Genomic DNA, 72089 nt, shown 5'->3' on the forward strand with positions numbered 1-72089 from the left:
GTTCTTCAGTTCACATATTCTTTGCTCACATATGGCTTCTCATACCTAGTCCTTCAGTGTATGCTTTATTTTTTGTTATACACAGCTTTCATTGTGGACCCATTCTTATACCCTTCCATTGCCCCCAAATACATTGTTTGCCCTCCTTTATCCCACTACAGAATAATACAGTCATCCTATATCTGAGACTGTTCACTAAACATAATTAATATGTCTGCTGGTCACTTATCTCCCACTTTGTTCCATCATTTTTTAGGAGTCTAGTCCAAACATTGCTCTATCAGAAGATATCTAGCAGTGCCTTTATCACACATGTGCTTTATCTCCTCTGTCAGATGTGTAAATAGGCTTTCTATGCATTGTTTACATGAATTTTTCGTATTTCTCTATGCTATAAATATCAGGTGGTGTATCTCATTGCCAACTGCCTGGCCCTCAAAAACCCATTTCTTGCCTTTTCTTCTCCATGTCCCTTCTTGCATAATGAAATCTTATATTATTTTAAGAAATCCCACCTAAAATTCTTTAGCTACGTGCATGAAAATCATGCTGTGTATTCATGACTTCGTAATTAAGGATGTTACTGTTTGCATGTTGTCATCTTATGTGTCTGTTCTGTTATCTTTCAAAACTACCTGTATTCTCAGTCCTGTTATCCTTTTAATCCTTTTTCTAACTTAAGACTTTGATATTTCATCTTACATTTTTTCCTGCTCTGCCAGCTCAATCTGACCAGAACTGAACTATCCATCTTTTCCAAACTCCAAAGGCTTCTCTTTCAAAGCAGTGTGCAGTTTTGTCTAGTCTGTAACTCTGCTCTCTCCTCCTTTCCTCAAAATAGCTTTTCAAAATAATCTTCTCCCCCCACCCCCACCTTCTGTGACATTACCCATTTGAAACTACAGTCCCCTTCTTGGTTCTGTGTTTTTTCTGACCTGTTGGCATTCGTAAAATACAAGCAATTTGTAAAGCTTCTTGTTGCTGGTTTATGGGTTTTCTAAGTAAGAGACTTAAAATAGCCCTGCCTCAGCCTGTTTTGTTTGTATGTTCAGTCACTGCATTAGTCTGAACTGTATCAGCTGTCTGATTTTATCACATAGAATGCTGAGTGCTGCTGAGATGGTGCCAAGCACCCTCAACTTGAGTTGCCTGTCAGGATTGCAGGATTGTAACACTAGTTGATGTGGACCTAGGGTTAGGAATAGTAGGTTGAATTTTCAAGAGGATTATTGCAAGTTTCTCATCATGGTTTACAGAACTGGACAGCTTTTAAAGGGTGTTGATTTTCAGAACTTCTGAGCAATCAGGCCATTTGATGTGAAATCTTTCTGAGCAAGCCCCCAAATTCACTAAAGACTTCTAAGAACAAAATCTCATCATCTTTTTCCATGAAAATGCATTAGCTTTGAAGTGCATTAACTTTTCAGAAAGTGCTTTGAAATGTTAGCACTTTTATTGGTCTGTTTCTAACAATAATCAAAATTAGCATTTCTTTATCTTTTGAAGTTGAGCAAAGCTCGGTACCCAGAGGAAATTGATAAACAAGAGAAATATGTTAAATATTTTTTGATTTAGAATGCCACGGCAGTGAGAGGAAGAATTACAATATACCATCAAATCCCTAGATTAAATTATGAGTGACAGGCGTATTCAAAGAATAAATACAAAGTTTATCTGCTTTGCAAAACAATAGCGTGACTCAACTTGTTATGCAACGCACTGTCTTTGTTGCAACTGTGTAAAAGCATGGTGAAAACAGAATAACAGTGGCTCGGTTACTTTCTGGAAGATCTCAGCTGAAAAATATTTTTATGACCCTTTCCCAACTTTGAATGAGAAGTTTAACTAAACAGGTGTTTTAGTATTCATAATGACAATGATTACTTGGTTAGCATGTCACCTGCTCGTGATTTCCAAACCTGTTTGCAGCCTCGGACCTTCTGTGTGTAAGTTTTAGATGTAGACTTCTGCCTGTGAGGCAAACAGCCTGGCATAAGTCTTTTGCCAGTATTGAATTCGCTTACATTCCATCTGGATGCAGCCGGACTGCGTGTGGCTTGCAATAGAACTAGGAATAGCAGCTACCAAATGTGTGTATGTATCTATGGGAAAAAATCCCCAAACCACAGTCCTCGGGGGTTTTTTCCCCTCTGAGATAAGTGGAATAGCTTTATTGGAAACAAAAGTTGTAAGGGATCTGCACTTACAAGCTTACATCAAATTGCTTGTAAGTGGCCTGTATTCTTACAAAATAATGGCTTGGAGTAGTAGGTACAAATGTACACTGCAAACACCTGTGTTCAAAATTATTTTTGTATTATCCTTCAAGCTTGTTTGTATACAATTGTATACAAGGTTGTTATACAATTTTGACGTGAACTTTTTCAGTGATAAAAGAGGAATAGTTTACTAGGCTTAATAGAGCCTACGTGTACTCCTTAATGCTATGGTTTACGAGGATATCATAGTGGTGTGTTAAGGCATGATCTATAGTGGTGTGTTAAAGCATGATCTTACAGCATTAAGGGACACTCTCAACTCAGAATTTTTCTTGATTTTTTTTCTTTTGCTGCTTACATCAGCTAGGTTTTAAAGCAAACTGAGTGGGTAGGCTGCTGAAAGCAGTATTCTGCTTACTTTTCTTTGTGAAAGGAGACTATTTCTAAGGGCCTTTCATATAGTGCAGGACATTTAAAAATGTCAGCATTTTTAAAGACTGAGTGAGACATAAGTGCAGTGTGGTAAGCACATGCAGGAAAAGGTTAAAGGACATTTCCTTCCTCTTTTCTGAATCTGTCATTTTTGCTGGTAGGGTTGTATCTATCATAGCTTCAGTGCTTAATGCCTTTTGTGTTACAGCCATGAGCTCATCTGGAAGTATTTGTGTGAGCAGGTTTTCAGGCATTTATAGGATTGTTTATAATGGCTTCCTGTACTTATATATATCTTCTCATTCCAGTGGCAGAAGAAAGGTGCTCATGACCCTACTTTCCAAGTATCAAGCAAAGACACTACTGCAAAAGTTGCCAAATAGGGTTAGGGTACCTGTGAAGGGAGTCATAGCCCCCGGGGAAGTTAAAGTGGAGGCATAAATCCAGAGGGGTGACTAGGTGTGGGGTTGCCATAGTGCTGGTGACTATGAATCATTGGAGAATGCAAACTTTAGCCATTCTTGCTTACATTTGGGTATATGCAAAGTGTTTTAGAACCTGATGGGGGCTGGTAGGCCCAGTTAGAGACCTACCCCTCCGAAAGGGACAGCTTTCAGAGGTTCTCTGACTATTCTGAACTTGTATGGGAGAATCTGAACAGCTATTCCAACTGATAAATTGTTAAAATGTCTTTTCTCTTATATAGTGGTTTATTAAGATTTCTTTCTGAGGAAATTTTGATTCTTATGTTTCATAACTTTTGAGTATTTACTTGCAATTCTGACATTCTTTCAGGATAGTTTTTTGTACATGATTTGCATTGACAGCCAGAGAGAAGAGGGCATGGGAGGAAAGGTGAGTGTCTGCGTTTGCATTGGCTCTGAAAGATCCAGATGAGAAGCTGAGCAGCAGGAAAGAGGTCAGTGGAGAAGAGAGATTTGTGAGTCAGTAAAGCTGTGTAAGGGAATGAGGTCAGTCTGGAATAAGGTTAAGAGGGGAAAAGGAGGATTTTAAGTGACAGCAAGAAAACACGGTGAGGAATGGCAGAGGAGGAAGGTGCTATGAGTCTGTTGTCATAGAAAGCTCAGGATAATAGGAGACTACAGAAAGAAGGGGAAGGTACAGGCATAAAAATGCATTCTCTGAAAAAAGGTGCAAGAGCCCCTATTGCCATTGAGAAAGTCTGCTCATGTATTGAAGTAAGGGAAGAGAAGGGCAACGAGAAAAATAAAGAAATGGGGTGGGTTAGTGCTCCAGCAGACTCTTGTAGAATTTTTTTTCTTGGTTGCATTTAGTAAGTGTCATACCGACACTAAAAACTTATTAATTATATCTCTACCTTTCTACAAGGAGACTTTTGATGCAATGACTTTATAGACTCATTTAACTTCTTAACTATTTTTAAGACTACTTGCAATTCCTTGGCATCTAAAGCATTTGTGGTGTAAGCATGTACAGAAAAGAGTCTGTTATCAAAAGGGTTGTGCATTTTTAGGTTTTCCAAGAAATGGAAATGAAGCTAGGTAGACCAAAATGTTGAATACCAGTTCTTGAATTTTGACAAAGGTAACTGTCACCATAGGTGACTTTGATAAAGGAATGCAATGTAGAAGTTGGTCTAATGCTCTGCAGTGAAACAACCTGTCTTCAATGTGTATTCATGCTCAGGTACAAGTGGGGCTTATGTACAGCATATTTGGAGCTATCATGGGCCTTAGATAGCTTTTTATCTGTATTCTTATGTGGCTCCTTATGGAAGAATGAAAATACCCACATCCTATTTAAGTTGTGATCTAAATTGTGTATAATATACTGCAGAATATAAACAAAAGATAAGCAAGGTAGAGTGTGGTTGAGCAGTGATGCAGATTGGTGAGAAGTGCCTGTTACATGCGTGCTTTGCTCTTATCCAGTTTGATGGAACTTGGGGATGTTCTGGCTGCTGGCATGGGAAGTATGAGAAGGCTGACAAGGTTTAAGCAAGGTTGAGGCTGAAGAGCAGCAGGAGTACATCAGTCAGTGTATGAATAAAATGAAAGCAGTAGAAAGTTAAATAACATCTGAAGGGCACCAAGTGTAAATTTTCATTTCCTTAATTTTATTTATGCTTTTCTTCACAAATTCTTGCTGCAATGTGCAGCGTGTTGTTTGTAAAAACTCTTCAAAGCTGTGGCAACGCCAAGTTCTATCAGGTGGGATTTTACTGTGGAGGAGGCAGAGGGATGTAGGTCCTCTGTGGAACCAAACCTGTGTGTTAAACATGTGATCTCTGTCATAAGGTTGAGTAGTTTTAGAGGGACTGTGCAGCTTCCCCCTTTCTTCTCCCCTGTGTCTGCATCTTTATCTCTGTATTCTGTATTCTTCCATACTTGGTATGTAGTTGCTAACGTGTTTTTTTTCCTCTGGATTGTTTTTGATTTTAGTGTTTAAATAAAAATATAGAACAATGAGTCCTCAGGAGAGATGGCAAGAAGTAATGGAGGGCTTGGTTCACTGGGTACTATTAGCAGTTAGTGGACCTTAAAGTTTTCATGGGGAAATGCCTGTGTGTTAAACAGTGTGTTGCAAGTTAAGGAGGAACATCATTTCTGAAAGCTTGTTAGGACTAATTAATTCTCTACTCTGTAGTATAATTGTGACTTTTACCTGACTGTGGAGAAGACTTTGTGATATTTTGGAGGACAGGACACTGCCCTTGTCTGTACCTTTGGAACCTGCATAGCAGTGAACAGTAACAGGAGTAAGTAGTAGCTGTGTGGCACATGGTTTCTTTGTTGTTGCACTCGTGCTGAATGGTTTCTTGCATTAGGTGCTACCACAGCTACTTTGTAAGCAATATGAACATTACAGATTGCAGGCTTAGTTGACAGTCCACGGATAAAGTTCATTCTTGTGGGACATGTTGAAAAAGCGCTTGCTTTGAAAGGAGGAGGGCGGAAGAAATTACATAAGCATATAAAAAAGATACATATGGTTAAAACAAAAAGAAGAAAGGCAGTGCTGGGAGACAGAGAAGGTGGAGGGAGCTGCAATGATGCAAGGTATACGGCAAGGGGTACCTGTGTCTGAGGTTCAGCACGGGAGGGAGCAAAATTGTAGGTCCTCTCCACTTCCTGAATGCGCAGGTTGCTCAAATGAATTTACATAAATATGGTAACCTTTAATATCGCTAAAATAGTCAGAAAATGCTCATTGGTTAGGGATTCACATTCATTAGGTACATGTCAGGTTAATTTTGATAAGTGATAGTCCTATGTAGGACTGTTAATATAAGTAGAGACAGTAAGAAAGTTTGCTCCTGATTTTTTGCATTAATTCTGATGTTGAATATTCTGAATACAGAGTTCAAGATGCAGTAAGTACATGAGGAATTGCTTTCACCTCTGCCCTGATGTAGAGCAATATTCTGCAATACCCTATCATGGGTTCTTTGTTGGAATGGGGCTGATGTACGTTACACTTCCTAGAAATATTATGCAGAGGTTTTCAAAACATTCTGGTTTAATGTTACTGAAGTATTCCAAGAGTTTCACAACATGTTATTGCATAGAACATCTTGGCTCAAAACTCCTCTAAACAGAACTTTATGGGCAAGGTTATAGTGTCATCTAGGGGGAAAAGAAAGTATTGGTGTCCTTTTTAACTTGTTCACAATGATTTCATCCAGTTTTTGTCTCCTCATGAAGTTGGTAAACAGACATTTGTTAAAGAATTGAGGTTTTGTTCCCACACCATATTCCTAATACTTCCCTCTAGATCTTGCCTGTTTAGTATGCTCCTCAAGGTCTTTCCCTGAGGGTTGCAACGTTTTTAGTCTGTTCATGCAATGAAAGTGAAACATGGAATATTTTTCTTCTCCTGATGTTTGTCTGCAACTGCCAGAGCATTTTGTCCTAGGAACATCTCATTCAAATTGTGGTTGCTGCATCTGATTTCTACTGTACACACAGAAGCTTTGTCCCTGGATATGCAGCCTTCACAACAATGGTTACTGTACATGGGCTCTCTATGCCTGAATGATTCTGACTATATTCACTGTTCTCAGAAGAAGTATTAAAGAACATGCTGCACTTTAGGGACAGGAATGAAGGACTGCAAGGATTCCTAAAATTGGTTGTGCTCTTAAGGTTCTAATGAAACAATATCCTGAGCCTGGTTGCAGAAACATCCCTGCCTGGTTAAAAGCAGACTCGATGTCATGATTATATGTTACTGTCTGTCAGTGGCAGCTCTGACTTGAAAGCTTGTCCTCCACCTTGACTCACTAGTCTTTTTTTTCCATCTTGTTAGCTTATAGGTCTGCTGGTTAACTTTGTGGCTTCTCTATAGCTGGGTCTCCATAATTATCTGGGTTAAAATATGGTGTCTTTTAAACCTGTATCATTTCACAAGTCTGACAGAGAGAGCAGCCACCAAATAGTTGAACTGGCAAAATAGGAGTGGTGTGCTATTGGATCTGATAGGATCTCCTGGCAGTGAGGATGGCCTGAGATTCAGGCATTATGTCACCCAGTTTACTACATATTAACACCAGCAGGAATAAACCCAAAGAAGCAGGGTGCTTCTCAGAGTTGAACTGACACGCAGACTTCTCCGTGTGTTTTATCTTTCTCATTATAAAAATTGGCTTTCCCTGAATTAACAAACCAACGCCGAATATTAACTCTAGTCAACTACTTCTGTCAAAAGTTCAATTCTAATACATGTTTATTTGCTGTATCTTGCTCTCAGTTTCATGCAGAGCATGCTGCTTTCACATGATAAATATATTTTTCTAATTTTCTAAACTTTACAAATTTGCTTAGGAAATTTGAGTCTTCTTTCATGCTAATCAGTAATACTTTCTGTCATTTTCAATTAAATGTGTTTTGCTTTATAGTTTTTACTTCATTCTATAATTAATAAAACCTCACTGTTATATTGTTATATATTCTTTGAACAGAAGGTGCATTTTTCTTAGTCATTAAGAATGTGGTTTATTTACTTATTTATATTCTTTACATTAAACTGTTCTGTACCCCAGTTTTTCCTCTCATAGCTAGATTTCTGCTTTAAATGGGTACCAAGCTTGAATGTGTAATTTTCATGGATTTTAAGTTATTACAGTTGTTGAAATGCTAAAGAGACTGCTGGCTTGTCCAAAACCATATAGAAGAACTTGAACCTGTTTATAAAATGTAATTCACAATTATTAAGTAACATCCCCTTTTTAGTTTAGTACCTTATGTGTTTTAAATTTCTTATCACTATTAGTCTTAAATAACAGAAAAATGTTATCAAATTTGGTTCAGAGATATGTAGTTCCACTATATAATAATTCTAAAACTTTCTTGATTTGAAAATAGTTGCTTCTTCTTTATCTCCTCAATTTTAATTTACTGGAGTTATAAAAACATGTTTTCTTGTTTTTTCACTCACTAGTTTGAAATAGACTCATTGCATTTTTCTCCAACCTATTTTTTTTAACAGTGATTTGTTAAACAACCTATTGTCAAGAGGAATTTTACTCTCCTGGGAATAAAGAGGGAACAAGATGGAACTTGGATATAGTGATACTGGAAAGAAAAATATGCTCCTTTACTTAAGTATTAGGGGTTTTTTTTGCCATGGTAATGTTGGTGTTAACTGTTAACAAAGAAGTGTTAATTCTTGCCATAATCAATCATGTAAACAGCAGGCAGTATTCTGATGTTGCAGGCCATTAAATTAATGAGATGGGAAAGGAAAAGTTTATTATAACTTAACTCTATCTTGGATAGAAATGAGCCAGATGTAAACCTGCTACTTTTCTCTGACCTTTTGACACAGAAAGCCCTGTTTGATTGTGTCATCCTTGACTGTTTCTTTTGCTTTGTGTTGTTTCAGGTTATCACCTTTAAACTTGAAATTTAGTAGCCAAAGTTGGTGGTGTTGATGGTGGAAGAAACCACATCCTACTTACCTCTTAGGCTTTATGTAGGCTACTGCTAAGTAAAATGCAGAAAGATTCAGTAAACAGACTTCTTTCTACTGTTCCTTTTAAAACAACAGAAAGAAAAAAAGATAATGTAAAGGGTAAAAGAGTATCTCCATTTCACTTAAGCATCCATCCATCCATCCTGTCTTGACTGTAGAGTGTTCCTAGAGCATTACTGTAAAACAGTTTTATTTTTAAAATTGGCACTTTGCTGTAAATTTGATATGTTGATCTCATACCCAGTTATGAATACCTGATGCTCTTTGTCACTACTCCTTTTTTGCCCATTCTTAGTATTTCTATAACAATTGAAAGGGCTGAGTGAGTGCAAAGTAACATGGTTAAGTGTTCATATGTGATGAGATTTATGTGAGACCTGAGAAAAGTGAGCCTTATGTTGCTTATATTTAGATTTCAACATGTTGGCAATTTTCAATTCTTTTGCTAGCACAGTATTTCAAAAATGCTTTATGCAGAAACAAGAGGGGAGAGTCTGAGCTGTCTTTCCATTATCTTACCCTTGTTTTTTCTGTTACAGTGTAAGATATACTTAATTTGGAGCTAGCTCAAATTGATGGGTACTTATAGGTGCCTTGCCAGCTGGATGACCTTGAAAATCCCAATGCCATTTCTCTTGGTGATGGGCAGAAACAGTACCAAGTTCTCTGCATTAATTTGTTTTTCTTTCCTTACTTATAAATAGCTGAAATTAATTCTGAGAGTCAGGAGAGGAGAGGGTTAGGGTTTTTGAGAGATCAACTTGATTCTAATAAGATTTAAGGGTAAAGGGTAAAGCTTGAAGTGCTTTACCAGTGAGTTCACTCAGTGTTTAAGCTTTTTAAGGTTTTGAGGTTGTTCCCTAGCTAAAATCTTGGTAGTTTGCAATATTGGCTGCAAAAATTCAGTCAAAAATATTAAATATGCTCATCTTCTGAGAGCAAGACAGAAACAGATAGACAGCTCTGTTGCTCACGCATTCAGTTACTTTCCTGTAATCCTTTGTGAGTTACTGTTCAATTGTTGTATACCCTGAGCTCTGGCTTCCCTACTGATGCAGTTTTTAAGTCCAAATAATTCTTCACGACAGGAAAATCTATTCTCTGTGCTTCTGTCACTCTAGTGCATGGCTTTTGGTCTATACTGGGAGTTTTGATTACTGTACTGACTTCAGAATTCTTAGTTCAAAGCTGAATTTATACTCAGCACTGTAGAAAGGTCTCTGCATGTCCTGTCTTAGTGGGTCAGTGATTTTTGACAAATCATCAGGTAGCAAATGGTATGGCTTTCATTTTTTTCCGACTTAGGGGAGTTCTATTGCTTTTTTTTGCAACATGTTTGGAAAAACCCATGTTTTTTGGTTTGCTGTTTTGCCACACAGGCTTTCCACAAATTATGACAGCTAGCTCTGCAATGGTGGTGTATGTGGAAAGGTGCCTCTGTCAAATGATTTCAGGCTTAATACATCTTGTAAGCCATACATTCATATAACTCTAATGTAAGTAAGTTGTAAACTCGAAAAGTGAGAGCATAAGCTCCATTTCTGTACATTTATATCTCCTAGACAGAGTTATAAGCAAATTCTGATGAATGTCGTGATATGGTAGAGCTTCCATTTTTTAAATCCAGATTAGAAACAGAAATCAGAGAGACTGTTCATCTGTTTGAGTAGATGCCTCAGTGTTAAAATAGATGTTTCAATTCCTCAATATTATCTAAGCTTTCGTCAGCTTTTTGTGGAGTATGTCAAATTTGTAACTGGCTGCAGATCCATCAGTTGTCTTGCATGTAATCAATTCTCACCAAGCTGAATAGGGTTAATGTAGCTGATGGAATGGTACTACCCAACTTACCTATTTGCCTCATTCTTCATGGGGTTTGACCTAATTAGTGGAGGTGGATGGGTGGGTCAGGTTCACTATGCCTCTGCCTCCACTTGATTCTCAGTTCTTTTGAAAGTTACCCTCAGGCAATTCAAGCTGTGCTGTGACAGCAAGTTCTTGATTCAAATTAACAAATTAACATTCAAGCATCTAAGGAAAAGCAGTGTTATCCTTAGGTACATTTAACACAATATTCAATTATTCTTTTCTCATTAGATGTCTAAATATAGTAATAACTATTTGTTTTAAATTATTTTTTTATTATTTCTTTTTATCCTTTCTTATGCATGCAATGAGAGGCACAGAACACTTGCTCCAATGAGCCAACGTGTTAGGTCTTGCCTGCTGGTTTAGCCCTTGTGCACAGTGGTCGTAGCTCCAGGTTGTTCAGATATTTGTGTCCCTTTTGTTTGCATCATTTATTACTGTATTGGCGATCAGCATAGGCTACTGATGGTCTCCACTAATCTTCTAGTCCCACATTAATCACCTAGACTTTCTCTGTGTCTGAGGTCATTTGGTGGGTGTCTCTGGGGCTTTCCCTTACCTTCTGGTCTCCTTCCTGAGATATGTTGCAAGGAGTGGGGAGTTCTACTGGCAAAGACAGTGACTTCTTTGAATGCCTGGCAGGCCAGCAGGCCCCCCACCTGCTGGCCTCTGATTTTTCCAGCCTCTGGTACTATAGACTTTTTCAGGTGGCTGTGAAAACTGTAACTGACCTCAAAGAGAAGATGGAGGAAGCATCCTATGCAATGCTTAGCCCTACTGGTTATTGCTTATTTTACCGTGGATGTGCATGCTGGTTTATGTTACTACATGGCTACAAATACATGGGTTAAATTCCACTAGTTATGTGCCTTGGTAATTTGATGTGTAACACCCGTAAGTACAATTAGTATAAAAATGATAAAAATTTGGGCTGTCAGTTGCCAGATTTATTTCACACTTTTTGATATAGCAAGCAGCTAAGCCCAGTGGTTCTCTTAACTCCTCAAAATACAAGATTCTGCTGTTGACTTTTCCTTTTGTAAAAAGACAGATGGGAACAGAGTGTTGGGGAAGTGGTGGGTGATGAGAGTAGAGTGGGGTCTGTCTCTTCTGGCAGTTGGTAGCTCACTTACAATGTGAAACTGCTGCTGAAATCTTTAGTTTTCTTTCGTAACTCATCTCCATTGCTGGTGAACACACTATCTTGAAAGGTCCATTGCTTCTTTTTTGACATTATATAGTACTTACAGCTTTATATCACAGAAATAAAAATGATAGACCATGTAAGCAATTGGTGTTCTTGTGTGCATTTAGAAGACACATTTAGCACAGATGTAGAAAAGAAATGATACAACTGTAATCTTCCAAAGCTATCAGAAGAATGATTTAAATAGATGATATAGTTGCTTATTCTCCATATGTGGAAAACATCTAGCAATGTGGTAAATCATTTTTGGAAAGATGGAAACAAAGGATTAAGTCTTGAATACTTCAAAACTAAATATTTTCTTTCTAAAATAACGTTTCTAGAAAGTGCTTGTTTTTTTGACAGAAAGCCTTCATCATTGCTCTTTTAGTTCAGGAAGTAAAAAATGACAGAATTACAAACATAGTTTTAATTCTAAATATTTCACCTTGCTGATTGTGTTTGTCAAACTATGCATGTACTCAATGTTTCTTCTGAATTAAAATCTCACTATTTGTAAAAAGTACTTGTAACTAACTAAAGAAAGAGTGGGCACCTGTTTTACAGCTTTCCCATTCTGTGACAATTTTCTAAATAATTTCCCTGAGTATCCAGGTGCCTCCCTAAGACTGGGAAATATAACTCTGGGACTGTGAAATGTAGATGACATTTTTATTTCACTGCAGCCATATCTCTGCACTGTTTTCATATTGACATGTTGCAGCTTTACATTTCTATAAATAAAATCTTTAAAGTATTCTCTTTGTTAAATCAGTGGTTTTGCTGAGAGGAAGCAGTTCATATAGTTTCAGCTTGGGGAAAATAGTGACTGGGCTTTTTGCTTCTGACCTAAGAGCTAAGAATGAAAATGCATAGTTGAGCACATAACTAACAGAAAGTTTGACTCAGAAGAGTGGTGATCTAGCTGTTGTTTAATAATTTACCAGAGTAATTCATAGCATTGGACACAATTAGTGTTATTGTTAAACTCAGATTTCACGGTTACTTGGGTATGAAATTACTTTTGGCTTGTCCTAGCTTTAACCTCTTAAAAATCTTACTTTTAAATAAATGCATAGTTTAATGTGGAAGCAAAACAGTAGGATGCCTATTCCTATAAGAAGCTAAGTTCCTTTATTTCTTAGATTGCATGAGGACATGGCATGGAAGGACATACAATCATCCCTTCCCAGTCCCTCAATTATAATGATTATAACAATTCCCATGGTCCCTCATTATAACGAATCCCATGGTCTGGTGGGTCAGGAAGGTTATTTACAGGACAGCCAGACCTTAGAGTAGAGGAGTAAAGAATACTGAATAGCAGTGGGCATAGGTGATTGGATGATTCATCCTTTTTGGTCAGGTATCATTTGGGTTGGGGGTTTTTTATGTCCCCTAATACATTTGTATGAATCTGAACAGTGCTTCTCGCAGTTGCACTCTGCATCCCCAGAAAACCTTGCATGTGGTATCATAAATTAGTATCTATGCAGCTGGAGTATGTCTGCCCCTTAAAATGTGGGAAGATCCTCTGGATAAAGAACTAGGGGGAGCAGGTCTTTATTATTGATGCATTGTGCACTCTGAAAAACTGGACATTAGTAACCTAATAGTCTTTTAACATTAGTTGTTGTATAACTAGTACTCGCACTGTTCAGTCCTGAAAACTCTGTAACTTATTGGAAAGCAGTTCAGTGTAGGAAGAGTGCTAGAGAAAGCTGATTGTGAGTTTGGTGACCTATCATCTTGCCTGTGAGGAATAGTCTGGGGTCCTGCATTAGCAGCCTTTGCACTGATAGTGAGCCACTTCAAAACCAGGTGTGACATGGAAAAAGAATATTCCGTGGTAAAAACAAGGGATAAATTAGCACCCAGTAAAAGCTGTACCAAATTGCTGTGTCCTTTGCAGCACTGTAGGTGAGGCAGTGCTGCTAGCTGAGTCATTCCCCCTGCTCTCATGGTCAAGCTAGCACTACCAAGATAGTAACTCACAGCTGGAAAAGCAGCTTCTGTTGCAGGAATTGGAGGTGTGTTTTCCTCTGGGACTTTGTTTCGAAGTTTGTAATTAAGGTCCTAGATTTTTGCTTTGCTAGGATAGACCTGCTTCTTTTTAACTTTTTAAATTTAGTATATTAATCAGTTCAGGTTAGGCTGGCGAGCGCACAGTTTGTTGCTTTTTTTGGAAGTAATAGGTTCACGTAAGGTAATGGGTGTGCAGGCAGCCTTCCAAAGGAACTTAAGAGGAGGCTGGAAAGTCCAGTGACTATGTTATGTATCCTGACAGGCTCATCAGGTTGGCATGAGGGCTGATGTCTCCAGATCAGCATACTCTGATAAGAGCACACAGTGGAAAAACTGTACAATCTTTGAAGAATGCCTCTAATCGTGATGCCACTTTATAAAAGTGAGGAGAAAGAGAATTTCCTCCCACTGCACACTCCTGTTCTTCATAGCATGTGGTTTACATGGGTTCTCTTATGAGGAGCAGCAAAAGAAATGTCTTCAAAGCATCAAATGGTGCCAAAAATTACCATGTTGCTCAAGAGACTTTTATTCTGTGTTGCTGTTGTAGGTTAGGATGGTTATTCAGCTGGCTTCCTGCCTGGTGTCCCACATCGCTGCTACACCTTAAAGAGGCTGAGGACAAGATGCTAAAATGTAAGTCTTTGGTTTTTAATAAGTTTCATAGATACAACTAGATTTTCTATAAATTTACATATAATCAAAGAAGTTTTTCAATATGGCTTTTACACTGTGATGAAATAAACAGGTTTAAAATTACATTTTTGTTGTTCCCTTATGAAGATATTTGATTAGAGGCTCTCTCCTTTGAAAGGGAGCTCCTATTTAAAACAGTGGTTTCCATAGAGTGTACTTCATATTTTACCAGGCGTGTCTAGCAACATCATTTTTCCCCACTTTTTTCTTCAGGTATTGCAAGCATTTACAATAAACGGTACGTTTATATATCCAATGGAAATAAAATATGGACACTGACATTCTCTCCAGACCTTTCAAATAAAACTCCACTTGTTCTCCTGCATGGGTTTGGAGGAGGTGTTGGACTGTGGGCTCTCAACTTTGAAGATCTCTGTGAGAACAGGACCGTTCATGCTTTCGACCTCTTGGGATTTGGGCGTAGCAGTAGACCACACTTTGACACTGATGCTCGGGAAGCAGAAAATCAGTTTGTGGAATCCATAGAAGAATGGAGAAAGGAGGTGGGATTAGAAAAAATGATTTTACTTGGACACAACCTAGGTGGATTCCTGGCTGCTGCTTACTCATTAAAATACCCATCAAGGTATGTGAAAATAAAGGAATGAAGGAATTCCTTTTCTGTATTTGACTAATGATTTTAACATAGATTTTACTTTATCAGGCTCTTTATAGGTTATCTTTATGCTGATCTAAAGAAACTTGATACTGATTTCTAAGCATTAAAAATAAAAAGTACTAATTGTGCAGTTTGTTTCCAGGTGAATAGAAATAGATAGATCTGGGAAGCACGATTTTCTGTGTACTTGTCTGTTTGCTTTTCTTCAGTACCCCTTTGCCCTGTTAAAAATGGCAATGAATGTATTTACTGGTGAATGGTTTGTGACATCTGATTAAACATTGTTTTGTAAAGGGAAAATAGGCTTGTTTCTGCCAAACTTCCCACTATTATGGATAACAATGAAACTTCTGCATGTTATTCCCCCAGGTAATTTATGCCTATACACTAGCAGTCAGCCTGGTGCCAGCATGATAATATAAAAATTATTTTAGTGACTGTTTGATTTAAATTGTCTGTATGCCATTCATATTTCTCCTTTGCAAAACAACCCAGTCACAGCAGTTCTCTAATTGTATTTCATCAGCATTTTCTGCACCACGTCATGGCCAACAGTTAATACATTTTTTCCCCCTTAAAGTAGTAATTTGTCTCTTTTATATAGTCTGGTTATATATCCCCTGGTGAGCTAGGATCCCACTGAGGTAATTCCGTATTAAAAGAGGACAATGCTTTTGTTGGAATACACAGTGGGCCCCTATGAAAAATTGTGAATATAAGCTTAGCTTTCCACATCATATGGCAAATTCTATATTATACAAAACATACCTTATTCTTTTATATTCATGTCAAGTTTTATAATTTCTTTGTTTCTTATTTGGATATTTTTGATATAATTTCATACATCATTTATTCCTAAAACACTTCCTCTTTTTCTAAGTGGAAAACAGTTAGCACAAGTGGCTGGAAATGACGTGTGAAAGTAGATGTCTAAATCCAGAATTGCAGTGAAGAAATGCAATCTTCTGCTTTAGGGATGTAAACCTATTATCCTTTTGGGCATAAAACAACTTTTAGATAGGTGTAGTTGGTTTTTCATAGAGATCACTTACAAGTTCCTTACCTCTTTTTTCAAAGAATCTATAAATGGCATTGTCCTATCCTTGTGGGATGGAATGTTCTTTCTCCCCTCTGCTGACTTACACCAAAAGTGGTGCTCTGTTTTCTTGCCTCACTGTGTTTAAGTTGGGGTTAATTAATTTGGGGGGTTTCCAGTTTGTGCTCTCACGTTACTAATGTTTCTCTGAATTAAACTGGCACCATCAAATTGGCAAATTTGATCTTAAGACAGCATTGAATCAAGTGATAAATGTAGGACATGTTTCAGCCAGATTATCTAACAATGCATTAGAGACTTAAGGGATTCTGGATACATATTGTTAGGAAAGTAGATCTGTTTCTCCAAGCATAGATGTCCGTTAATTTGCTACACTGTACCAGAGTTGTTCATGGAAAATCTGAGGTTACTAATCCAGAAAGAGTCCCATTTAGAATATTCCCAAGTGCAGGTGGGCCATGATTTTCAAATAGTGCAACTTCTGGACTGTTACTTTTAGACTGATTCTCGTGGTCAACTTCCCATTATTCTGGGTTATGTTTTAGGCCTGATTACCAAAAGGAGAAGTGCCAAATAGGAAGGAAATTGTTAAGAAAGGAAACATGAAAAAAGCTTAATCTATTTTTATTCTTGTGTTTGCTGTGCTGTATGTAATGCCGTAGTTTGTGCACAGAATGTCTGGCTGTCCTGAATGGCTCCTCGTTGCTTGCACTCCTTTGCCTCTAATCTCTCCTGCTTCATTTGTACAGTTAGATTATACCCTGTCCTCTCTTAATGCTGTTGTTTGCTGCAGGGTGCAAATACACTAATAGCTGAGCCAACAGCCAAGAAACATCTTTGTGAGGTTAATCCTTTCCAACCCTTCATTCCAAGCACAGGTTTCTGGTTTCCCAACTGCTTATAGTCCAAAAATAGCCTTTGGAATCACTTCTGACATCGTTTTAGGTACTAGGAACTTTTCCTTGTTAATATCTAATCTCATGGTTTTGAAAAAGAGAAGGAAGTCATGAAGAAGAAAGTAAAGATCATAGAACCATAGACTCATTAGGTTAGAAAAGACCTTTAAGATCATCTAGTCCAACACTGCCAAGTCCACTAAACTGTGTCCCTAAGATCAACATCTACACGTCTTGTAAATACGTCCAGAGACAGGGACTCAACCACTTCCTTGGGCACGGTATCATAGAATGATTTGGGTTGAAAGGGACGTTATCACCTAGTTCCAACCCCCCTACCGTGGGCAGGGACACCTCCCACTAGACCAGGTTGAACCAGCCTGTTCCAATCCTTGGCAGCCTTTTCGGTGAAGAAGTTTTTCCTAAAATCCAATCTAAACCTCCCGTCACACAACTTGAGGCCATTCCCTCATGTCCTATCACTTGATATGTGAGACAAGAGACCAACCCCCACCTTGCTACAACCTCCTGACAGGTAGTTGTAGAGAGCAATAATGATGAAGCTTCCATGGAAAACCACCTTAAATGTGCAAAACTATAGTTGAGTCACTTTTTTTCAGAAATCATCAGTACTTAGGACAGTTAGAGTAAGTGTTACAGGATTAAACAGAAATGGATGATTCTAATCTACCAAGATGAAAGAGAGTTTTTGCTTGAGGGGGACCCACAGCATGAAGTGACGGATAGTTGCATGTGCTGGAGACTCCTACTGTGCTCTCTACACTGATATTCCTTTGAGTAATAATTTTACAAATTGTCTCTGACATTTCTTTCATAACCTAAAGTCAATGAATTTAGAAAACATCTGCTAGTTTTGCCCTACCTCTCTCAGTTAAAATTTTACTTTGATAAAATGATTTTTCAGTTAAATTGTGTCTCTTCTTAGAACAGAGATCTTAGACTTCTAGCAACTTCACTTAAATTAAATAGGTGCAGTTATCCTCTTTTCTCTCAAGTTAAACTGCTCCTGCAAATAATAGTGACTGAGCACATGGATTAGGCTATTTTTAAAAATAGAAATAAGACTATCCTTTTTCTCAAATTTATGTGACAGTGAGTATCTATTGAATACTGACTCTCTCTTTGTGACACGTGCCTCCAAGTTTCTGGTGTTTGTACACATGATTAGGTGCGATTCACTCTCTAATTAGTAATTGAAATCAAAACCATTGATAAATCAGAAACTGGGTAATAAGCCACTATGACTGAAGTGACTAAAGCACGTTGTATGTATGTATCTGTAAGACAGATAGCATGTTTTCGTCATACTTGGTTGAAGAAAAGCTACTGTACTCTAACCCTCTTCACCTTTTTTTGCCAACAGGGTCAAGCATCTTATCTTAGTGGAGCCATGGGGTTTCCCAGAGAGGCCTGACAATGCTGAACACGAACGACCAATTCCAATCTGGATCAAAGCACTAGGAGCTATATTGAGTCCATTTAATCCATTAGCTGGGCTAAGAATAGCAGGACCCTTTGGTGAGTTTTAGATACTCTTAAGTACCATTTCTGTTTTGGTTAAACATAAACGTGGGGCAGATAGCACATTATGATAAGCTTTCTAGCAGGTCTGTATCACCCACAGAGGAAAGAGTTGGAGAAAGGTGGGAGTGGTTGAGGAAGGTTTGAACTCTTTGGGACAAGAGGGCAAGCTCTTGCTATTAGAAATACTAATACGGTAGTTTACGACAAGCTACAGTAAGTGACTGTAGGCTCCAGTTACAGTGAGCCAGATTATGTGGACATCTGTTGGGGAACCCTGACAGAGAGGCATGAATGTGAAAGGGTTTTTTCTGTTTGCCTCTGGTCACAGTCCGTTTAGTTTCCCTTCTCACTGCAGTTTGATGGGCAAACAGGATTTCCAAATTCTGTTAACATTGGAAGGCAGTCTCTTACAAACTCATTTGTCTTTTGTTCTGAGTTTAGAGAAGTTAAATTGAGACTGGGTTCTTTCTATTAGTCATTTCCTTATGACTCTAGCAAATCTTGTGGGCCTCACTGATGTCCTGCATTACAGTGGCAGTCTATACTTCATATTTCTATTTCTTCAACAGCACCGATGAGATGTTAGGTAAACTCTGTATACTCTAATACTAGGACTAGGTAGGAATGACTGAAAATACTGTGGTATGAGTCTACCTGAGGAGTGGGGAGAAGGGCATAATAAAGTCTTAAAGTCATGATATGTATTCCTTCTAGAGGAAAAAGAGTTTATCTGTCTGCTGCTCTGTGTACTACTGAAGTATCTGCTGGAGAGGCTTGGAAAAAGATATCCTTCTGGTCCCTTCTGAGTTATAATTAACTCACCTCTTCACCATTTTTTAGTATTCAGTCTGAAGATAAACTAGTGAGATTCCTAGGCTTTCCTTACATTTAAACCACATCTGTTTCCTAAATCTCTTTCTATAGAATATATATTTTAATATGCTGATCTACTTTTTTCTTGTCAGGAATGTGACAAAATTAGCTTGTCAGACAAGCAACATATTTTGTACAAACAGATTTTTTTTAAAGTAAAATGCTAATCTGGTTAACAAAACAACCTGAAGCATATTGAGTGAGAAGCACTGATTTAATGCCTTTTATCCAATAACAAGTACTTGCATAAATCAGTCCATGTGGAAGAGTTCCAAGCTGAAATTTGTCTCCCTAAGCAATAAGTGCACTCAAAACCATACTGTAGAAACAGACACTGTCTTGGCAAGGTGTCCCCAAACCTAGCCTTGCTTACACATTGCTGTAAAGGGCAGTGCTTTCAAAAATTTTTCATCTGTTTCGCACTGCACGTGTTAAAGATGTTTTCTGTCATCAACTTAATGCACAGTTCTTGACGGGTGAGACATAGTTCTTAGGGAAGAGTAAGTTTAAACACTGTCCTGCAAGGTGGGCATCAGATCCAACCTTGTGAAAGCACTCAACCAAATACAGCTTTCCTTCTACATGCAAATGCGGTTAAGCTGCTGGGCAAGCATAGTTGTTTGAACCTCACTATAAAGCCAATTGATCTTGTTCAAAGGTATGAGTTAAGCACTTAAATGTGAGCCAGGTTCGTTGGGATATCGTAATGGTATCACGTTGACCAATCAGACCCGCAGGCGAATAATTAAAACTGGGAGAGAAAGAGAATCCAGAGGTATTTTTTAATTTGAGTGGTTTCCAGATAGAGGATTTGCATATTTTCCTTCAATTAACTGGAATGGTCACCCAGGAGGCTCACAGTATAGGGGGTTTGGTGCTTAGGTTGGATTTGTGAATTCCATTCCTAGAGCTGGACACATAAAAATTTCTCAGGACAACGGAAATGTCACGGTTGTTGGCAAGTTCCTTTTTGTGGAACTTGCTGTCTTCCGTGTTAGTATTTCTTACAGCATTTTCATAGACACTGCAGAAAAGCAGCCAGACGAGTGTCTTCAATAAACATTGCAAGCATGAATCAGTGCGATTGCATTCCAAAATTTGTTCCAAGGTGCCTTAAATCCTTGTTTCGTTCTCCCCTGTAAATTCCCAGAGAAGAACTGTTTTGCAATTGGACCCACAGACAAAACACTTATCAAAACGGAAAGTGAATTCTAAAATTTGCTAACATTTATGCCATGACCTCCATGCTGATAGCAGGGGAAGACACAGAATTAGTCTCTTTCTTCCAGGTACTCTTATTCCAAGCCAACTGTATCATTTGTGTTCAAAAAAGCCAAACGCAGAGAAGAATAATCCAGCAATTGAACTCTCTACAGGGAAAATAGAGCAGAGAGAACTGCAGGTTTTTACAAAATCTTCATTGTTTTGAGAGCTAAATCACTGTTTCATAAGGGAATTATTTTCTCTTGCACTGTATTAGTTTTCTAAGTCTGTTTAAAGCGTGCATAAGGGCGTGTTGCAATATCTAATCTCGAGATTACAAAAGCATAGATCACTGTGACAAGGTCTACATGAGTAGTACGAGGCCTTTGGCCAGAGTTGGGAGGGAAAGAGTGACATCATCATAATTGCACAGATTAACAACAATATGAAGTTCCTGCCATCTGGAAAAGGGGAAACGTAAACATGAATGGTCACACATAGTTGTGGACAGTGGCTCAATGTCCAGGTGGAGACCAGTGATGAGTGGTGTTCCTCAGGGATCAGTATTGGGATCAGCACTGTTCAGAGTCTTTGTCAGCACCGTGGGCAGGCAGATTGGGTGCCCCCTCAGAAGTTTGCCGATGACACCAAGCTGTGCAGTCAGTCAATGCACCATAGGGAAGGGATGCAATCCAGAGAGACCTAGACAGGCTTGAGAGGTGGGCCCATGTGAACCTCATGAAGTACAACAAGGCCTGCACAAGGGCCTGCACCTGGGTCGTGGCAATGCCGAGGACCAGTACAGGCTGGACAGAGAATGGATTGGGAGCAGCCCTGAGGAGAAAGGCCTGAGGGGTGCTAGTTGATAAGAAGCTCAAAATGACCCAGCAATGTGTGCTCACAGCCCTGAAAGCCAGATGCATCCTGGGCTGCATCAAAAGCAGTGTGGCCAGCAGGTCAAGGGAGGTGATTCTCCCTCTCTGCTCTGCTCATGTGAGACCCCACCTGGAGCGCTGCATCCAGCTCTGGGGCCCTCAGCATATGAAGGACGTGGACCTGCTGGAGTGAGTCTAGAGGACGGACATGAACTGGAGCACCTCTGCGGTGGCAACAGGCTGAGAGAGCTGGAATTGTTCAGCCTGGAGAAGAGGCGGCTTTGGAGAGACCTCGTAGGAGCATTCCAGTACCTACAGAGGGCCTAAAAGAGAACTGGAAAGGGACTTTTTACAAGGGCATGTAGTGATAGGACAAGGGGTAATGGGTTAAAACTGAAAGAGGTAGGTTTAGATCAGATATTAGGGATGAATAGTATTCTTAGACTAAAATTAGCCTTGTGCTGATGCTCTTGTCCCAAAGATCCATCTGGCCAACTAGAAGACACTTCCTCCTTAAAGAAGTGTTTCAGAAAAGAAGCTTAAATTTAGAAGGCCTGAACTGGCCCCTGAAACGACCCACTTCTCTACTTTGGCTGTTAAGAGAGCATGAGGACAATAGTTTTCAACATTAAATCTCTTAATTTAGACCAGTACTTGTGCCTTATGTCCAGATTTCTACACCTGTTTTTCACCATAGACTTGTGTTTTTTCGACTAAACACTAGTTAAATGACTTAGCTTCAGAAGCAGACTGTTCTGTAATAGGAGGGGACAGACTTAAAGAAAAACAGCCCAGATTTTTCAACGGTGCCTTCTGGTTCTGAAAGGTGTGATGCATTTGGCCCACTCGGTGCTGCCAGAGCAAGGAGAAGGTATTGGCATCATGTGAGACTAAACTGGTGACAAAAAGATACTCTGCTTAGCCCTTTTGCTGGTCCCCTTTGTAGGTTTCTTCTGTTGCTGCGGTGACCTTTCTCAAACACGCCCTGTATGTATTCAGCAGGGGGTGCAGCATAAAATCCTTAAGAGTACTTATATTTCATTCCTGTTTGGTGTAATACCATCGTGTTTTCCTGAGACACGCAAGTGCTAAAATGAAATACTGGTTTAGAAGTCATTGAGCTTAGCCACGAGTTTCAAGAGGGCATGTTTTGAGGGTTGTAATGAGAAGTATTAAGCAATCTGATAAAGTCTTCTATACTCATTTCTTCTCTAATAGTGTTTTCTGTTTTAACAGGGTTAAGCCTTGTTCAGCGTTTAAGACCAGATTTCAAGCGAAAATATTCATCGATGTTTGATGATAACACTGTGGCTGAATATATCTATCACTGCAACGTACAGTCACCCAGGTGAGTATGAGTTTCCCAGTGTATGTTTTGAAGTCTGTCATTCATTTACTGAGTGCCTGCTACTCCCTCCAATGGCCATGGCAGCAGTGTGCATGCTATTTTATTTTTAATTGTAGCATTTATTTTATTGAACAAAAACATAGCATTGCACTTTTTCCGAATTCCAGAAACTGATAAAGAAACTAGTAAAAACTATCCTGTTTCTGTATTTCCTGTTAACTTGTGTTAATTCTGTGAGAGTTTGGGCACTAATTTAATTAAAAAATTGTTACAGTAGTTTAATCTGTAAAGAATTTCTTTAAAAATTTTTAAAATAAGGCATTTCATTCTTTTAAGTTTTATCACTCAGTCCTGTAAAAAAAAATTACATGTAAACCTTGAAAATTTATATTTCTTAATTGTGAAAAATCCCAGCCTTGTGTACTCTGTGCCACCAAAAGGCACAGATACCCCAAATTAGATAAAAAGCAGATCCAATGGAAATTGAATTGTTTTTGCCCTTTTGAATGGCTTGAAGTGGTGAAACAGCTTTCAAGAACATGACTATTCCTTACGGATGGGCAAAAAGGCCGATGCTGCAACGGATTTCACAAATGGATCAAGACATTCCTATCACTGTGGTCTATGGAGCACGTTCGTGCATCGATGGTAATTCTGGCAGTACTATCCAGTCTCTGAGACCAAACTCATATGTGAAGACAATAGTAAGTTGACTTTTAAAGCATTTGTTTTTTTTATTGTGTGGACTTGCTTAAGTCATATCTATGTGGCCAGGTTGGATGGGGCTCTCAACATCCTGGACTAGTGGGAGGTGTCCCTGCCCATGGTATCGGGGTTGGAATGAGGTGATCTTTAGGGTCCCTTCCAACTCAAACCGTCCTGTGATTCTCTGTTTTTTATATCAACTGTGGATATGCTGTCCCTTTGATTTAGAGCCTGGGGTAATAACTTCTGTTTTCTGTAACAGGGAGAGAGAAAACACACTGTAGATCAGAGAAAAGTGTTGAGTTCCCAAAGTAAGAACAAAACTTACTGTAGCACTACAAGCCAAACTAGATCTTTGAGCAAGGTCATTCTTTATTTTGTTCTACAGTGTGCTACTACAAGTAGGTTTTGTAGTCACAGGTTTTGTCTGTGTTGTAAACCACAGCAGTCATAATATCTGCATATACATGTAACATAGTAGGAAGGCTCTCATAAACTCTTTTCGTCTGTCTATATAATGCTTTTATTTCTTTAGTAAGAGTGGTTCGTACCTGGTGCTTAGGTTCTTGTAAGCATCTTTCTCTAAGTCATTAAAAGAATACTTAGTGTTTTCTTCCTAGCTAATGTATTTTTGTTTAGAAAAATATTAAAATGTGTGTACCTGCAACTTGATGGGAATGTGCACTCTGCATTTTTTTTTATTTCTATAAAAACAAATTAATTTAAAAGTACTCTTCACACATTTTCACATCTGTCAGCTGTGATAATTGAATATGCATATATGTTACAATGCTGTGAGGTGATAAAATGTTTGAACACACCAGCTGTCATCTTACTGATGTCTAGAACTATCTGGACAGAAGTGACAATATGCAATGTTGATAGTATGCTATAACAACTCATTCAAATAAAATTTTATAACTTGATACAGTTGACATCAGAGCTAAAACTCAGAGAATAAGACATTGTTATTGAACTGTTTATGTGTATTAAAGAGCACAGATAAATTTCATAAATGTTAACATTCAGATTGAAAGTGTCACTTAACTGCTTAACCAGAAAGGGAGTTGAAACAAAAAGTCATTTTTAAAAAGTATACAATATATTGCTGGGATAAGCATGTACTGTTCAGACAGATTTTTTCCATTCTGGACAATGGCTTTTAGAAAGGACTGTGGACAACTTTATTGTATTCCAGATTAAAATTGTGTCAAGCCAAATACAGATTCTAAAAGGTAAATTGGAGTGGTAAAAATTGCAGGGACACTCAAAAAACCATAGGGTGGAAAGGGCTCTAATGAGACCAAGACATGGACTGGCAGTGCCGTGCTTGGTAAAATGCACAGAAGTTCTGGGGGTTTATTACGTGTATTTATTTCTAATTAATTTTTAATTTGAGTTTCTGGGTTTTTTTAACACAATAACGTAGCTATACATTTATGGGATTCAGTTAGAGACTTAAGAGAGAGTGTTTTAAGGAGAGAAGGGAAAAATAGATTTAAATACATATTAGTCTTGGATCAGTTGTAAAATGGAAAGAAAATAGGTCAAAGTATCTTTGCTGTACACTATGGTGATGGCTTCGTAGCAGTTTTACAGAGAATAACAAATTATAGAAATACTGCTTTCTTAAACCCTTACTTTTGTTACATAGTTGCTGTGAAATAATCTAGTTCACAAATGTGGGGGTTTCCCCCCAAATATTGCATCATTTGGATTTTACTTGTCTCTGTTTAACATAGTAGTCATTAATTTGGAGGGTTGAAATGTTTCCACGAGTCTAGAAAATCCCCAGCAGTTTAAGCTTCTGAGTTCTTAATCATTTATCCCAGTACCTTCTTTAGTCTCTTCTGTATCACTTTTATAATATGAAAATCCAAATGGCTTGATGCTCTCTCTAACACAAACACTTGCAGGATTAATGAGCAACCTGGCAGAACTATTTGAGTGGAACGCGAAGGGAGTGCAGATGCAGCAGAAGTTTGATATTGCAAAGCACGTTCTTCTAAGTTTGCTTTGCAGTGACTTGTGCCCACTTGAATGGTGGGGGTTTTTTTAACAAGGTGTGCAATTGCATAAGCAGTATTTGTACCCTCTTTTCCTGTGTAGCAAAGTTCCTTCACAGGGGAAAGAAGATTTTCGTCTTCCTTATGTTGAGTTTTTTGTTTAGGCTGTATGATGCCAGCTCCTAGTTAATGTGTAAAAGTCAGGTTTTTCACCTTATCCCAGTATTTATTAATTTGTTTATTACATTTTTGTGAATCTGACCTGTTTCTTCACCTTTGTCCTCTAGGCTATCCTCGGTGCAGGTCATTATGTGTACGCTGATCAACCTGAAGACTTCAATCAGAAAGTGAAAGATATCTGTGATTCTGTGGACTGACTGTCTTCTGTGCTTTAGAAAGTCATACCGTAGATAGCATTTAATGGCAATACTTTAGGAAATCACTAAAGAATGCGGAGCTAATGGGACAGGCTCTGTTTGCACACTGTTTCTTCTAAGAAGCTATTTGCACACTTAAACCACTGAGTGCCTATTTTGGGGGGGATGAAGAAGTTTGAAGCTAACTTTGTACAGTTTTTTTGAGATTATTGACCTATTAGATACAAAATTACATGTAACTTTTGAAACTGGAATTTTCTTCAAAATTTAATTGAAACTTGCACATGTCGAACTCTCTAAAAATGCTGAACTCTCCAACAGAGAGAACTGTATCAACGTAGATACAATGTACGAAATGCAATTTGGTTTCTTTATGAATGTTCATATTTTTTAGTTGATGTTTCATAGCAAGATTATGAAAATGCATATGTATTTTATTTTGGGAACCCAGAACTCCATATACAATGTTTTAAGAGAGTGGGGTTTTTTATTCAATTGGAGTGATAACAGCTTATGAAGCTGATTTTGTAAGAGGGACGGGGCCAAAGTAGCAAGCAGTGTCTGTCACTGAATTATGTCTCTTAGGCTGTAAGAAATTGAGGCTCAATATTAGGAAATCTATCTTCTGTTGGATTTTATTTCCATTTATCTCAAGGCATCCTTTTTCATCTGTGCAACTGTTACGGAAGACTCAGTTTGTAAGAGTCAATGATGTCACCAGCACTCATGCTTCCATAAATACTTCGATGTGTAGATTTCAGTGATTGAAAATGCAGAAGATGGCTTGTTAGTTACTCCATCTATTTTTAACACTTTACTGCAAGATTTGTTACTAGTCTAAACCTAACAGTTGTAGATAAGCTGATAAGATTTTGATTAGGGCTAGGAAATGGCCACTTGGATAGTGAGCATACTTCCCATTTCCTTTGGTAGAAAACCTAGCCTACTTTTTAGTAAATTCGGACTGAAGGAGAAGCAGAGGGAGAATATTGATGTTCTCTAACTAGAACAGGGTAGTGTATTTTATTTAACATGCAGCCTCCTTGTAGGAAGGATTATTACTGGAATGAACAATACTACTGTAACGAATTATAATTACATGTTTTGGAGATTCTTTATATATTTTAATTGAGTGTTTCAATATCAGAGATAGTCCAGTCTCTGCATCTTTTTGAATTATAGTTTGACGTTAGTTCTTCACATGCCTAGTAAGTTTTATTAAGGAAAATACTTTGTCACTTTAAAGCCAAATTATGTGGTGGTTTGTATTTTAACAAGTTTACATAAAACTATTGATCTGTTTTTGAATATTAAATTGACTGCTGAAGAGATCTTGATACTTTTACGTAGAGAGAATTTGAATTAATGATAGCACCGTGTTAAAGCTTGAATGGAATTCTCTGCATTTTTTCTCAAATTAAGGAATTGTTGCATATATTTATGGTGTGGAAGGCAAAGATACCTAAAATATTCAGGAAATACTCTGATTATGTTCCCAGCCAAACATAATCTCTCTTTCTGAAGGAGATATTTATCTATATGGTGCTATGTAAACATCAAACAGTTTTTGTGACTGCCTTGACTGGTAGCATTTAATATCTAGCAAGCTAAAGATTTTAATTAAAATGAAGTATTTATTTAAATTACTTTTTCAATCAGCAGATGCCAGATTTGTAAAATGAAATTTTGGGTTATTTGCTAAAATCTTGAGTTGAAAATGGAAAATCTGAAGGATCTATTCCATTTTTTAATATAAGCTATAAATTATCAGTCATGCCACCATTTAGGTGGATGCCTTCAGCATGTTGGTTTTTATCACCCTTATCAGTGTCTTATTTTGTATTTATCAACTTAAACACCTGTTTTAATTGTGTGTAAAAACCTAATGCACAAAATAAATTTTGAGTCTCCTCCAAGTAATCAAAGGTGAAACAAACTTGTTATTTTTGGATAGCACTTACTGATGGGAATTCTAGATTCCACGTCAAAAATTGGAAGTAGGGATAAAACTCGCACACCGCATGTGAATATTGTTTTAAATATCCCTTGCTTTTTCAGCTTATTGTACTAATATTGTACTAAAACATTATTGCTTATGTTTTGCACAAAAAATCTTAAATGTTATATTTGATTAATGTTAAGACAAGATATTGCTTTTGTAAAAATTATATGCAATTAAGTCCTGGAAATCAGGAGTTATTAACAAGTTGAGCTAAACCATCCAAATACATTAAAAATATGGTAATGCTTATTTTCAAATGTCTCAATGTTCTTAGGTTTACGTGTATTTAACTGAAACTGGTGAGCGCTTGTCAACAAGTAGCTGCAAGCTCAGAATGTTGATTGTATGTACAAGGAAAATGATTCTTGGTATTCTTCCAGGCAGTATTAAATGCTGCTCTGAAGGTCAAGATGGAATCCTGAATATCCTGTTGCTTGTAGCATAGCCTGATCAAATTACCGGAATAAATGTCATAGGAGGTGCTGAACAGAAAAGGAATGGCACATACTGAAAATACTTGGGAGCTACACCTTTTGTGAGCAATTACTGTCTAGGAATAATCTCAGTTTCCCTAGAAGTTCTATTTCAGTGCAATGACCAGTTGCTTCAATGTACTGTGGTGAGCACTGAACTCTGATGGTGCTATTTTTATTACAGCACTATAAAGTAAGACAAGAATTACAGGCATAAAGGCATCCAAAGATCTATCCTGTTCTAGCATCAAAATGAAGACAGCTGTGGACCAGAGGCTAGAGCATAACAAAAAGAATCCAAAATATTAATAGAAATGCAAGATTAACAGCCTAAGCCTCCAGGACATGCTCTTCTTCCTGAAGTTGTTGTGATAAAATTTATTTGAAGTAGCTTAGTAATATTTTGTTTGCATGGCTGAGTTCATCTTGTTACTTATTGAACCCTGCCAGATTAGATTTTAGTTCTGAAAAACTGATTTTCAGAGAACTTACTGATAAGACTCTATAATAAAACATTCACAACCATCACAAGGAAGTCCCTGTTTGTATCTGATTGTGAAATGGAAATGGAAAATGTGAATTCATACATGTTGAGCTTGGAAAAATGGGTCCAAACAAGAGAAATGTCGTCATGTTGTTTCACGTGGATTAAATCAATGCTGGCATTTCTTTTTAATAGTTATCTTTTTAAGGTTAGAGTACAATACTAATAATGCCAAGGTCGTGAGTTTGATCCCCATAGGGGCCATTCACTTACAAGTTGGACTTCATGATCCTTGTGGGTCCCCTCCAGCTCAGAATATTCCATGATTCTGTGAACGTTCCTACAACTGTTTGTTCTGAACTGATCTGCCAGTCTCTGTCTAAAATGCTCTCTGTGGTCCTCATTGTGGTTCCTCAAATTCCCAGCCCTTCCAGATCACAGTTACTCAGCTTTTTCACTGGGGTTAAAACAAGATTGAATACAATAAAAACATCTGGAATTAATGTATGGGTAGACATATTCAGGAATGCCTGTTTTGCTTGCATTCATTCAAATGTGAATCTCCAGAAGCCTAAGGCTAATAGTCAGCTGCTGCTTAAACAGGTAATTTCTTAGGGACTCCTCCCTAATCTGTTGTTTTGTTGGGTTCTTTCACATTGGCCAGGCCACCATCAACCTATCCTGCAACATTTAAGCATGGCAGCACACTAATGTTGCCAGAAGCCTTTATCTGAGGATTTATGTTTTGTAGGAAACACAAGTGAACTTTGTGAAAGGGTGAGGCACTAAAGGTAACTGGAGAGAGACACGTTTTAGTGCGATTAGTAAGATTGGAACAAGGCACAGATGTGTGCTGCAACTGCTTCCTGGTGTTAGTGGCAGTAGATGAAAATGGGTGGAGCTTTCAGGTTTTCAGACAGGTGATGGGCAGACCAGTGTATAGAGCAGAGACACATAACTGGAATGACAGCGTCCACCACAAGAAACGGTGTGAGCTGGAAAGAAACAAGGCTGGTGAAAACAGCAAAATTCAGCTGAAAAGCGGACATGTGGGAATGTTCAAGAGCCAGTTCAGCTCTGGATGAGGATAAGGGAAATGGCGAGGGAAAGGTTTGGGGTGTCTAGTGTGCAGAGTAACACAGTCTACCAGGGCAAGAAAGATGCCTTGCAGCACCAGCTAGAGGGAATTCTGGCTGGAGAGCTTGGATCTATGCTATATGGGGCACTGCTAAGTTTTGATATCATTCCTTTGACTAAGGCTTGTCCTCTGAATGCAAGTCTTATTTCCCAAGCTGGACACTGTTAACTCAAGGCTCATACTCGGATGGGAAACATTTAAAGAATGGCTGTCTCTTGCAGCGCTCAAGAAATCATGAGAAACTGTATTCTCACAAATCAAAAGTGAGCTGATAGCAAAACATGAGGTAGGGGGTCACTGGACTGCCTGAGGTAAGGTGAAAATCACAATGTACAACAAGACTTGTCACTAAAGATCATAATTTCCTCTTTCACAAGAGGAGCGGAGGGCCTTGGCTCTGTTCCAGTTTGCCTTGTTGCCTTGTGATCTCAGAGATATCCTACCTCAAGGTTTGGACATGGTCAGGAGAATGTAAAAGTATAAAATCTGGAAATATTTGCCACATATATTTTGAAAATAAGGAACACAAGTAGCAAGAATGTACTGCACTGAACCTAAGACATTTTTAGATATGTACATAATTTGCATTAGTAATTAGCAGCAAGATGAAAGGGGTGACAACACTAGAAGTTAGGTGTTTACTTGCATTTTGTGCTTCACTTGTAGAGGAAGGCTAGCAAACTGAAACAGCTAGTTTTGGAAAGCAGGGCAAGGGCTGTGGAGTGTGACCCAAAATATATGCTAAGAAGTAGATGTGCTTTGAAAATTAACTGCAAAATAAGATATCCATATATTTACAGGTCTATTTCTGCACTCTTGCATTCACCTATTTGATGTGTAAATGACTGGAGCTGTCTGTGGAGCAAGGTGCGGCTATCACTTCCTTTGTAGCATATTTAAATGCTTGCCTGATATCCAGCTGCCTTTCTGCTTTGACTTTTATTTAAAAATACTTGCATTCACTCAGAGCTCAAACCTAAAATGGAGGCTAAACAGCTCAGTGGATAGAAATCCCCCAGATAGAGAACCCCTCTGAAAAGATTATCGCTCATGTCTCCCCGACCTTCACATTCTCCTCAGTGCCTGCCATCTCCCTCAGCTTGTCCTACTGGACACTGAGCCCCTGTGTTCACCCATGCACTGGTGGCCAGTTTTGCCTCATGAGTACCCCCAGTAGATGCTTTGATGAGTACAGGGTTAAGGAAAATAACTATTCTGCAGACACAGGAAGGAAGACTCCAGTAGTGGGGTCATGCACGGGGGAAGAAGGACCAGCACCAGGATGATTCCTGAGATGGGGAGCCTCATCCAGCCCTTGGCCCTGGTTTGTTTCCAGGCTTGCAGGGCCTGAGCACTGTGGTGCTCTCAGTTCTGCTTGCTGCACAACCCTGACTGATAATTTAGTTCCCTGCATCTAGCTGCCTGAGCTGCAGGATGAAACCTTTGAGCCTCCTGAGCGTCTTAAACACCTCTACCCAAGCATTCCCCCAGCAGTTAGTCTGCTCGCAGCTGAAGCCTTTGGGAATACATGGCTGTTTCCACAAAGGAAATTTGCAGGTTAATAGTGGGTGCAGGCAAGACACAGAGGAAAGCGAGGAGCAAACCTGCCAGCTGGCTCATCCCCTAGCACTGACTCCTTCTAACTTTCAGCCCCCCTCCATGCCCTGCAAAAGGCCTGGCCACGCAGGAGGTCTCCCAGTTGGGATTCTACAACAAATTGTAGAATCACAGAATCGCAGAATAGGTTGGGTTGTAAGAACCCTATAAGATCATCTGGTTTCAACCCTCAAAGCCCCATCCAACCCAACTTACCTTCATGGAGATCTCCCATACTGCAGCCCCCATTCCAGTGGGTATGGGAATACTGCAAAAGCAGGGACATTGCTGGGACATTGTGCATCACCCTGAAATAGCTTACAGGCTGTGTGGCACCTGCCATGGTTGCTGCCAGCAAAGCCTGAGTTGGTACCTACTGTGAGTTAGAGTCATGCCTTGTTCACAGAAAACAAGGATCCAGGTGTGTCACAGAGGTGGCTGTCACCAAAATGTTGCATAAACTATTTTGCTTTATTTGAATACTGGCAGATTTCAGCAGCAGTTTGGGAGACAGCAACTATTAACCACACAGTAGTGTTTGCCTATTGTAGAATGGCTATAGATTTGTTTTATGAGGGTTCTAAAAATAGTTTTTGCTAAAATGATGAAGGGTTAGTGACAAAATGCATTTATTTTTATCCCAGCAATATCTGGGAACAGATGAAAATCCAGCCAAGTGAAGGAATCCAACCTCTCATCAAGTCACATCTTTAATTAATAGGCAAATTATTACAACGGGATTTCCCCCGGCTCCTTCAGCACAAGCGTGTTCCCAGCTGGGGCTGCGCATTCCCGCCACTCCAGTATCTCCATGCCTGCACTGTCAGCCGCGCAGAGCAGGGATGGAAGGAGCAGGGAGGCAAGGGGAGACTCTCGGTTGGGAAGCCGAGGCTCTTGCCTCCATTTCTCCATCAGTTCTGCGCAGACCCCACTAGAGGGGAGATGGCGCTCCCAAACCGCCCCAGCACTTCCTGCGGGCTTCTGCTTCTGCACAGCGCTGCTTTTAGGGAAAGAGCTGCACTGCAATTTCTTCTTCCACACCTGATAGATTGATACCTATAGGTGTGGGGCAGGGATGAAATAGGAATTTCATCCATTTGATTCACTCCTTTCATGCAGCAAAGGGCAGGTCGTGGAAGAGGTGAGCGTGATGTGGTCCCATTAGCGTAGACCTCTGTAGTACTGCATCTCTGTTTTATTTATCCCAATGTCTTTTCACAAGGCAGAAATGAAATCCGTGCGGAAAGATTAGCCATTGGAAAGAGGAGGGGGAGCGCAAATGAACCTCCTCTATTATTACATATTAACCTCCTCTATTAGACCAGCCCCAGAATGAGAATAAATGGTGATAAGAGGAAAAAATAACTGCGACAGAATTATTAAATAAGGGGCAACTTTTAAAGTGGCTCCAGTCTGGCTTCTAATTTTGTTCCTGTAATTTGATTGTGGGTTTAAATGGGACTGCTTAGACATTAGCTACTTGATCTGCAAGCAGCAGCAGGTAAGCAGTGCAGAAGTATGCACTGGGGCACGGCCCTGGGCATGCTCTGCCAGGGCTGAGTGGGTGCTGCACCCAGCCAGCCTTCTGAGAGGGACTGAAGGCACGGGAGAAGCTCCCTTCCTTCCAGTGATTCTCTCATGTCCAAGGGTCGAGACCCCCAGAGATGGGGAGACAGCTCAGATATGGGCCGAGTGGGACATGGCATGTGAGTGCATATCCCACAGGAATCCCCCAGCCTGCACCAGCCTCGCCTCTCACTCTGGAAGATGCAGCAGCACCTGGCTGGCCATGCCCTAGGGAAAGTGGTGGCAGCTTTGCTGCTGCTTAGCCAGGTCTCTGCAGAAAACACTGTAGTAGGCCTCTATGTGTGCACTCACAGGTGTAACAGAATAGGAGCTAGAAGGAAACAACGCTGTAGGAAACAAGGGCAGAATTCACTATCGAGATAATATTGACCCTTTAGTAAAAACCAGTATAAATACAGCTACAGAACATGCTGTAACTTGCACCAGCACAAAGGTACCTCAAACCTCCATTGCAGCCTGCCGCCACTGCATGTCACTGTTAGGACAGAGGTCTGTGCAGCTCTGGTGGGGGCAGACCCTGCTATCCCCCAGGTGGGACCATCCCGTGGAGATGGGCTGCAGGAACCCAACACCCAAGGCCTATTACCCCAGGGGAAGACCAGTCAAAAGGCTTAGTATGCCCTGCAAAAACAGGTTATGAGTTGCCTGAGCTACATGTTTCGTTAAAAGAGTGGGGCTTTTTCTGAGGCAGACACCAAATAGCACCTGGCGTGGATAATTGGGGACAGGGGAGTGGGATGTGCCCCCCTGGACATTCCCACTCAGTGCATTCCCCACTGGGGAAACAGGCTGCACCAACTGCTGCTGAGGGAAAGGGATGGTTCACAATACCTTACAGGTGGGGCTGGTGACCGTGGGAGCTGGAAAGAGGTGTGACTGCTTCCATCACCTCAGGTCTCCCACTCAGGATGGTGACAACCAGATTTGGCCCTACTATGACTGGAGCATGGGGCTGACTGGGATGCCAAAGGGTGCTGGGATAAGCCTGTGAGACTGAAAGTTCACCCCACAGTTTAGGGGATTATGGCCATGGCCAAGCCCACATAGGCATTGTGCTACTGGTTGTGGCTGCTGGGCACCCTCCTTCCCAGTCTGTGTGCTGATGGTGCAAGAGATGACACCTTGGCCCCTGCCATTGTTCTTGTCTGCATCTCTCTTTCTGATTGGAGGTGGAAATGTGGTGACAGACCACATAAAGGATGATGTGTCTGCTTCAAAAGCACCTATTACAGAACATGATTCACAGTTCAAGGGGAAAACTCTGTGCTGGGCATCAGTCATCAGGGGACATAGGTGGCAGTAAAGGGGAGGCTCTTGCTCTCTGTGTGCCTCACTCACATGTGCTTCTGGACATCTAACAACGCTCTGGGAGCAGGGATTTGTGCTAAGGGGGCAAGGAGAAATACCTGCAGCTACATCACCTCTTTTGATGGGACGTACAGAAGGAGAGGTGATGACATTGTTGCATCCAGGAGTGCATTTATGATGCAGACTTATGGTGGCCAGCATATGGAAAATTGTGTTTCATTTGCTCAATGCCTATATTCATCACCATGCATGCCAGCTCCAGCAAAACAAAAGCATTATAGTGTCCCATTGCCATTTGAGAAGATTGCATGGGAGATGTCCATGACATCCTATCAGTCCTTTGACCGACCATCTCAGCACCAATAACATTGTCTCCTTGTCCTGCCACAATCTCTGTCCTCCATGGTCTGTCACCAGCAAACCAAAGTGTGCGACCCAGACCTGTGGCCATGTCACATCTCTCTGTTGCTCCTGAGGGATTAAGGTTGGGACAGGAGCAATTTGGCAGCCCAGAACTTGCTGCACTACTGAATTAATTACAACATCTTTCAGACTGAAATGCTTTAAGAAATGCTGGGACATTTAAGCATCTTTCAGGCCGAGATGCTGTAAAATGCTCAGCTGCCTGGCAGGTCCCCCCAGCACACATGCACAGGCTGTTTGTCTCAACAGGATATTAAAAAGAAGAGGTTATAAAAGCAAGGCATGATACGAGGCAAGGCTTAGCTCACAGCACCAGCATTTATATCCTCTCTGCATCTCATGTGCAGCAAGCCAGAAACATCTGCAGTCCTCGCCATTCCCTCCTCATGCCCCTCTAGGGCTGCCACACTCCCCCTTGGCCTCTGGTGCTGTGATGGTGGTTGAGTACCCTGGTCCCACTTGTTATTTTTTTCGTGGGGGACCAGGAAACCTGTTTCAGCTCTGGCTGAAGTAGCCAGTCCTGCCTGCATTATACTGCCTGCCTCTGGTCCTTCCTTCAGCATGGACTGTGGCCCTGTGCTTGTGGGTGGCTTCTCCTTGGCACAAGACACCTTGCTCATACCTTGTCACTTACCTTCTAACCCGTCTCCTTTTGCTCCTGGATGGATTTCCTGGTGGCTCCTGGATTTTCCTGGACCTGGCTCACCATGCCAGGTGAGGCCGTCAGTGGTCACCAGGTCCAACCCTGCTACAGCAAATCCCCATCACCAGCCATGTTTTGTTTACTCAGTTTCCCAAAACTCCTGAAGAAAATTCCCCTTTGCTGTTTGATTTCCACCGACTCCACATCTGATTCAGCACTGAGGGCAAATGGTGTTTCCCACCACTTTATCGGGGAAAGAAAGAAAGGAGATCAGGGATCACATTTCGCAGGGCTACAGGCACTGATGATGCCCTAGTGGAGGAGGGTACAGAGAGTGAAGCAGTGAGCAGTTGCACAGGGCTGCCCACTGCGACATGAAATGGCATCTCTTGATTTTAATATCAGAATAGCTGGCCATATTTTCTCAATGCATGCCAGGACAAGTTAAGCCAGTTCCAGATCCCAGTGATCAGGCACACATATGCGAGAGATTTCCCTCTGTCATGGCTGTGTGCTCTTATAATAGTTTATTCCTATTCACCCCACTCCCCCAGTCTTTTTTTTCTCCTTCCTCCTCCCTTCTGGTTTTACAGTCACTGGATAGACAAGCTCACAGGCTATTTTTAGGTCTCTAAATTACTTTTCAGATCTATTCTAAATTTATCTCCCAATAATCTGAAATCTTGACATTGCAGGAGTGAGAATCTTGTCTGAAAAAGAACAAGGAAAAAGTTTAAAATCTGGCTTACTGGACTGGACTCCTTTGCTGTGGCAGCCTCTCAGTCATCTTCCTCCTCATCCCTCACCTCTCCCACTACATGTACTGTGACCATCCTGGCCAGTCTCTGCCAGGGGTAGGTGAAGGGTGGTAATTCCCACCTGAGCAGTGGCCAGGACCAAGAGTGTCCCTGGAGAGATGGGGCATGCAGAGGAGCCCAGGGAAAGAGGAGAATGAAGGCAGCACCCCAGGGTCACACTTTAACTGGGTGCAAACCAGGGAGCCAGGTTTGCAGCTGCAGTCCATTGAATCCCAATGGTTTTTTTACCTGCAGAGCTTCCTCTGGGGGGGGGAAAAAAAGTAATTTTTTGAAAATTAACCAAGAAAATGAGTATTCTTGAAGAAGATGATGCTGCAAGCCCAAGGCAAAGCTAGGAAGAGGAGGCAGGAGCCCTGCTGTGCAATTGCTGCAGGTTGCTCTTATGCAGAGCTAGAAAATAGGAAAACTTTAAAATATTCCTTTGGAACTGGATGCCCTTTGAGCCGCTGCCAGCTCCTCCCTGCAATGAGTGAAGGATAATTCTTTTGTCCACACTTATAAATGTTCCACACCCTGCAAATAACTGGCCCTCAAACCCTCAACAATTGCCCCTTTCAAAAACCTCGTACAAATGTCTTTATCTCATGGCCTCAGACGGAGGAAACCTCTGGCTGTCAGTGCAAGGCTGGGTTCCTGACACCTCGAGCCAAGGAGCTGTGAGGGCTAAATGCTCTTAAAAATAAACTATTTCCTCCTCTGTTGTTCCTTACAGCCAGTTCCCGGACAAACCAGCAGGATGATGCACTGGGCCAGGGGGAAGGGAAGGAGAAAAGGAGAGAAGGAGTTAACCTTCTTCCCATGGTAAAGCACTAAGGCTGCCTGCCAGTTTTCGGAAAAGCTGCAAGTCATTCTGCCAGGACGAGGAGGAGGTTTTGAAGTCTCTGGGATGTTCTCAGGAAAGTGCCGCAGTACAAGCCCAGCTGAGCTGGCATGACAGGCAAGGCAGGGACCTACCCAAGATGGGAAGGTAGGAAAGAAACCCCAAGCAGAAACATCCTGGCAAGACTGCAGAAATGCTGTTGTCTTCAGGTTTTCTTCCTCACCTTCCTCTCTTCTTTGGCCCTCATCCTTTACATTTCCCAGCCCCAGCATTCCAGGCACCTCCTTGCAGATAAAAAATGTGGGGAGTGAGATGGTGCTGCAAGCCCAAGGCAGGAGAGGGAGCAGCCACCAGAGCCCTGGCTCCCTGGAGTGCTGGAAAATATTGGATACCCTCTGATACCCTCTGATGGGAAGAGAAGTCTGCCAGAGGTGCTCCAAGCACTGTCTCCCTGTAGGGACTAGCTGGGGCTATGCCTGGCCTCCTCCTCTTTCCCCTCAGCCCTAAAGAGCCCCCAGGCATCCTGCACCAGTTTTTCCAAATGTGCTGCAGTTGATGGAACATAAGGGGACATCTTGCCATCAACATCCATTTCCTGGGAGGAAAAATACTTTCTTGAAAAAATAACAGTCCATGGAGCATTATAGTTGGAGAGAAAATAAGTAACCCACCAAGGTAAAATGTCATTGGCAAAATACAGGGGTCCCCTCGGGCACATCTCAGTGGTGTCTTGGCACGGTGGCTGCACCAAACATGTGGCAGATGCTCAGAAAGACAAAGTTAGATTAGGCAGAAAATAAAACCCTACCAACTGGTGCCACTTTGGAGCCCAAATTTGCAGGTTTGGGAATCAGAGGCAGCAGAACGGAGCAGCAACGCAAGGACGCTGAACTGCAGATTTCCTCTTCTAGGGGAAAAAATCCCCCTCACAGATGGATCCCACCCTGACTTTGTTGCTTGGCAGCATAAAACTCAGAAGATTAAAGGCATGTAAAACCACCAGTGTAATTTCCTAGCTTATATTTTTACGTTTAGAGCATATTACATCCAGCACAATCCAGGCTTTTGAGGAAAACTTTGGTCAATTAAGATTAGCTGTTATTCCGCATTTATTACCTTCATTTACGAATTCTTCTCCTTGCCAACAGCAGAAGGAGAAGATGATGAACAAAATAAATAAATAATTGAGAGAGAAGCAGGTCAGGGCCCTGATTTCTATTCCCCTGTCATCTCTGGCAAAGCTCTGTTCTGTGAGTCAGCTCCGGTGGACTCTGGGAAACCATCACCGTTTCAGCACTTCTATTAACCCACACATATATATTATTCTGACAGCACTTGGGGTTAGTCAGGTGGGTATGAGTAAGGACTTCCTGCCAGCTGGTGTGCCAATGCCTCCAACCTATACTGATCCCAAAGGCACCGAGCCTCTGCTGTACTGGGCATTGCTAGAGGAAGGGGACTGGTCTAGAGGGACCACCAGGTTGACCTGGCACAGGGCTTTCTGGCTAGAGTTGCTCAAGGTGGGACCAAAGTATGTGCCTTGTGCTACAGAAGGATGGAAACGTGGTTGGGATATTGGCACAGCACCCTCCTTGAACTGCTCCAGCCTGGCACAGGCAGAGTGGGACCCCAAGGCACCCAACATACGGGGCTGGGTGGCACTTCTGAGTCCCAGACTGCATGGGGCCTGTGCCAAAAAAGGGCCAAATTGAAAAAAAAAACATGGGAAATATTTCAAACATATGTACCTAAATGAACAGTCCTAAAGGACCTGTGCTCCTGGGAGTGCATCAAAACCTTCTTTGTCTTTGTACACCTTTAGTCCCTGCCTTGCTTTTGCAATTGCATAATAACAATACAACCTTGAGAGGGAAAAATGAGCAACTCCAGGATGCTGGTTCAGATGATGAGAGCTTGTGTAACACTGTATTTCTGGCAGGCTGTCACTCCAAAAATGTATGTCTCTAATCAAAGGTAGATTTAAAAAAAAATACTTCTTCCCTCTACTACTACAGCAGTATTTCTAAGGCACATGTTATTACCAGTGCATTGTTGGGCCAAGGGGTTAAATCTCTATATCTTTGCTTGATGTGTATTTATCATTTCTGCATAGATCTGGAATGAAGATGAAATAGCTCATTACTCATCAGTGACAAACAAAAAGTACCATGAATCAAAGTAATGGTCAAGGGGGGAAAAGGAAGATGATTGGGTTCCTGTTGTTCAATGTCTTTCTTATCTTGCAGGAACACGAGGAGCAAACAAGCCCCCAGCTTGTGCAGAGCACCTTCCCCCAGCAAGAGGAAGTAACCCATGCAGTAAACCCTGAGTCCTCTGCACAGTTAATAATTAGAGAACCTGCTGAAAGCAAAAGAAAACAAAGATTGTTTAATTTGGTACCTAGGGGGAAGGTTAGAGGTGCTCTTTATGTTGTGGGACAATGGGTCTTGCAAAGGTCACAGAGGCGGTACCAGTCAGGGTGAAGATGCAAAAAGCCTTTATCAGCTCACCTTATCTGGGAACCCACCACATGGGCTAGGCAAGGCTCCTCACTGCCTGTTTGTAAAGGGCTGCTGCAGCCCACCTGAGCACAGCCTCCTCAATGAACAACTAAAGAAGGGGCAAGAGGCCAAAGGGCCCCAGCTTGGAGGCCATGGGCCAAAGATCACTTTGTACTGTGCACCTGGGTTAGGGTAAAGCTCAATATCAGTATAGGCTAGGGGTTGAACAGATTAAAAGCAGCTCTGCTGACAAGGACCTAGGGGTGCTGGTAGATGAAAGGTTGGACATGACCCAGCAACAGGTGATCAGAAGCCCAGAAAGCCAACCATTTGGCTGCACCAAAAGAAGGTGATCAGCAGGTCAAGGAGGTGATTCTCTGCTCTCGTGAGTCCCACCTGGAGCACTGTGTCCAATTCTGGGGTCATCAGCACAGGAAGGACATGAATCTGCTGGAGTGAGTCCAGAGGAGGGCCATGAAGATGATCAGAGGGCTGGAGCACCTCTCCTATTAAGACAGGCTGAGTTAGGATTATTCAGCCTGAAGAAGAGAAAGCTCTGGGGAGACCTTAGAGAAGCCTTTCAGTACCTAAAAGGAGCCTACAAGAGAGCTGGAGAGGGACTTTTTACAGCAGTATGTAGTGCTAGGACAAGGGAGAATGGTTATAAACTAAAAGAGGGTTGGTTTACATAAGATATAAGGAAGAAGTTTTTCACAATGAGGGTAGTAAAATGCAGCAACAGATTGCCCAGAGAGGTTGTGGATGAACTCTTAGGAGTCACAAGAGACCTTCAGTTGCACACGGAAGAACTGATGCCCTTGGTTTGAGTTCCTATCATTTCTGATGAAAAGATCTCACTTCCTTTCCTTGGAAAAAGTGTTCCCACAAGGTATGGGTCAAGAAAGAAAAAACTTCCCCTTGTTGTAGCTGATGATTTCAAATACATCATGTATGATGATTGTCTTTCACCATATGGGCTAGGATGATTCCTAATCGTAATATCCTCTGTGGAAGCTGTGGAAATTCAGTCTGTTCAAACCCTATGTGCTGCCTGGGATACCATCCCACTCTGTGACCTACAAAACACAGGTTCTTGCTCCGCTGAGCTGCTGGGGGAACCATGGGGCAGCCAACACTCAGAAGTCTGCTGCAAGACCTCAGCTACCTCCTGTACTTCCCCCATCATGGGATGTGGTCTATGGGTGGAAGTACATGTTATTTTCAAAGCAAGCTCCCCTCTACCATTTTTTCCACCCAGAAACACCTCCTGCTTATTCTTCTCATCCTCCCAGGAGACCTATGGCCACACTGAGAAGCTCCACCAGCAGCAGTTTCCCTGTACTCATGGCTGAGTTATCCCCTGGTTTCCTCCTGAAGCCCCTCAGCTCTGGGTTACCCAAGGAAACCTTTTGCTTGTGATGCTGGAAGAATTCAAACCAACCTAGAGTGCTTTGCAGGATGGGGCTGCTACTGAGAATTGTGCTGTTTCTTTGCACTTGGAGAAGGTGGTGAGCGACTGATACAGATGCAGTGTGTCTCTGACACCATTGCAGCACTTACTCTTTTGAGTAGAGGATGGATTTTCAAAAAAATTTGCAAATAAGTTGGATAATTTGCCTGAGTTACAAGTACTTTGGAAAATACATCCTTTAACAAATTTAGCAGCAGTCTTCAGACTTGTGCCTTCTCATGAATGCACCGGAGAAAATGTGTAGTGTAGATGTTTCTCCAGCCTTCCCTTAGGGACAAAGTATTTCATACAGGTTACATTCACAGGCTCTCGAAGGAAGGTAAGGTGAGCCCTTCTCCTGCTATTGAGCACGGAAGCTTTGTCACACTTTGGAAAAGGAAAAGGCAACAATGGCTGTCCCAGAGATTGCCCCATTTCACAGGGGATGGAGCTCCCTCCTGGGAGAATGGGGGTCATGAGTTGGCAGAATTCATCTATCCCTTTAGAGAAGAGGAAGGTGGAATTACATGTCTGCTCAGAAATGGGGGTATTTCCTGGGGCAGAAATGGTCTTAGTGCAACTGAAAACTCTGGGAGCTGACACACATTTTGGAGAAGCACAAGGGCTGTGAGGTATGGGGAGAGGATATAGGCAGGAGGATGATGAGGGGCATGTGAGGGGCGTGAGCTGCAGAGGCAGTGGGGAGGTCTGTGGGCCCTGCAGACTTACCTGCTTCAGCTGCTCTACCTAACAAGACCAACCTAGCTTCTCTGCATCCCACCAGGAAAGCCAGAGCTTACATGGGGGCATGTGCATGAAAAAACGGAAATGGAAATAGAGCTGGTATTCTCCAGATTTAAGTAATTACGTTTCCTTTATGTAAAAGTGTTCTCTTTGCATTTCACAGTCACTGTACCAGTCTAATATTTTCAACGTGGGCAAAAGAGGAAACTTCTCAAACAGATACATACACACTAATGCTAAAAGCATCCATGGATGCGTGACTAAAAAAATAATACCCAAATCGCACATTCTGCCACCCTCCTCTCTTCAGCCCCTACCATTATAATCTCTAGAGGTGCAAAGATAGAATAAAACATAATAAAATTTGGAAAGTCACAGTTAAGGTACCCCCAAATCCCTGACTTTACCCAGTGTTGTCAGCATCAGAAAAAATAGAAATAGATTAATTAGACTGCATTTTGGAAGACACATTCATCTAGTGCTGGAATGAAAATCTAGTTGAAATGTCATAGCTGTGTCATTATTTCAGAGTGTCACTAAGGGGCAGGTCTCGGTCATTAAGGTTTGTCTCAGTCTACCTGATATACAATTCCTTATTCTGAATGAGTTTTTTCTTAAACTTGACAATTCTTTGTGGTTTTGGGATTCACAACATTTTGTTTTGGTGGAATCAAAATGTGTCAGCGATGCACTTTTCCTTAGAAAATATGGCTGCTCTACCTTATCCCCCCTAGTGTCATAGGCTTTTCAGTTTCCCCTTGCAGGAAATAGAAACAAAGAAGCCTAAAAAGCAGGTTGGGGAATTAATTAAAAGTACAAACAGTATTTTCACACCTTTTAAAGTTTCTCTAGTGTAAATTACCTCCTGCACGGGGGCAGTGGCTGGCTGCGAAGCCTCCCCAAAACTCCTATTCTTCATACTCTCAGTCATGGTTCTCCATTTCCCAGGAAACTGAGGTATGGGCAGACAGACTGGAGAAGTGCTCTGTGGCAGGCATATGTCCTTGGTCCTCTCATTTATTGATGCACCTGCAAATGCATCTGTATTTGCCTGCATGACAATGTAAATGAAAAAGCCTTGTTACCCCTTCCATCTCCCACCTCATCTTTGTTGCTGCTGCTGTTACCTAAGCACACATAAAGGCACGACATGAGAGGCAAATGGGATGAACTGGCTGTCTAGATTTAAAAGGGAACGCTGGACAGGCAACCAGCCCACCTCCGACTTTTGTAGTCCCTGGTGCAAAATGGTGTTGTTTTCAGCCTGGTAGCACTCAGCCCCCTGTGTGCAAGGTCCTTGACTCCGCTTGGGAGGGCTGAGATGTGATACCTGTGCTGTGCCCGCTATGGTCCATCAGCTCTACAGGGATGTGGTGTTGTGGGGAGCCACAACATGGGCAGCCCCACCACTTGGTGCTTTTCTTCCATTGCTGCCCCTGCAGACTGCAACACATCCCACTGCATTGTCCCACCTCATTTCCTTTAAGGTAAGAAGCCATGCAGTTTCTTTTGGGCGGTCTTTCCCCTCAGAGCTTGGGGCAGCAGGTCTTGAGGCTGCTACCAGGAAGAGAAGTGGGTGGTGTGGGGTGAGGAGACAGAACTCCACATTCCTGCTCTTTGCTTGTTGGAGCTGACCTCCTGAGAAGGCGAAGTGCTGACCACAGATCTTCTCTTCCTCCTCCTCCTCCGCTTGCTCTCCAACAGTAATGCACATGTGCTTTGTCCATAAATATATTATTTTGTGTTCCTGCCAGCCCAGACTAATAGGGCTAATGTTTCCTGAGGAGCAGCCCAAAGCTACATTAGCCGCAGATGTTTGATTGATTTAAAACAAAGAGCCTGACCGCCAAACTGCTCCATATGGTTTCTCTTCCTGTCACTTTGCCTGCAGGGTTATCTCTGAAATGCAATTAAGGTGCTTAAAAGTACATTTTCAGGAAGATGCAGAATTGATGAGGGTGGGTTTGCCGATGGGTGCCTCCAAACTGTTCAAGCAAGAGCGAAGAAAGTCATGCCCTACCCTTAGCAGCTGCACACGTGCTTATTCCACTTACATGAGGATCTTAGGAGGGCAGGCCAAAAAATGCCCCCATTGTAAAGACTTTGCTGTAGATGTACTTTGCCAGTACTCATGTCTCCTGATATTCTGCTCATTTATTATTGAAATCAAACATTTCTCTAATTAGATATTTACTTGGGAACTTAAGTGCTGCAGAGATTTCATTCAACCCCACCTCTCCCCTTCTCATTCTGCCTGGGCACTGGAGATGAAGCCTTTTGCTTTTGCAACTCCATCGAAGACGCAGTAATGCTGCTGAGGACAAGCTGAGATCTGCCTGCCTCAGATTTGCTGTGAGAAGTGTGTCAGTCCTGCCTGCACACTTGGGGACTGACACCACACCTGAGGACACCCACCCAGCCACTGAAGACCCAGCATGCCAAGCCTGGCTGCTGAAACCATCCCCTGGTCCCCTGCAGGGCTGAGACCCCTGATCCATCCAGCTCATACCAGGACCACAGCCTTGTATGCCCTGGAGGGGCTGAGGACAGAAAGAGAAATTTATGGCTTCTTTGCTTTTAATGCACAGAGTTTGTAGATGAAAAAAGTGTGCTTCTGTGTGCCAGTCCTCCATCTTCCCCTTAATTCAGCTGACACAGGAAAGCAACAGCCACTTACACCACATTTTTTAAGAGTTTAAATGCTTCCATTTCTGAACACAGATTTTTTAAATCCTTTTCCATTAAAATTTCCAAAACATATGCCTGATATCTGGAACCTCAATCCATGTCTTGGTGCGTAAGGAAAGGAGGGTGGAATATGTCACCTGCAGTGACCTGAGAGACAGCCGGGTCTCCTCTCTGGACCACAGACAAAAAATATCCATGAATTTGAACAGGGAATCCCAAGTCTTTCCATTTCATATTATGGAAAAGAGAAATAATTACGTTGCAACAGGTCTGAAGATTTATGGCAACAGTACATGCTGTAAATACACAGCAGCACAGGATAATTATCTAGTGCTCAACTCTCTTCAAACTAGACCTTTGTTAACCTTGTCCTTACCTCTTTCAGAATTAAAATCCTAAGGTAATTCATCATAGAAGGTCTTCGTAACTTCAAGTATAATTGCCCAGTAATTTTCAAGTGCATACAATTATCATGCCCGATTAATCTCATCATGAGTCTTAAAGCCAGGTTGTTAAATGGGCCTTAGATCTAAATAAACTCTAGTGTGTGTATACATACATATATATATGCATATACGTATGTATATATGTATACATATGCATATCTGTGGGTCTGTTTGTATTGGAGACAAGGAGAACAGCTCTCAGAAATGCATCCTTCTGTGTAACTTGCTTTATTCTCTAATTAGGCATTTGTATAAATATTACCCTGGCTACTGCATAGCCCTTAAATTCACATACGTGATCACCACTATCCAGATCTTCGTAACAATTTAAAGTGAACTTTTTCACTGAAAACTGATTGTACAAACAACACCATATTGCATGGTGTTTATTTTCTTTCAAGGGCTTCCAGAGCAAATGTTCTTCAGCTCCAAACAAGAGGAGTAGCTTGCTTTCTTTTTTTGGCCATGCTGCAAAATCAACCTGAGATCTGAAATCTCAGCTATTTTCTCCTCTTGGCTTTCATATCCCCCTCAGGGAAGGCAGATATGAATTAGAAGAGCCTACCCAGTCTGCACTACTCTGGAAGATTAAGCAAATTAACTTAGCCACTTTCTGATTCATCCCTCCACCCCTGATCATCAGTAATAAAATAGCGGAAAGGCTCATTCCTTGCTATGTTGCTGTGTTAATAGGTTAAACCAGTGTTCCATATGTGTGGGAAACAGGGAAAAAAATATGGAGGGTTTGGTCCCTTAGAGAGTGGGTGCAAAACATATTGCTGGGTTGAAACACCTTCCTGGTGGCCTCAGCAGTGGTGGGTGGGAAGTTCATCGGCAGTAGGTTCCATCCCTTCTGTGGACACAGGCTCCATACAGTCAGACTGGCTGTGGTGGCAAACAGAACACATGGGCAGGCTCCTGAGTGGCAGCCTCCACCTGCATCTGCTGTTCCCATGGGGAAAGGTCCTTGCCAGGGCCACTGCAAAATGAGACTCCTAGGGCTAATAACACTGTGGCCATTATAAACTGCTTGAGGTTAACATTCAACACACAATTTGTAACTTAAAAGAAGTTATGCCTGAAAAGTCTTTATTTGGTCACTGGCACTATAGTACAGAGATTAAACACCTAAGGCCTGTGGTGCTTGGGGAAGGTGTTAGAATAACATGATGGGTAACTGTAGTCATCCAAGGTGACACAAATTCCCCCCCAGTTTGCCACGGCTGTAATCTGAAGACATTTCCTTTGAGCCGAAGACCCCTACAGGGACACAAACACTTGACTCAGAAACCTCAAAGCAAAAGAAGTGGAAGTGCTACTCGCCTGTGGTATTCAGAACTGAGCACATCCTTCGGGCTTTGAATGCATTTTACAGAAATCATTCTAAAACAACTTGCTGAAATGGACAGGGAGCAAAATTCACTGCATGAAATTTGAGAAAAGTGTATAAAATCTTCTAGAAAGAGAAAGATGACATTTTTTTTTCTCCCGCTCTCTGCAGCTTCGCATTTACATAGAAGTGTGAATCTGCAATTTCCTACTGTTTCTCCTTTCTTACGGGAAATATTCCTGAAAGAGAAGTGCCAGGAACACTGCCAGCCAGGCAAATGTAGTAGGAGGCGTTATTTGCAATGCACCTCCCCAACCCCTGCAGACAGCTGTGTCCCCTGCCTTCCTGCCCTTGTGGGCATTGTGCTTGAGTAATACCTGCCCTCAATGCCTGCTGTGCCAGACGTCAGGATCCCTGATCTCTGTGACAGCCCTGTTGCCTTCTTTTGAATCTGTATCTCCACGAAAGCATTGCTGAAAACTCTGTGTGAGCAGCTCCTTCCCAGTCGGAGGAGTGGATGCAACCCTGGGACCAGAAAGCTGCGAGCAGCAGGAAATGTGGGCATGTTAATGGGAAATAACCATGGCACTGAGCCATTGTCCACTTTGGACCCTTCTCTGATTCCTCTCTAAGTTACAGCAAATTCAGCTGGTTCTCAGAGCTAGGCTTTATCTCCCCTCTGGGAGGTTTCTGGGTCAGCTGTATTAAAATGCATTTATTCTTAAGGGGGTCAGTAATCTGACACAACAGTGATGTACGAGTGAATGGGGAGAATACATAAATTTCTAACAATGCAGAAAGAAGAATCCCAGAGTTTCACTATCTTTAAAAACAGAGCATGGGATCTGTCACATCATGTCACGACAGCCAAATTAAACAAATGCAAGCTGACAGGAGGAAAAGAAACAAAGGACTTCTATCCAATTACTTCCCAAAGAATATTAAATCAGGGGGGCACTTGCTTTTGTGTTAGCAAATAAGTATTTAAATGGACGCAAAGTTCTCCATATTCTGAAAGTTGGGTTTATCTGCCTAGGAGAAATGGATGCTGTGGAAGCTTGTTCCTGAAAGGGAAACAGAGGTAAGACATCGCCTTTGCCAGAGGCTGTAGGTTGATGTGTGTGTTCCATGGCCAGGAACTGTGTTTCTACAGCTGTTGAGATGAGTGGGAGGGGCAGTGAAAACACCTGAGCATCTAGTTTTGGATGCCTCCATCACTGCTGCTCAAACAACGACATGAGGGTATCACAAAAGCCCTTGAGATGAAGATACCTTTGAAAGCAACAGCTCGAGCTTTCTTCCTGTAGCAAGGGGCAAAAGAAAACCAAATTTAAGCTGTTTGGAAGTCCAGCCTGACTAGGAAAGGTGAGCATGGACCTACAACTTCTGGATGATCGCAAGATCAGAGTGATCTCTTTGACCGAGATCTGCAAAAGGCAGACTATGCAAAGGCTCCTCGTCAGAAATGCAGTTAGGAAAGACAAATCCTGACAAATCTCTGGTGCTGCGCTCAGGAGAGTGGTCAGAGCAGGCTGCAGCAGGGCTGAAATGCGTCACGGTGAAAAGGGAATCTGAGTCAAAGACACTTTCCCCTGGATACACACAAGGAAGAGGAAGGTGAAAGTGTCAGGAAACATCATGTTACTCATGAGAGAGAGAAAGCAGACACTGAAAGACAGCTGCGAGCTTTCACGGACCATGACCAGGCACTTTCCCAAGGTGCAGGTAGCTGCCCACTGCCACAGCCTGGGGACCTTCCTGCTTAATCTCTGAGGGCATCCAGCAGGACGTGGCCCCAGCCTGGTTTGCATGGACAAGCCTTGGGACCCCCAGGATGAGGGTCAGTACTTGGCACTGAGGGGGTCCATGCCAGGACAGGGATGCAATCCCAGTGCAGAGGGTGCTGAGGAGAGGTGTGTTCCTGAGGCAGCAGGACAGCACTGCCACAGGTTTTGGGCCATCTCCCTCTTCCCCAGCAGTGAACAAGGGAGGCAAAAATGAGAGCTGTGAAAGGTGGAGTGGGTGGATCAAAGCCCCATATCCCACCCACCTCTGAGACATCCTGTTTTGCAAGTGGTGCAGATACATTGGTGGGACCCAGCAAAGGGAACACTCTGTTGGCCTCTGTGGCTGTGTGTCCTGTGCTGGAAATGGGCAGAAGGCCAAGGAGCAGCTCCAGCTCTTTCCTGGCAGAGTTGGGAGGGCAGCAGCTCCAGCAGTATGGGGACCTGCCTGGTAGAGGACGCCAGGGCAGGACACTTGCGTCAGACCTCTGCACAGCAGCAGCCTTGGCAAAATTCTAGGCCTATTTATAAATTGTTCTGCCATGTTACCTCTACCAGCGCAAGGCCGGGGATGTCCCTGCTTAAGGAGCACTGAAAGAGCCTCTTTGGATCCCAGGCTGGCTTGACCAGACCCCTATATTTTTGTATATTAAGGCAGGGAGGGAGGAAAAAAAGAGAAGACCAAATTCCTTTGTCGCATACCCTGCTCTAAATCCAGAGTAATTACATTAAATGTAATGAGCCTCCACACTTCCTTCCCCACTCCCACTTGGGAACAGTCATTTGCTGCTGGCCAATTCCTGCAGCAGACAATGCCTTTACGCAGCACATTGGTAGAAATGTCCTGGTCAGGGAACCACAGAGAGGAGCAAAAGCTGCTGCCCTACCCTGCGTTCTCCTCCTCCTCCTCTTCCTCTTTGCCCAGAGAGAAAAGAAACACTGCTCCTCTACTAAGGAATCTAAGAAGCAAACCTCAATTTTATCTGCACCCAGGCTCTATGTGCCTCTCACCGGTGCTGTCAGTCCCAGTTCCCACAGTAATACACCACTCTGCACTGTTTTCCTCTCCACCAACCGGAGAGAGGCTCTTACCTGAAGAAACACCATTCAGTCGTTCCTCCAGAGCGATGACAGCAGGTCTCCTGCAGACTGGTGTGGCTAGCATCACTCAGCTCTCCTGAGCCACAAACTGGGGAAGTGGGGAAACCAGGGAAAGAGACCAGGGAAACAGAAGCTCTGGTTTGGCTAGGAGGAGGTGGTGAAACAAAGAGGTACAAGAGCAGAGAACAGAACTGCTGATCTCCCCAAGGCCAGGAGTAAATGAACAGTAAATGTCAGGCGACCCTCAGTTTTCTAGATGCCAAACAAAGGCTTTCCTGCCAGTCCAGGTGCACCCCTCTGTACCCCACACAGTGAGATGCTGGGCACCACGAAACTATCTTGCCAGCCTGGCAGGTCTGTTCCAGGTGCGGGCACAGAAGACCAAGAGCAGCAGACAGAGATGATTAATCCTCCCGCTTTATTTCCCATAGGTCTGATCCCTGCAGGGCTGGTCCTCTGCAATCATCATTGCCCAGGGGATTCTTGGAGCTGCTCCTCCTAGCCAGGAAGTCTGTTCCAGGGAGCTGTGAAGCCATATATAATAACTGCACATTCTTATTATTAATTTGAGCACCTGGAGGAGGTGACAGCAAAGACCTTATTGGGGGTGATGAGTAGCTGTATGTAAGCCTATTGGTTTCACCAGAGGAAGTTTTGGGACCTTGGCGTAAGAGCAAAGCCACTTTCAGCACTTGGGCCTCCTCTCTGCTTTCCTTTCCCATGCAAGGAAATACTTTCAGGCATGTAAATGAATTTTTTGGTGCTCAATCCCCCTGCACATTTAAAGCATCGAGGTTGGGATGCATCTGAGCTCAGCACAAAGCAAGGAGGGGAAAGAGCAGAAATGCCATTCTGCTCCCCTACCCCACAATGGCAGCATTTTGGGAAGAAAATCCTACAGGAAAAAATAGCCCATGCTCTGCTTTCTTCTGATGGTGCAGGCTGATTCGTGCTGTCTGTAATTGTAATCAAAGTTAATTTAATCCCGGTGTGGAGGTTGCTGAGCAACTGAAGACATTTATCCAAAGGAGACAGGGGCTGCAATCACGTCACCTGGAGTAAACTTGGTAAGGCAGCCACGTAACACTGCTAATGCCCAGGTCAGAGACCTGTGGGTTAGGGGAAGGCATCAGTATTCGTGGGGAAATCACTAGGTTATGCCAACGCCATGCTTTCTTCCACAATCCAGAAGGTTTGGATCAGATTTGGAATAAGGCTCCATGGGGGCACCATATATGAAAGCACAACTTCCCAGAGGATGAGCAGCAAGTCCTTGCCTGTCTTACGGCCACATGGCTACAAGCAAAAAAGGAGGTACAATGCCAATGGAAATGGTCAGTCAAGTCAGTTTGTGTCCCAGGTGGCCTCTTGATGCCTCCTTTTCTCAGAAATCCCATTCCTTCCCCACTGCCCAAGGAAGCTACAAGTCCTCCCTCTTAAAACCGAGAGCACTGGGCTGTGCCATCAGGACCAGGACTCGGGGCTGAGCATTCAGCAGCAAGAGCCTGATGGAGCTGCCCCGAGCAGTGGCAGAGCAGCTTCCCCCCTGCCAGCACTGGTGAGGGATGGGAATCTCCAGCGCTGCTGGTGAAGGTCCTCTGTGCTTGCTAAGAGCTGGCCTCGCTCGGCCCCTGCTGTGCCGTCATCAGGGCCATTTGCCGGTGATGAGAAGATTTCACGAGGTTGCCTCGGTGGGCACCTGCTGCTGCCAGGGGGCCGGCCTGATTAAGTGCTTCAGCGGGGAAGGAGGGGTCCTGCCATCAGTGCCTCAGCAATCAAGGAGGAATTTTCCTCCGCTATTTCTTTTTTTTTTTCTTTCTAATTATTATTTTCTCCAAAACCAAAGTGCTTTCGCAGAATTTAAAGGCCTGTGGGTGTACCAAGGGCAGGAGGAGGGAGGCAGCCTGCCAGGGAAAGCGACCAAAGTGTGGTGGGGTTCCAAGCACGCCAAGTGGCTCCTCACCGCAGCTGCTTCCTCCTGTCAGACCCCTTCCAGAAGGGCATTTGGGAAATATATATATACTGCAGAGTATCCAGAGTCCATCTCCTGCTGCACTGGCTGGGCTGTCCCTGAAATAGCAGTTGCAGGGAAAAAACAGAATTATTTTCCCTTTTTAAATAGACATGTTGGATTTCTAGCTGAGAGGAGGAACAGCAGCTTGATGACTTAGGAGGAGATTCTGGTTTTTCAAAGCAAAACTTCGGGATTTTCAAGTGACCAAAAAATTGGACGAATGGCAGGAAAAAAAAGGAAGTGCACTGAGCAGTAGCATTGCTGCACATCAGACCTTGTGAACCAGCGACAGCTCAACCCAGCAGAGGCAGGAGAACAGAGCAAGTGAAGCTTAGTTTCAAGCAGATTTCCCAAATTTCAGAAACAAAAATGCCACAGGAATTTATTTAGCTTTTTACCTTGTGCTGAAAAGTGTGCTACAGTTTCCATAATTTTGCTCTTTTACATAGAATTGCTTAGGTTGAAAGAGATCTTTAAGACCATTGAGTTCAACTGTTAACCTGACATTGCCAAGTCCACCCCTAAACCACATTCCTAAGTGCCACATCTAAATGTCTTTTAAATACTTCAGGGAGGTGACTGAGCCACTTCCCTGGGTAGCCTGTTTCAATGCTTGACAGCCCTTTTGCTGAAGAAACTTTTCCTCATATCCAGTCTAAGCCTCCCTGGTGCAACTTGAGATGATTTCCTTTTGTGCTATCACTTGTTACCTGGGAGAAGAGACTGACCCCCACCTCATGACAACCTCCTTTCAGGTAGCTGTGTGTTGTGCCCAAAACGGAGAAGGTTGGATTCAATTGTTTTCAAGGCATAATGGCCATCTCTCTTCCTTCATCTCACACTTTTCAGGGGAAAAAGGCTGTAAGTTGATGGCATGTTGGGTATTTACCTGCCCACCACCCACCCCGGCACCCTCTAAAATGTGCCCATTCCAGGTAGATGTGGCTCTTCCCCACTGGGGGAGAATATTCACTTTCCACCCAGGGCGTTTTCCAGTCCCCAGTGCTCATTTGCTTTGCTTCAGCTGCTGATGGTGACAGCTAAACTGAGAGTTTGCCTCCCCTGTGAAGCACCAGTGATGCTGCAGGGTTCTGCACTGAGCCAGCCAGGAGAAATGTACCAGCCATGCTGTGCTGGGCTCAGGGGACTCAGGAAACCGCTGACTGGAGAAAAGGGCAGGGCAGTGCTGACTCGTGGTTGTCAAAAAAAAAAAAGTGGAAGGAGGAAAACCAGAAATAAAATAACAATTTCCTGGGCAACTTTCTTCTGGGGAAATTAAGATCCAGTTTTGATTAAATCCCATACCTCTCGGGTTGTCCAGGCTTTAGTTTCACAGTCCAGTTTTGGTCCGTTTCAGTGAAGATGGTTCCAAACACAAAATCTTTCGGAGTGGTTCTTTAAAGGAAGTGGAGGGATGAAGAAACGCAAAGGATTGCATGAAACCCAACCATGGAAGCAAAGATGTCCATTGATGCACAGCCCTGCACGGCACTACTTTCCCTTTTGTCCACAGGAAAGCCCTTCTGAAGCCCCACCAGCTTTCTGCAGCAGTTTTTGGCAGCTGGTGGCCCAGCAAGGGTCTATTCCTAATCCATTCCTGAGAGTTGGAAAACTTACACAGGCCCTACCTACACCTCATGGGTGAAATTTTTCCTCGGGGGGCTGTGAATACATGATCTACAGGGATTTCACCCAAGGAGCAGGTTGGGTATCACAATCTAACTGTGCAGCACATCCTAGACCTCTTCAAGGGGAGAGAAGTGAACCTGTCAAAGCCTTCCCCTTCTCACAAGGAGATTCAAAGCCCGTTCCCAGGCTTTCAAGTTCACATTTATTCCCATGTTACAGGCTTTCTTTTTCTTTCTTTTCTTTTTTTTTCTTTTTCTTTTTTTTTTTTTTACTGTAGAGGAAATACTAATTTCATGCTTGGCTTGGCTCTCAAGCAGGAGCGTTCTCCCTCCTGCATCACGATGTGCACTTTTTTCTCTGCGCTGGGAGCTGCTGAGCCATTACCTGCATTTTTCTCTCCCTGGGGCCGAGGGGACGGGCTGCAGGCAGTAGGTTTTTATGGCCACCATGGGCCTGTTTAGCACCAGCATGGAGGCAGCAATCCACCTCCACCTTCAAACCTGACCCCACATGCCGACTGGTGACATTCCTGCACTGGAACCACACCACTATGTGCAATGTTTGGGAGAAATACAGCTTGTCTCAGCTTTACTTTAAACCATGTTTCCTGTGATAGAGACAAAACTATTATTTGATCATGATAAAATCTGTTTGCATTATTTGCCATTTTTTTGCCTGAACACTGGCCTCAAAATCATCAAACATCTAATGTACTTGCCGAGCCTTGGATGGTCCATTTGCAAAAATGGATCTATGTTGTGTGTATGCCAAGAAAAATGGAATATTTATCTGTTTCTTAATTTTTCTGAGTGGTATTTTTTCCTAACACCTTTATAGTGTCCTGGTTTTCTGAAACTTCTTTAAGTAAGTAAGCACAGAGAAAGCAAATGCAGAAGCAGCAATTTCAGTAGCTGGCGAGGCTACTGAAGGTTTATGCTGACATATTTGCTGTGCCTATGGCTGAATTAATAGTGCCACTGAAGCATTTGTGTTTTCTGAGGTTTTCTCACTCTGACTAGAAATGGAAGCACAGACACATCGGCACACAGGGAGTGTGGATGGAATGTATATCGAATTCATCTGCAATTCTTACTTATTCTCTAAATTAGATCATTGCTGAGGTTACAGGTCCAGAAATGTCATCCAGCTCCCCTTTGTTTCTCTCTACTAGGTGATGATTTTTCTGTCTGTGGAACTGGTCTTCAGTTTTAAGCCAAGATGTTTTAATTGTCTTCAGTAATGTTTATCTTTATTCGCATCAATGTAACTGAGAGCAGAATCTAGCTCAGACTGAGTAACTTCCTATTTCTTCTAAGCAAATATTTATGATTGCTTGTTATTTTCATAAAAACTAAACCAGAAATCTTTTCTTCCATGAAAAAAAAATTCTTTTTCACCTCCATAATTCAGTGTGTTTCTGAGCCAGAATTCAGCTTCCCACACAGCAACATGAACCACTTGGAGATGTCAAGCAGTCTATTCATTGCTCAGCTTGTATTTTGATGCTGCTCAGAGTTCTCAGGTAAGAAAATACACTCAATCATTTATAGCTGTGAACCACAGCAAAAGACCAGTGCCTTAAAGGAAAAGGAAGGAAAGAAAGAAGAGATGTAGGTTGTTAAGTGAAGGTGGGGAGCAAAACAGATGAAATTGATAAAGTGGAAAGCTATATTATTCACTCCAAGGCTCCATTTAGTCCCTCTGGCCTGGTAGTTTCAGCAAAGTGAAACTCTTGCTGGAATCAATACTGCTATCATTTCACAAAATTACAGTGGTTTGAACAGAAAACTAGTCATAAATCAACTTCATGCATGGACAGCTGGAGGAAATATTTCTTGCTTTAAAGATTTGGGTGCTTCAGAACTAGTAAAGAGGATCTTGGCTCTCCAAGAACCCACATTTAATGCATTTCTTGGAAATAGAGGCTGGTTGCATATTCAAATAAGTCAAAATAGCAATGTGAAAAAAGGCAGTGTCTCCATTTTAATCAGATGAGGAAAAAGTGTATTTGATTTCAGTGAAACTTGGGTGTTTTGGAGATGGTCCCATTCTCTGATATTCCCTAGTCATTCCTTCAGACTAGGCTAAGAATGTGTCCTTGTTGCTTCTTTTTCATAGACCTAGTCTAGATCCCATAGATTTTGAGGGACTTTTGCAGCCCACAACTTTCAGCTTAGTGAATTAATAGACATATGGATAGAGCCTTTCAAGTCATTGCTACAGGAAGATGTCCAGCCCTCAGCTACCAGGGGAAAGGACTGTACTTGGAGACTGACCTTTTCTTCAGTATTTCTGGAACACATCCTTGAAGATCCTTCAAAGAAAAGCATGAAAAGCACAGCTGCTGCCCATCTCAGGAAGGTTTCACTAAATTCTTCTGTGTTTTCTTTAATACCTCTGAAATTCAACATTTTCTGTAGTTCTTGTTTTCCAACAGAGATATATCAGTTGGCAAAAAATTATCTATGTGGATGCTGGAAACTTCAGAGGTATAGTGCACAGCAGAAAAGAAGAAGGGAAATATAGTATCTCCACATCCAATTCCTTGGTCTGGAGTGAATAAACATCAGTCACAGCTCCATGACCAGAGTTGTCTGGCCAATGCATTAAGTTTGAGGGACTCTTAGACATCCCAATTACTGCTGGATCTCCTTTCCTCTTTTCCCATGAGGCAGAAAGGGGCAGCATCGGGGTCAGGGCTGCAGGGCAGAGCTGGGAAGGCTGAAGGGATGAGGTAGCCCTGTTTGTAAAACCATTCCCAAAGCCTGAAAACATCCCAGGTCTCTCATAGGCAGCTTTTATCGCAGCTCTGTCTTGAAGGAACAGACCTTTGGATGTGGTTGTCTTTGCTCAGCCCTGCTTGCAGTGAAAAGGCTGGTCCACTGCATCCTAACTGGGTTCTGCCAAATTGAGGAGGTGGAGATTTAGCATCTGTTAATTTGTCATTGTATCTGAGGTAACTCTCTGCCGTTTTTCCTCTCAGGTGCTTGTGAAGCACACACTTGTGCAATATCTAAGCACCGTATAGCTGAAATTATCCATAATGGTTTCCCCTATCTTGTGCATTTAGCACACTGAAATTTTCTCTTAATTTTGTCAGATATTTCTGGAAATTGCTTAGCTAAATTTGAATTCATTTAAGACAGCAATCATAATTATTTGATAAATAGCATCATTAAATCCATTACACAATAAAATATTGCAAATAAGAGCACAAGTAAATATTTGCAAGAGTATTCACACTGTATTTCCTCTCTTGGCATTTTGAAAACCCCTTTTATTGTCTCACAACAGAACTGCCAAGTAGCTACAAATGTTCATGCATCATCTGCAAACCAGGGACAAAGAAGGCTGCTGTTTAATAAAATTTAATTCACCCAATCAGAGAAAGGAGGGAATAACGTATGATATGAACAGCCAATTGGATGGGATGTGCTCTGATGACTAACAGCAGCCAATTTGCTAATGAGACACAAAAAGTAATCCATAATCAGAAATAATTCAAGTGAATGAGGATAATAGACACATTTGCTCAAACTGTGACCTGTTCCTTACTGCACTGGCACCAAAAAAAATGGGTTGAGGGTGTCGGGTGAGTTACCTGTGAACAACTCAATTGACTCTGTTTCCAGATATTTAGAAATATGGAGAGTGGCAGGGAAGGCTGGGAAGTGCCCCAGGAGAGGCAGGGTGGCTCTGGGCAAAGAGGGAATGAGCTTCTGCCTGAGAGACATAGGGTCATACGGAGAGGACCTCATGGGACCACACTGAGGCTAGTCCTCATCTCCAGAGTGCTCTTCTACAGCCACGTTCTCATTGCACCCTCTGAAAAGCAGGCAGAGAGGAGGAGAAGTGCCTACTCCTCCAAAGAGGTTCAAGGGTGGCAGCGGTTTGGTGGGAGCAGCATCTAGCCCCTCATCCAGCTGCCTGTGTGTCGTGCCCCTTACTCCATGCAGTCTGTTGCTGCTGTCCCAGGTGCAGGCACCCACCAGGAGAGATGTCCAGCTGCCTGCAAAGAGGGGGGGCAAGGCAGAGACAGATTTTTACAGCTTATTTCAGCCAAACAGTCACACTTCGGAGCTGAAGCATTAGTAACAGTGAGCAGCCAGGACACTTCCCTAATGCTTAACAAGTCAAGCTCCACTGCACTGGAACCGAGTCAAGGAGGCAGGAGCCATTTAATTAGACCAAAGCAACTGACAGCCACTCTGCTATAAATCTTCCCTTGCTGCCTTTGAGGTCTCTGGTCCTCTGTGTCTTAATAGTAAATGATATCTCAATGATGGTAAAGTAGAGAATAAACATGCCTCTGCCTGTCGCTCTGATGAAGCAGGACAGCAGGACTTGTAAGGGATCAGCTCACAGGCCAGGGTAACAATGGGGGGTTTCTTTCTTCCCAATACCCCAGTTTCCTGGAGAGCTACCAGACAATGCTTTAACCAAAAAGAGTAAATTACAGACTCAGCTATGGTTTTGTGACTGAGGAGGAGGAAAAACACCTTTGCCTGCATGTTTGCAAAACCTTTCTGCTGACTTGAGTCAGTTCTTTCCATAGGCTGCTCCATCAACATCAATGATGCTGAAGGAGAAAAGTTTTGTTTGGCTAATAATATATGGAAGTCCAGAAAAGCATTGCCTTCTGGCCTGATAGTAGTGTGGGATTTCCTTACCCAGTCTAGGCTAATCCTGTGTGTCCTCTGTGCCTGCCAAAGAAATTAGGATAGGAGTACAAATATGCTGATGAAATTTGGTCAATACTGATGTAAGGACTATTCTCCCCTACCATACTTCATCTAAGGTTTATTAGAACAAATATGTTCTCCTAATTGCATAAAACAGTGAGCAGTGGGCATTAATTACTCACAAATTGCAATAAAATTTCATCTACTGTACACCAGGAGTGGATCAGAGCTAATAACCTCACAGGAGACAGAAAAGATTGACACCTTCAAGTAAACAGATCTCTGACCTGTCTTCTCTTCAGCAGCCAACAGGCACTCATTTCCTCAGATCCCACGTCCTGTCTTCTTGCTAGGAGGCAGAGTAATTGTTAAATATTCACAAATTTACATTTGACACTGAAGATTGTCCTAAAAGCAGTCTCACGGCTCACTCCTGGCCATTTCTCAGTGGTCTGCCTCCTCTCAGCTCTAGGACGAGCCATGTTTCCCATGCTGCTGGCAGCAGCAGGCTCCCCTTCGGCATCACTTCCACCCACTCGCTCCATTCCATGCTGTGGAAGGACCATGTGAGCATTAGAGGGATGTGTGACCAATTTCCTTCCAGATCCTTTCTCTTTCATAAGGGTGCTTTCTTTCATCAGTCCGCCTGAGTCCATCTCTCCTCATATCTCACACCAGAAGATTTCCCCCCGGGCTGGCCACTGTGCAGGTCATCTCATGGCTGCCACCCAACTGCCTCCTTGGGGAAACCTTCAGTGGCTGAGCTGGGTAAGGCATCATCTTTACCAATTTTTTGAGATCAATCAACCTCTCACCTCTGGCCTGCTGATAGACCCCCATCTCCAGATCGACTTTATCCAAATTCTTTTTTCAAGCTCAGGCACTGACCCCACAGGGGTGTATTTCAAGGTCTGGACTCTCTTCTGCCTTCCTTTTTATTCCTGTCTTAGCATGACAGCACCCAGATTATGCCCAGGAAACTATGGTTCACAGAGGTCCAACCCTAGAAGAGCACCACCTTCCCCTCCCGAAATCACAGATCCTGCAAACCGCCAACAAGGCAGCAAGCAGAATGATGCCATCCCACTGCTCAAGAGATGGTATACTGTGAGGCCACAGGCATAACATGGCTCTGGTGCCCTTATTCCAGTCCTGCTTCTCCCACCGTGTGGCACTTCCACTGATACATTATTTTGGTGCAACACACCTACAACATTTTTTGTTGGGGTATTTTTTTTCTGGGGTCTCCTTCCCCAGGCCAGCACTCCTCCCACACACACTTCATTTTTGCTTTGCTCCTAAAGTCATTCCTCTGAATTTTAGGAGCTCATGAGAGCTTCCACCAACTGAAGACAGGAGGTATCTGCTCATCACCCACTGCCATAGCTGCTGGCACTCACCTACCCCTCAGCTTCTTCCCACAGTATCCTTCCAGCTTTCCAAGTGCTTGCTCCTCCCACACTGCTGCCCTCAAAGCTCCCCTCTCCAGCCTCTCCTTCCCTGCCCCTTCCCACTTTTCCCCATGCTTCTGAGTCACACTCACTCCACTCTGGTGCTGACCGATCCAGCATATCAGGAATTATCTCTTCAAGTCACTGAGTCACTGTTTAAATCTGATATTAAATTTTCCTTTCAACCTTTAGCCTGTGCATTCCTCATCCCATAAAGCATTCAGTAGATACAGTGCATTCAGGCTGATATAAATATATGTATATGAAGGAGGAGTATGTCGTTGCAATGCATAAACCATCATCTCTTGCCATCTCTCACTGCATTTTTTCCTGCTTGTTCACCATCAGCCTTATATAAAATGCTTTGCAATCAGCATGTGGGTTAAAAGATAAATTTTCAAGGAAACCTTGCTGAGAAGGATGCAGAAAGATCAAGCCTTCTGCCTTTTTGAATTCCTGAAGTAATATGTGCCTAATGCCACTATATCCAGCTGTGCAGAGGACATTGCCATAGTACCTGCTGGAGGCAGATGGGGAATTAGGAAAACCTGCCTTGGCCACCACTGGAAAAACATAGCCTGAGCACTTACCTTGATACTTTGGCCAGTCCTAGTTGTCACAGGTTAGCCCAGTCCCCAAGATGCAGTGTCATGAAAAAAATAAAGTGTTGCCAGAAGGCAGGGAGGTGGGGTGGAAACGGCCAGTGGAAGGGCTGCCAAGATTTAGCTCAATGGGCTGGACCACCTCAACCCTACTGCGAAAGGTGGTAGAGGAGCATCAGTGGGGGCCATAGAACCATGTAAAGGGTAAGGCACAGGGACTTAGGGACCCCTTATGATGTGATGCCTGCTGCTCCCCAATGATTTTTATCTCATTTCCCTGCCATAAAGCCTGGTAAAGCCCTTGAAGCAACTGAACAGCCCAGGACAGACTTTTTGAAGTGACAACTGTTCAGTCCAGTCCTACATTAAAATACTGTATGTAAAGCAGTGGTGAAGGTGGCCTGCTGGAAAAAAACACAACCAAAGACACTGCATCAAAATCTTCAGGGAGAAAGCTACTTTTCCACTGTTTTCTACAGCTGCTCTCATACAGACGCTTTAAAGTGATAAATTGTTTTACCTGCAAATGTCCACACACGACCAGGCTTCAAGTGAAGACAAACATCTTGCCAGTATTATCCAGAGACAGAGGGAGGCAAGTCTCTACGAGCTCTGACCCAGCAAGGCACTTCCAGGAGGCCACGCCACAGCATCTAGGATGGTTTCAACCTTCTCTCAATATCAAAATTTAATAGGGCAATAATTGCAGGGGTGCTGGCCAGACCACAGCTCTTGTAAATGGTGTCAACATTTCCCGGAGGTATGGCAGAAAACAGTCCAAGGAATTTCTCAACAGACAAGCCATTTTGAGATTAATTTTGGATGGGACGACCATCATTTCCAGATCTATTTTCTTTCAGGGACGAGGAGAGCATCCTCCAGTTTTTCTCCTGGCTGTCCCCTCCCCACTTAGCCCTCTGAAGGTGCAAGCAGCTGTAGTTACTAGTTTTGCCCTGTGTTAGGGCACAAGGCATCCATCCTTTGCACACAGTCAAAGCATGGCTCCAGCAAGCATTAATCTTTATTTTTGGTGCTTACTCTCCCTGGGGGACCTGCAAGCCTCCCCCACTGTGGTACAGAAGGTGGTAAACAAGCGGGGAAAGCCTAGGCAAGCAGGTGCTCTTCTCTTGTCTGATGATTTGAAACAGTATAGACAGCGCTGGCATGTATCTGAAGCACAATCATTACATTTCCATAACTTTATCTGCAGAGGACATAGGAGTTACAATGCAATCAGTGCTATACAGTTTAAAGTGTAGCTGAGATGTATTATAAAGTCAGCTGCAGCAAAGAACATATGGTACAGCTTGCCACCCCACTATAGTATTTCTTCAAAAGACATTTTTCTTACAAAAAATAAGACATTATCAGTCAAATTATAAGTAACCCATTTCCATTTATAGCGTACAGTCTACCCTCTGAGTCACACACAAGATCAGCAATAGCAGCTGTGACACTTCTGAAAGTTTGGGGGTTTTTTATTTTATTTTATTTTTATACTCTTGATTCTGAAAATGTTTCTGCTTGAGTGATGAAGTCTTCCCTCATCTCCGTTGTGAAAGCTAAGCATCACCATGGCTGTCCCTTGTCTTGCTCAGATGGGCACACGTTGTCCTGCTTGCAATGCTTGGTGCTTTTCCAGACATGGTGGTGCCTGGAAGAACACATGAGATGTGCCTAAATTGGGGTACATAACAGATACCTCACTACCTAGTGCAACACAGGAAGCATTTCTGCTGTGGCTGGGTTGATTTAGCACATCAGAGATTTGGGGGAAATCACCAGAAACCATGTGTTATTTACCAGTATGTCATGGTTTACCCTTGGCCAGCAGCCAAGCACCACACAGCTGTTTGCTCACTCCCCCACCAGTGGGATCAGGGAAAGAATTGGTAAGAAAAGGTAAACCCTGTGGATTGAGATAAAGACAGTTCAATAGGTAAAGCAAAAGTCACACACCCAAGCAAAGCACCCAAGCAAAGAAAATCAAGGAATTAATTCACTGCTTCCCGCAGGCAGGCAGGTGTTCAGCCATCTCCAGGAAAACAGGTTTCCATCACATCTAATAGTTACTTGGGAAGACAAATGCCATCACATCAAATATCCCCCCCTTCCTCCTTCCCCCCACTTTATATGCTGAGCATATGGCATGGAATATCCCAGTGGGAGGCTGCTGTTCCACCTCTGTCCCCTCCCAACTTCTTATGCAACTCCAGCCTACTTGTGGGTGTGAGAAGCAGAAGAGACCTTGACTCTAAGCCCAGCTCAGCAATAACAAAAACATCCCTGAAATATTAACTCTGTGTTCAGCCCAAATCCAAAACAGGGCCCCATACTAGCTACTGTGAAGAAAATTAACTCTACCCCAGCCAAAACCAGCACAGTCTGTTACTGAACCCTTTCTACCTGCATCACTTAAAGGAACAAAGTCTCCCTCTTCCCTCAGGACCAGAAGTGCTCTTTGTGATGCTCAGCAAGACTTTGGCACCTCTTAATATGGAACTGCTTTCATCTATAACATATTTGGTGTTTGCTTTTACTCCAATGTGTTTTCATTTAGAAGCCAGTCTTAAGGATTTCCCTGCAAAGAAAAAAGGTCAAGGTTCTTTCCTTGGGGAAGGAGGGCAAGAGGAAGGTCAGAAAAAGATTTAACCAAATAAATAACCAGCTGAATTGTCAGGAAAGTACTGAAGCAGAGCAGATGGACTGTGTTTGCAAGCTCATTTGCATCTCCCAGATTTTACATAAGCCTTCTCCTTAATATTTTGTTACTTTACAATCGTCTTTGTGCTCCCTTACACACAGACACACTTTTCAAACAGATCAAATTCAGAACTAGTGAAAAATGATGCAAGAAGGCTTGTATATTTAAGAGGCTGAAATCAATGTCTGTGACTGTCACATATAGCCCTAGAGCCATATCCCATAGGGTGTATTTAAAAAGGGAATTTTTATCTAAAGCTTGCTTGTATCCTCAGCAAAACTAGGGTCTGAAGTTTCAGCCCCACATCATTTGAAGAGAGGTCTCTATTGTTTCAACTAAAACAAACCAAACAAACCAACAATATTTCCTATTTAAGATATTGAAATAAGATTTAGCATAAGGAAAAGTGTTATGGAGTGTTATGGAATCTATGATATCTTGTGGTGGAGATAAAAACCATGAAGAAACATCTGAAAGAGGATTTCAAGTCCACACTGCAACATTTTGCTCATTCCATTCTTGTTCTCTTCTCAAGCTGAATGAACAGATTTAAGTTCCTGAATAATACTGGAGTGGCCAAGGATGTCCATCCAAAGACTTCCACGGTGCAAAGTTTGCCCTCATAAGTGTGAGAAGTCAAGTTGTGGGGATTGGGTTGAAGCAGAGCCTTTGGGTACAGCACAGCAGCTCAAATGACAACTGGAGAAAAAAGTACGCAAGGAGAGTGAGTGATGGTAAAGGGCTTGGTGTGGTAAGAAGAAGTGAGACTCCTGCATCATCTAAAAACTATGGGCTTACTGAAGGTGGACACTGACACTTTGGACTTTAATTTTCTTCCTATTGCTTCTTAGATTCCACTAGACATCGTCAAAGATGAGCTCTTACGAAGAGCTGCACACATTTACCAGCTTATCCACCACTGTCTTGAAAAAGCCTGCTTAAAACTAACTGGAAAGAGACGGTATACTGAGCCACAGCCTTTCAGGGGGTTGTGATGCCTATCTGCTGCTGCATAAAGAGACCAGAGAAAGAAGATTCCACAACTGCAAGTTGCATGCTCTGCCTGTGTTCATGCTTTACACTGCTGCAAGGTGTCTGGGTAGGGATCTGTGCCTCCCACTCTGCTCAAGAATAATGACTGCAACACAACTTCCTGCAGCCATTCATTTGTTTTCTGTTAAGAAAGTACTCCATGGCAAACTTGGCTGCTTTTCAGTACAAAAGATTTCATTGTGTGATTCACTGACTCAGTAGGCTGTCAAATAAAATAAGTCTTTCTTTCCTGGGAAGAGGGGTGTCTGGTCTTCATCTTGGCTGCTGGCTTTTAACTTCTCTAGAGGAGAAGCTGGGGAATTATTTTTGCACTTGCTTGTGAGAAGAACTGCACTGAGTTTAGGATAATCCCCTCGTGAGCTACTTTTCCCAAGAAAAAAATGATGCTTGGATGCAAAGTCCCATGTCCCGGGTTTAATAACTCAAGTGTCGAATGAGATCATACTGGTTTTGTACAAGTGAACCAGCATCCGAGTCCGACTCCAAGGGAGATAAAAACTGCAGAAGGTACCATAACCTGAGCTGTGCACATGAACCGGTAGAGAAAATGGAGCTTAAACCAAAAGTTTCTCCCTTGCCCCAGTTTGTGAAAGCCTCTAGCAGGGCAGTGCCCTGAGGCTTCATTACCAAAGCAAAGGTCCAAGACAGTCAGCACAGATCCACCCACCCAGGACAACTTTGTACCAATCCAGTGAATCGTGTCCTCAGCATTCAGAGCACTGTAACCTCCCAGAAGGGTGAAGAATTTATCAGGAATGGGCCCAGGGATGGTCCGGGACACCGGGCTGAAGTCTTTCACTCCTTGCATACTTGTTTCGTTTGGGCTGCTTTCCACTCAGGATGTTTGCTTTGATAGCTCAAGAAGTTGTCTCTTCCCACTGAAAGAGTAATCAGTGTATTTGTATTTGCAGACTTCCGGATGCAAGTTCTTCACATGGCTGTTCCCAATTAGTTCTCCTCTTGCAAAGGAAGGGAGACAATATAATGAAAAAATCTATTTTGTGGAATGCCGTTTTAATTGAAATATTTGCTGCTGTTGTCGCCACTGGATTAAGAGAGCAGATCTTCGATAGCAAAGAGGTTAAGTTACTTTATATCTGCAGAATGGAAGTGAGAGGGATAATTGGAATCTATAAAGAGAGAAAAAAAGGCATCGCAACTCCAGCATCATGAGTGGGGAGCAAGTTTTGCACTGCTATTGGCACATGCTATTGGCACACTGAAGTAGGTGCTTGAAATAAAAGCAGCCCTCACTGCAAATACTCCTGTCTTGCACTAAGGCTGGTATGTGCACATCATCCTCTGGTCTTCAAACAAAGAAGAGCTATACTTGAAGAAACTTCCTCTCCATATTGGAAAAATAAATTTGTGCTAAGCCTTTCCAACTTCTACTAACACAAAACTAAAAACACATGCAAAAAAAACCTGGTTTGCCTTCCCCCAAAGTAAAAACTCTATCCTTGCTTCCATGGCTTGCCAACTTGTGACTAGTGTATGTTCCTTCAGCTGAATAGACTTTGGGGGATTTACACCACATGAGAACCTGAGCCTCTCAGCTTGCACTTGGTTGCAGCAATCACCACAGAGAGCCGGGTTTGACTCTGCTATGCAAAGTGTTTTATGACTGGGTACGGTGCAACCATCCAGAGGTTTGGCTGCTGTTGTACAAATTCAGGCTGTGTTGCCCTTCACAAGTTGAAGCCCAGGCTCAGAAGGGTCTGCCTCACTCATGTCACAGAAGTCTTTCCTTCTTTTTTTCCTTTGGTCTTTTTTTATTGTTCCCTTTAGCAGACAGAAGACTTGTTCATTTCCCATTCCTGCTTACTGAATTATTCATCAAAAATGTTCCACTGGTATCTTCTTGTCTGCCGGGGAGCTCATCATCCAACAATTCCTCTCGGGTCTTGACTTGTAATCAGAGCAATTAGCAACCCATTAAAGGTCTCAGCATGCTCATGGCTGTGGAGATACAGAGTACAACTCAGGAGCTGGTCCACTCTGACTCTGAAACTCAGGCAGAATAACCACAGGCTAAAATGTTGTGCAGGACAACAAACCTACAGTGGGAGGTGCTCAGGACAGGAGTTTTCAGTTGATAATGCAAGATCATGGAAATCAGCACATCAGTTTTGATTGATCTCAGCAGTGAGAGGACAAGGTCCCAGGCACTGCCTGGGAGGTGTGATATACTTCTCCTGTGGGCACTCAGCCTGCTCCAGACGAGGTTGTTCAGCTCCCAGGTGTATGGTGCTGTCTTCCCTTTTTTGCTGGAAGGAGCCAAACAGGATCAAAGAGGGCTGTCACTGATTCCATGTGATGCTCTGAAAATGATAAATGGTAACCAGACAGCAGTGGAAAGCAGGGTAGTAGGACCGATCTGTTCATTCCTTTGGTAGGCTGGGTTTAGGGAAGCCCACAGTGCATTTGCAGGCATCTGACTGTTGCTACTGCTCAAGACCAGCATACTCTGGGGCTTCAACTCTACTCTTCTGCCTCTAGAAAAGCCCTTTACCATGACTCAGATTCCTCCCTGCTCACCAGCTCACCGTGAGCTCACCAGCTCCCACGGGAAGGAGGTCCTGAGCCCAGATCTCTCTGTACATGCCATCTGCCCCAGTGATTGACTAACCTGTACGTCACAAGGAATGGTGGACAACCTCGGTAAGAAAGGTCAACATAAACACCATCCTTATAAACATTCCCTTTAGAAAATAGGTACATGGGTTTCATATTCTATCTTCCAATCTGTACCAGGGGCTTAGTAAGTCAAGACCAGAGCAATTAATCACCTTTCCCCCTGTCCTTTGTCTTCCTAACATATCAAAGATGCTCTCCTGAACTTCTGGGCTCTGCCTCTGCTAATGTCTCAGGAAAGACAATCTGTTGAGAAAGAATGAGAATTATTAAATCAATAAACACTGCTAACCTTTCAACTGTATCCGTCCAAGGAGATCTCACTGCTGCAGCAATCACTTGCTTTAACAGATTGAAAGCAAAGTGCTCTTATTGTATATATCCAATGAGACAGGAAAAACCTTGCTCTTTCTCTATCGAGAATGTGGAAGTGTCCACGGGGGCTCCCAGCGTATTTCTCCTACACCCCAAGTCTGAAAGCCCCAAAATCGGTACAAAATTGTCCTATGTATACCCAAAGGTTTTTACTAAGGGAAAACCAATCACATTCACATATAGCCAAGTCAAAATACATAAATAATGTCTCAAATTATTTTAATGACTTTTAGCAGAGTTGGGATTCTTGAGCAGGAATCTCCTGCTTTTTTTTTTTCCAAATACATTTCTGGAAGTCAAAATGCAAAACTGCAGCATGTGCTTGAGCCTAAGCCTGCCAGGAGGAGCTGTGAGCTGCTGGGGCATCTTTCAGCTGCTTAACAGTGAGGGGATGACTAAACATTTTGCTGTTTTGATGAAGGCCAAGGTCTCTGATCAGCACACGGCGTCTTGGCTTGTTGTGAATATCAGCAGGAATTGCACGTGCTTATCTCATTATACGGTTTTAGGGAGTTTGTTTCTTTGGTCTGCACAAGAGGTATCTGTTCTCAAAGCCAAATCTGCAATGTGCCTCTGCAGTAATGACTGGAGAGAAGGATTTTGCTCATTCAGGAAATTTCTCCCTCCTCCAAATATCAACAGGATTCCTCAGCTTCCTGAAAAACACATGAATGAACTGTTAATAGGTTTTGGCTCTTGTGTTAGAAAAATGGGATATAATTTGTATTTGGGGATCATCCCTGTTTACATGCCTGCAGGAACTGACACTGCTTTCCAGAAACTGTTTCCAGATAATACTGGTGTACATTCTTCTGACTGAAAAATAGCTGGTTTGCTGTTTAAAGCACAGAGTAAAAATCTTTCTATCAGGTAAAGAGATACCAGAAACTTTTCTTTTAAGTTACTGTGAGATCCTCCTAAAACCTGTCATATTTATGTTTTTTTACAGCAGAAGTGTGACTCTGAACCTCCTTTATCGTGCAGCAGGCACGGCCAAGCTCACGTGTTTTATGTGTGTATGCACTTTTGCTGTGTCACTGAGCTTCCCAGAGACTGCAGGAGAGGGATTTTCAGGAACAATATTATCAAAGTTAATCCTTTAGGGGGAAAGTACACTGAAATCCACTGCAACTTTAAATGATATAAGTTGTAACAAGAAGTGTTTGGCTTTGTGGGTTTTTTCCCTTCACACATTCTGAGGAGAAAGCAAGGAAAAAAAAATGTTCCATGAGGGTTGGTTTTTTTTGGTAAGAGCTGGTACCACAACAGTAACGTGCACAGTGAACAACAGGGCAACTCAGGGAAACAGCATTTCCAGGGCACGGGGTCCTTTCTCAGCATCTGTGGCTGTGAGCTGCAATGCCCTACATTGACTCCCTTGCCTTGGCTTGGACTGGCTGGAAACATATTGATATGACTTAGCATGGAAACTCCTCAAGGCATCTTAACATGACAAGGATGGACCAAGCCCATAGTGACATCCTGCACACAACACAGCATCTCAGTTCCACAGGCCAGGCTAAAGCAGCAGTAATTTTTTAAATTGGTGAAATATCCAGCAAAACAGATTAGGGATCCAGCAGTACTGTAAGCAAGCCAGATGTCTCTCAGGCTTGTTAGGGACAAGTTTCTGGAGCAAACTGCATTGTGTCTGCACTCAGCCTTGGTGGGACTTGCCAGGCTTCAAGGACAACTTCACAAATTGTCATCCCCTTCATCAAAGGCAAGTGCATTTAGTGATTGCACAATCCCACTGCTGCCATGCACTCAGGCATCTTCCAAGCAAGCAGCAATTCCCATACACTCTTTCCTCCCTTCCTGAATCACCTATAGGAGATACTGCCCAGTACCAGTGACCAACTCATGGGGCAGAGCCAGCCAGCTCAGCCCCTGGTACTGGAGACAGTGACAGTGGGACCCAGAAAAGCATCTCCTCTCTCTGCTGGGGTGCTGTCAGAGGACACAGCAGGTTTGGAGGTGATGGAAATCAGTGTCATAGCAGTATCTCTTGTAGACACATCAAGGTGGGCTTCTCTGAAGAACCAGGCACATTTGCAGCCACAAGAGTTGTCAGTCGGTCGGTCTGGCAGTGTGGCATGGGTGTGAGGGGGAGGTGTGGGCTGGCACAGCTCAAGCTGAAATCTTTCCAAACCTACCGCCAAGCAGCAGCACCTCCAGAGACTCCCCTTCAAACAGGAGATCCACGAGAGCTATGTGCCAAGCTGCAATAAGAAACAGAGGCTGCGAGTTGTATAATATTTACATTTAATACAATCCACTGACATCTGACATTTTTCTGGTAAATTTTACGTGGGCCATAAACACTTCTGGATCACTGAGTAAATTTTAACTCCTCTGAAGGTCTTTGATGCTGGTGGTATCTGCAATGAAATATTTCACTGCCTTTTCCCACAAAACCTCATCCATCCGCATCTCTCACAACATTTGGATTTGTCATGAGACTCCTCACGCATCCTTAGTGCACCAATGCTTTAGAAGTATCCCCCTTTTTGTGTTTTTGGTGTGATATTTCCCACTATCAGTTACCCCCTCAGGTGCAAACAGCAGGCATGTGGCAAGCCTAGCTTTCCTGCACCCCAGCCCTCAGAGCAAGCAGCATCCTCCCTCAGTGGGCTTTGCACAAGCCATCCCCTTGGTTCCAGCAGCGCTACACTTTCTCTTAGTGATTTGTACACAGCTGCCCTGCAACAAAACGCTGTCACAAAAAGACACTTTTTAAAAAGCAATAAAAATTCGAAAAACAGGGAAAGAATATTAATACTTGTGCAGCCAGCCCACTGCTGGTAATGAAACAGAATGCGGAGACACAGGGAAAACCTGAGTCAAATGCAATGGCTCCAGGCCTGTCTCCAACCCCTTCCCCTCAGACCTTGGAAGGAGGCCAGCAGAGCATCAGGGTATCTGAAAAAATATCCGACTCTGAAGTTCAGATCAATTTGTGCTCTGCAGCCTACTAACTTTTTGTTAATCTTCCCCACATTGTTTTACATCTTGCCTTCCATTGCAGAGAAGGAGGGGTCGTGGCAGTGCCGGGGTGACTAATGGCAAGTCCCCCCTCAAAACTGGGGGATGTTCAAGTTACAGCCAGGTGCGGGGCTTAATGGGCTCTGGTGATGCTGCCAAGATGTAATTGTCATAAATCAGCCTGAGCCTTATGGAGACAGTTCCCTGTGTTTTGAAGTCCATTTGCCCTTATTGCTTGTTCAGCTACTTAATGCATTAATGATAAGATAGAATGGGGAATACTCAGTACAGCCTCTCCCCACCGCCAAAAATCCTGAAGTAATGAATCAATACTGCGCCTATCTGCTCTGACCACAGACGAGAGGAATGTAGACAGTGCTGGATACAGGAGAGGTCTCTTTTGCCGAAGGTTTCTTTACCAATCCTGGGGGAGGGCAGAGCATCTCTAAGGACTGTGGGGGCTGATTTGGAAAAGTATCCCCCAGTTTAGCACATGACTGTGACACTCCTTCCCTTGCTACCTGTCTGCTTGGGTATATTTTTATTTGTGCCTGTTAATGCTTTTCAAGTGCCTTTTTCAATTGAAATCTGCTGCATTAACAAAAAAACAGGAAGAATACCACAAGGACTGGAATGTTTTTTCTTATGTCATGCAAGCTTGGTAGATCAGGTGCTAAGCATGGCAAATAACCCATCTCTAAATGGGCCCAACTTTTTGACCGTCTAGAAGGCAAGGATGTTGTGTCTCTGAGCTGAGCCCAGACAGGCTGAGGACAACTGGAAGGCTGTCCTGATGCTCACTGGCACTGCCCCTGATGCTGGGCCACCCAAGGGCCACAGAATCCCTTATGAGCATGGAGCAGCTGTGTGGGGACCAGGGAGGCTGAGCAGCCACAAGCCAGTCAGCGAAGCCAGGGCAGCCAGTGCTGCCTCCTTAATGAGCTGCTCCAGGGAAGTTATCGGGCTTGCCTGCAGATGAAAGAGCCCCAGTGTTATGCACTAGCAGCCGTTCCCTTGGAGCTGGCTGAGTCTTGGCAGGGTTTTCTCCCTTCCACCCCCCTGATTAGTGCATTATAACTGCTTGACAAATTGCTAGTGCTCTATTGACACATTTATGCCACTGCTTTCTTCCCAGCCATTCAAGAGGATCCTGGCTGCTGGTAACGGGTGCTCTTGGGCATTGCAAACATCGACTGATGCAAACATCACCCTGCACAAGTGAGAAATGGAGACATCCACACAGAGGCTATCATCCTCCTGAAGCTGACATCGTTTTCATTCGGCCTCTCTCCTCTTTTTCAAGTAAAAGATTTAGAAGCAGGCAAACCCAGACAGAAAGGGCAAAGAGGTAAAAATCTTTGCCTAGCTGTTCTTCATCACCTAGAACAGATTAAGGCAATGAACAATTTCTACTCACAGAATGATTAGAGCAGGGAGCAGCCTCTTCCTGCCTCAGTCTAATGGCACATCTCATTCCTGTCCTTGTCACCAGCACAAAGTAGAGGCTAACCTGACCTGTACCAGAAAGCACAGCCCCAGCAAGAGAACTGGGATGGATCTCAACATGGTCACAGTCTAACTTGTCCAAATAACCCCTTCCCCAGCACCTGTCTCCAGTTGGTGGGATGTGTGGTAAGCTTGGGAACCAGCTCTCCTCAGGTAACAGCAATGAAGCTGTCTCTGTGCGGTCTCAGCTTGCTGGGGAGAAGGATGACCAGCTGAGCTCTGCTTAGCTGCCATCAAAAAATCAGATGAATAATGGGACAAAGTTTGGACCCTTCTATTTTTTCTCCAGTGCAAAAGGCAGTCCTGATATCCTTCTTCAGTTTTTATTTTGAAATATTTTTCATCCATTGCCTCTTGGGAAACTTTATGCCCTGGATCAATTTTTGTTCTGAGCATTACAATGTACCTAAAATGACTCCGCAATCTGGTGTCAGTGGTAATAAAACTTATTTATTCACTCTGTTATCCATTACTAAATGGCATGCATTAACTCCTCAAATACTGTGGACCAGCTAACTGGGAGGGTCCTTCCGTAGAGGTCCATGCCTTTGGAAGTGAAGGTCAAGGGGTTTGTTCCTGTTGCTGCATATGTGTAACTGGCTGTCACCCAAGGCTGGCTCTGCTGGTATGTGCCAACAGACCGCTACATCTTCTGCTGCTGCTAGCAGAACTATATGAAAGACAAGAGAAGCTATACAATTAGCAAGTGACAGTTCCTCTTGCAGGGTACAAAGCAGAGAAGTTGTCTCATCACGGCGCGGCATCGGCTCCCTTCAAGGCGTGACTGAATTGAGAGAATCTGTTGTATCAGAGCATGGGTCACAGGCAGATGCTATGGAAGAGGGACAAATAGCCCAACTTTGTTAAAAATAAGGAAATAAATAAAGCCATAGTATATAGAGATAGAAAAGGGTTATAACTTAGCCAGTGGACAGCTGGGGGATGCAGATTTGTGCCTTTTAGTATATTTTCCAGTGTTTTTCTAGCCTAGTGCAAAATAACCCAAGATTTCACTGGTTTCCTTAGCAGAGGATTTCATAGTACAAGAAATATCTCCATAAGGAACGACTTCTCACGCCTTCATCTGAATTTTCATTTGTGCAGTTTCACCCCTTTCTCCCCATTATACAGTTCCCAGCCTTGCATGGCCCTGGGGAATCTTCTCATTTCCTAGGTGCCCAATCTTTCAAGTCCTTGGAGTCAGCAATTATGTTACCCCAAGATGTCATTTA

The 72089-nt window shown here is 42.8% G+C and overlaps 1 protein-coding gene across 1 annotated transcript; it reads left to right on the plus strand.

The window, feature by feature from the left end:
* The first annotated feature begins 14160 nt into the window (after positions 1 to 14160).
* ABHD5 (abhydrolase domain containing 5) lies at positions 14161 to 28892 on the plus strand. Its single transcript, XM_018075698.3, has 6 exons — positions 14161 to 14322; positions 14596 to 14968; positions 18339 to 18493; positions 22687 to 22798; positions 23316 to 23502; positions 25797 to 28892. Exons 1-6 carry the CDS (start codon positions 14313 to 14315, stop codon positions 25884 to 25886), a joined length of 927 nt encoding a protein of 308 aa, XP_017931187.3. The 5' UTR covers positions 14161 to 14312; the 3' UTR covers positions 25887 to 28892.
* Positions 28893 to 72089: the final 43197 nt, after the last annotated feature.

This window comes from Manacus vitellinus, unplaced genomic scaffold (assembly GCF_001715985.3).
Source record: "Manacus vitellinus isolate BGI_N305 unplaced genomic scaffold, ASM171598v3 scaffold_3_pilon, whole genome shotgun sequence".
NCBI classification, from domain to species: domain Eukaryota; kingdom Metazoa; phylum Chordata; class Aves; order Passeriformes; family Pipridae; genus Manacus; species Manacus vitellinus.

Excerpts from the sequence above, each read along its gene's own strand:
- ABHD5 (XM_018075698.3), top strand. Across the intron at positions 22,799-23,315 it reads TGCAACGTACAGTCACCCAG|TGGTGAAACAGCTTTCAAGA; the intron begins GTGAGTATGAGT and ends AATGGCTTGAAG. Across the intron at positions 23,503-25,796 it reads ACTCATATGTGAAGACAATA|GCTATCCTCGGTGCAGGTCA; the intron begins GTAAGTTGACTT and ends TTTGTCCTCTAG.